The sequence below is a fragment of the Natator depressus genome, chromosome 20, assembly GCF_965152275.1.
Source record: "Natator depressus isolate rNatDep1 chromosome 20, rNatDep2.hap1, whole genome shotgun sequence".
Classification (NCBI taxonomy): domain Eukaryota; kingdom Metazoa; phylum Chordata; order Testudines; family Cheloniidae; genus Natator; species Natator depressus.
The window spans coordinates 367634-418601 of record NC_134253.1 but is presented as its reverse complement, the minus strand read 5'-3'; the positions used below and the strand labels follow the sequence as shown (position 1 = coordinate 418601).

At 43.5% G+C, this 50968-nt stretch overlaps 1 protein-coding gene across 5 annotated transcripts; it reads left to right on the top strand.

The window, feature by feature from the left end:
* Positions 1–286: 286 nt before the first annotated feature.
* Positions 287–46495, top strand: LIMA1 (LIM domain and actin binding 1). Of its 5 annotated transcripts, none has more exons than XM_074935805.1 (12): positions 287–304; positions 8431–8492; positions 9503–9640; positions 18233–18278; positions 20615–21073; positions 29867–29975; positions 31819–31973; positions 35470–35577; positions 37778–37835; positions 39720–39835; positions 43706–43839; positions 44340–46495. In XM_074935805.1, exons 3-12 carry the CDS (start codon positions 9522–9524, stop codon positions 45361–45363), a joined length of 2328 nt encoding a protein of 775 aa, XP_074791906.1. In that variant the 5' UTR covers positions 287–304; positions 8431–8492; positions 9503–9521; the 3' UTR covers positions 45364–46495. The 5 variants fall into 5 exon arrangements, with proteins under 5 accessions (XP_074791906.1, XP_074791905.1, XP_074791908.1 ...); XM_074935804.1 differs by lacking the exon at positions 287–304 and adding an exon at positions 311–329; XM_074935807.1 differs by lacking the exons at positions 287–304; positions 20615–21073 and adding an exon at positions 311–329 and having other exon boundaries at positions 44340–46493.
* The last annotated feature ends 4473 nt before the right edge of the window (positions 46496–50968 follow it).

The window sequence follows — 50968 nt, the reverse complement described above, 5'->3', positions numbered from 1 at the left end:
GCCGCCAGGGGTCACTCGGTCCCCCGCAAGGGGAGGGGAACAGAACAGCGACAGATTGGTGCGCATGCGCACAGACGCTTAAGCAAGGAGGGGCGGGGAAGAATAGTGCGCATGCGCACCGAGGGAGCGCGCCCGCCCACCTCCCGGCTTTTTCCAACACGACCCGCGGCAGGGAGACGGGGCGTGGCCAAGGTTCGGGTGGGGCGTGGCCAGCGGCAGGAGGGGGCGTGGCCAAAGCCCCTGCCCTGGCGGAGCCGCCCGCTCTGCGCTGTAGGTGCCGCCGCCGTCTCCTCAGCAGCGACAGGTGCGCGGCTCCCGGCCCGCCGCAGGTGGGTTGTTGCGGGCGCTGGGGCCGCCTGGCCCGGTCCGGAGCCGGCCGGGTCCCCTCAGGGGTCCGGTGCCCGGCTTGCTGGGTCCCGCCGCGCCCGGACGCCCCTGGGCCGGTGGGTTCGGCCCGTCGGAGCCCGGGTTCCCTCCGAGGGTCTGGCCCAGGCCGCCTCCCGGCGCCGCGGCCGGTGGTGGGGCTGGGCGCCCCCAGGCCCTGGCTTCCCCCCGGGCCCCGGCGGGCCGAGCTGCGCCGTGCCCGGAGCGACCTGCCGGGCTGAAGCTCCGCTCCCTGCCCGCAGCGCGGGCCGCCGTGGCGGGCGGGGGCCTGGCTCGGTCCATCCCGCAGGCAGCTGTCACAGCGGCCCGCTGCTCGCTGTGCCCCCAGGGCTGTGGGGGGAGCCCCCGGGGCGGCCCGAGCCGCACGGATCCGCGCTGACATGAGTCCTCGTAAACCGGGGCGGGCTGGGTCAAGCCTTTATGCCCGTCTTATGCCCTGGATTCGCTTCCTGCCCCTCCCGAGTCCTGGAAATCGGCTCGGCAAACCGCAGCAGGAGGAAGCCGCTGGTCGTGCCCACCGTGGGAATTTTCTCTGGAATGAAAGCTGGACATGTGACCCTTTGCTTGCTTGAGCTACTTTAAAAACCTAAAAGCCTGTGCCGCTCTCAAGCTGTGCTGTTATACAGTAAATCAAACCAATGCCCTTAGGAGCTTTTGCTGTATAAAGTTCTCATGACTGCATAAATCTTGGATAGATTTGCCACCTCCATGTTCAAAATGAAACCGAACAGAAATGGTTTCTTCATATTGTTACCCTGTTTGGCCTTAGTGGCTAGTTTAACAAAAAAACTCTGGAGTCTAGTTGGTGGTTCTAATTAGGTGTAGAAATTGGTGATAGTCAAGTATTTATTTCTCTAATGCACTCTTCTTTATTTACAAAGAATACATAAAGCCCTGTGTCTCTGAATGCAGAAAGAATTAAGAAGCAGAAGACTGTTTTGTTTTTGTAACTCACAGCCCCAAGCAGTCTGTACCCCCAACCCAAAAATTTCTCCCCAGGTTTCTTCTAGGGTCAGCTACATTCTTTCAACTGCTCTTTCCAGCTGTCTTTCACTCTCTCTTTTTCCAGTTTCTGTTTTGCCTTCCCATACATGTACCACCTACCCAAAACAGTACTCAGCAAAAGTTCCTTGATGGGTTCACATACTTCTTTTGTCGTAGGTGGGGGTTTATCCTTACAGTAATGGTAGGCATGAACTCACCATTCAGTTATCAGCCTCAATGAGGTTTTAACTTCATCCATAACAAGGTTTCACTGGGCTCGTAATATAAATTGTCTGATCACTTGTGTTAATTTTCTCTCTTTTTCTGTGCTATGCAGTATTGAAAATTCAGCAATGAAAGTTGTCTGCTCCCATCTTTCAAAGAAATGAAAGGTGTCTGATGGCATCTTGTTACGTTTGTGGAGAGCCTGTTTTATATAGGCTGCTAACAAATATTTAGTCAAGGGCATGGTATAGTCTTCACATTCTTTCAGGATATGCCCTAAATACTAGGTGAACTCTTCGAAATGCGATTTAAGAAAAAAGCCCCAGTAATAATTATTTTGCTGTTACAAGCCTCTCATACCATTAAAGAGGAAAAATGTTTAGAGTTATCCTCCCTTTTCCAGCTTTGGTACAAATCTGGACCACAGTATCTTCATGAGCTACAGTGTGATGGTTGTAGGTTACACCCTAATTTGATAACCACCTTGTTTCTGTGTAAGCTTGTCTCAAGTGACTTGTTCATGGCCACCTTTCCTCCTCAAGTGTGGACTTATTTGTTTGGGGTAGGAAATCCAGGAATAGTTTTGAATTTTGAATTGAGCGGTTGGGAAACTGAAAACTTATATTCAAAAACGATTAAACTAGAAAACATTCAGATTTTCCTGCCACAATTCTAGGAGATAGTGCAGTTAGCATTTTGTCCTATTCTGGAATATTATGGTTGTGGTGTCTTCAGATCTAATTAACTGACTGCAGACTTTGATCTTATTCTATTAATTGAAAGATTAGACTGTATAGTGAACCCAAAGAGCCTTATTCTTTCATAATTTCTCAAGTGGGAGGTAATGTTTAGTTCAAGGTACTATGTTATGGTAGTACACAGATATTAATAGGATCTGTGAACTTCTTGAGCAGTGCACATTCTCTTTTATTTCGTTGATTACCTGCAAATTTTTAAAGTACGTTCTACAGAGAGAGAATTCTGCTGTTGTGGTATAGAATCTTAATTTGTCTTTCTATAAACAGTATCATAGCTGGTATCTTTATCAGCTTAGGAGCACCTGTACATCCATTGTTCTTCCTTGGGCAGTAGGAATATTTCTACTATTCCTACTGTATCTGCTTTAATAAACTTCTGTTAGAAAGTCAAGTGATTCAACAGGTGTATCTCTCTGTATTTTTAGCTTGACCAATTTGTAAACTAGCATTCAACTAATGAAATTAAACATTAATTTTTTTTAGAGGATGGTCTTCTGTTTTTGTTTTTTTGTGGTGTGCAGTGCCCCCAGTGGTTCAGCAGAATGTGACAGAAATATATTTATAATAACTGGTCTGATATTTCTTAGGGTGACAGTATCGGTTAAAAATGTAATTTTTACACGTTCAACTTTTAACTGAACATCCTGAATATTTGAATTGTACAAGCAAAGCCTATTCCTAAAGGAGGTTGACTCTTATGCTATGTCTACGCTACTGCGGTAAGTCGACCTATGGTACGCAACTCCAGCTACGTGAATAACAGCTGGCGTCAACGCACCTTAGGTCGAGTTACAGCAGGGGACTTACCTTGCTCTTCTTGTTGGGGATAGAGTACAGGGGTCGACTGGAGAGCGATCTGCTGTCGATTTGGCAGGTCTTCACTAGACCCGCTAAATTGACCGTCGGTGGATTGATCTCAGCGCCTCGATCCTGGCTGTAGTTTAGACCTGCCCTTAGCAAATGTGAAGAAGCTTAATGAGAGGTTGTGGTAGCTACTGCTACTTCAGTGTTCTGTTGGCACTGAAGTCAATAGCTTGGTAGCTAGACAGTTAAGCGTCTCTGAGCCCCAGGCAGAATCAGGTATTTGTGTTGATGCAGATATCTGAGCCTTTTACCAAAGAACACTTTGTATGAATATAAGTCCATTATTCAGTATGTTAAATGACCCCTCATATTTGAATATGGTCCCGCTGATTTAACACAGATATTTATCAGATCTGGTTTTAACATCAAATGCTTGTACTACCGCTGAGTCTTAAATCTAGGTTTTTACATCATGTTTAAAACAAGAATTGTGAATGACAACTTTCTGGGAAATGGCATTCTGAGCAGTAAATATCTGAGACTTAGGTGCTATTATTTCTGAGAAAATGGCTCCAAAGTCTCTGTAGATCAGAAAACTGGCAGGGAGATGTTTGTTTCTGTATTCTATGGTACCAAAGTTAAAATTCAGCAAAGTGGCCTGGTGTTTTGTATCTCTTGTTTGTTACATGCCCAGCTATTGAAGATTTTTCCTCATACGATGACCTAATGAGTCGTAGTCCTGATAAATTACTATTTAGATGACAGACAAATGAACTTCTAAAAATCCTAGGACCTTCCTGTGAGGGCAAAAAGATACAACACTGAGCAACATATATAAAACTTGAAAGTGTATATACTGCCTATAACTGTTGACCTGAAGAAGAGCTCTGCGTAAGCACAAAAGCTTGTCACTCTCTCCAACAGAAGTTGATCCAATAAAAGATACTGCCTCACCCACATCGTCTCCCTAATATCCTGGGATCAACATGGCTACAACAACACTGCATGTAACTATTGTAGGTTATCACCAGAAAAATAAATGTATACACCTCTATTTTATTTAGAAAAAAAAAAAAAAAGATCTTGGGTAATGAATTGGCGGATTAGTGGGTCATCAATGGGATGATTTAGTTGGGGATTGGTCCTGCTTTGAGCAGGGGGTTGGACTAGATGACCTTCTGAGGTCTCTTCCAACCCTCAACTTCTATGATTCTGTGATCAATGTATACCTCTGCTCTGCTTCAGTTGATTTTGCTTTGTTGGTCCCACTGCTCAGCTCTGATGTCCCTTTTGCTATTAACTAATGAGCTGTTACAGCAGATGCTTCTTTTTGCAGACACCTCAATATAAATGTCTTTAAAAACAAACCACTCTGCCCTACCTGGAGGCAGCTAACTAATAGGGAGTCAAATCTGTGTATAAATATTTTCTCTAGATCTTCCAATATATCTATATATAGGTTTTACTCTACTATGGTAAATGTAAAGTTTTAATTTACAGTGGCTGTGATGCAAATGGGGAAGTTTAGTTATGGCTGATGTACCATTTTCTACTCCACCTTTTGTAAATTGTCATAAAAACTTGCCAGGCTCCAAATATTCTCATCCACCCTTCCACAATGATGATAAAAATGCTAGTTTACTACCCCATTTAACCCAGCACGCGTGCCCCCCCCCCCAACACTAACTCAGCTCAAGATGAATTTTGCAAGGCTGTTTTAATAGGTTATCTTAGTTTGAGTGATTAGTGTATTAGACAGTTATAATGCTATTTCAGAGTTCTCGGTATCATTACATAAAACAAACGAAAATATTCACTAAACCTGTAATCTTGTAGAGACTTGTATGTTCTTAAATTCATGTACAATGAGTAGTCATATTCAAGTCAGATGTTCCTGTGTCTGAGCTAGTTTCTTCTTGAGGTGGAATTGCAGTGGCATGGTAGGGAACCTGCTTTTCTCAGTTCAGAGAAGTCTATGGTACCAAGCTTGGATCTGACAAGAACCATGCACCCACCTGGTTCCATATATGGTATCATCTTACTCCAGAACTGTGGTTTCCATGCCAATGAGGGCTCATTATCCACATGGAGAATACTCTAGATCTCCTCCAACAGATCCAAAGAGGCAGTAATTGGGGTGCTTTCCTTGCCTCCATCCCAGGAACATGGTTCTGTAACCCCTAAAATCTGTTTTGATTTTCATGGGATACCATTACAAGGTGATAACCCCATCGGCACAGCTAGTCATGCTTGGGAGACTCCTTTTGTAGAGAATCTCTTACTGGACTAGGCTAATGGGTTGGTCTTATGGTCCTTTGGAGCCCTTTTAAAGAAGGCTTGTAGTTGTTACAGGTTTTACTTGAGTGCCTTTCCACAACATGCAAGAGGAATTTCTCATTGTGGTCTGAGGCAGATTACAGTTTATTGTCCAAGAGGAACGTTTCTTAAATCCTCGTTCTTGCTGTTGCAACTCTTCTTTTATAAGACTAGTCAACCATGTTGGGCAAAACTCAAGGAAACTCAGAACTACGCTACCAAAAATACAACAAAACAGTTGAAAAGCTAAAATAAAAACACTTTTAATCTTTAATGCTAACAATGTAAATTATTTACAGCCAGATTTGAATGGAGCAGGGAAGAAGTTGGTTCCATGACTCGTCAAGCAGAGAGAAAGGAGTTGATGAGGCAGGTTATTTATGTACTCTCCCTATGGAATGTGTAGCTTGAGGGAATTTCTCATTCCTCCTATCAGGCAAATACTGCTCAAAAAGGTTCCATAACAATGTAGCTAGGCATATGACTTCTACAGTGGGACTGTGGAGGTAGATACATTTGGAGTACAGACATTGGTGCTAGCAAGTAACCCCTTTATTACCTACGCTTCTGGATTTCTCTGGGTGCCTTGTCTGTGTCCTTTAGATTGTGAATCTCTGGGGCAGAGAATGTCTTTGTATTGTGCAGCACAGAGCATGTTTGTACAAAACAGATAGTAAACTAATACTCGTAGTCAATGAATATTGCTTTCTGGAAGTGGTCTGGAATGAATTTACCCAGAAGAGGCTAGGAAGTAGCATGGATGCTTTAGAAACATGATGAATCTTTAAACAAAGTAAGATAGATATTGGAAGGTGTTAAGAAGATGGAACACAGATTTGTTAACATCTTCCTGACAACTTTCATTTTGTGTGTGTGTGCATGCATACTACTTTGCTTCAATTTTGAAAAACATAACAGCGATTGCTCCTGTTATGGAAGAGATGTTTGCTGGAATGAGTCATGATTGTTTTAACACAGATGTGCCCTGTAGGTAAAGGAGTGGTATCTGAAATGTAATGCATGTGTTATCTGCTGGAAGTCAAAATTATTACTATCAAAGGTAAATGAACAGAATGTTAGTGTTTAAAACAAGGTGTGTTGTTTAAACATTCCTGTTTACTTTCACCTTCCTTTGCATATTCTTTCTGTTACAACAGTGCAGCATTTTAATGTCCGTATCAGCTGGCCACCTCATCTTGGTAACAGGATTTTCCTCCTAAATGATCTGACCTTCAACCAATTAAAAATTACAAAAGAAAAGTCTTTTTGTATACATCTTAATTGCTTACAAAATGAACTAATTCCACTCCTGTCACTATTCCACCAAGTTGTACACCCAAACCAGGGTGAAATTGCAAAATCACACAATAGAGGTAACTGAAAGTGAAATCCAGCTTTGTTACATGTGCCCTGTTTAGAGCATGTCGGTCATTTTCAGTTAGCGTTAAACAGCAGGCTTAATCCTGTAAAGCCCAGGTATGGAGCATTACATGTAAAAGTGCAAGGTACAAAGCATGGAGAAACTGATCCTGTTTTAACGAGCATTTCTGTGTAGTTAAGAGAGGGATATATTAGCACATGGATTACACTTACCCACAAATCTCAGCTATGGCTATTCACTGTCGCTTGGCTTCTTGGCATCCTTGGAAGGGAGCGGACTAACTGGTGACTAGAGACTCTTCTACAATGGAATTTTCTTTGGTTATAGCCATACATAAACGGGCATTATTCATGTGCAAATAGTGGCCTTGTCTGCCTATGCTGCAGTTTGCACAAAAGCAGCTATATCAGTGATGGCTGTAATTGAGGAAAATCTCTTGGTGTAGACAAGGCCTTGTTAATGTGAAGGAATGTATCTAGAACTTGTGCACCTTTTAACTTCCACTTACACTGGAGCACAGCAGCCTTGCAGGAGCAAGGCCTTAATGTCTGTAGACATTTAGTGCAAAATTATTTGTGTATGGAAGAATCTTGCTACTAAGTGATTTGTGATCATGTGGGCTTCACTACATGCTTTCTTTCCGTGCTAGAAAAGGATCTTACAGGTTAGTTTCACTGGATTTTCAGTGTCATGAGACAAGACTTTATAAGCAAGTACTTTGAGTAACTTTTCATCTTGTGAACACATGCACTGTCTGCCCTAACTATGCAAAAATGTTTCAGAGTACATAGTTTGGAAAGTGTCAAGAGACTGACATCAGTAATATCAAATCCATCCAGAACTGAAATTACAGTCATAGTCCCCTTTATGACCCTTTTCAGGGATTTGAAACTTGGCCCTTGAAAATTTCAGCTGGGCATAGAAAGTCTCTGAGGTTTAGCACAGTAGTTCCTTGTTTGGTTTTCCCCCACCCACCCTACCATTTGAGGACCCAGTAGTATGTTTTTTGTTTTTTACTGTTTGATATTGTGGCTAATATGAAAGCAAAACTTCCTATGCAAACGCTAGTTTTGGCACTGGTTTGTCAATATGTGCTGTCTTGGATAGTACAATAGTCTTGTTGTCCTTTCAGAACTTGTGCCAGTGAAATTCAAATGGGCTGTTCTGAAGAACCCTGTCCTTGGTGGAGACACATCCATGGATGGTTCCTGGTGCGCAGTGGTTACCATCTCTAGTACCTGAAGTTGGAAAAAGTTAGAATGTATTGACTTGTCCACCTACAGATTTTTAAGAGTTGTGCTCCAACTGCATCAGGAGTGTAGCCTGAAAGGATTGATCTGAAATCTGTCTAATGGTAGTGCAGCCTGGATTTGCTGTGCTTGCAAAGTGTCTGCTTCCAAACCAGGAAGTAATCATGAGTGCATCATATCATAAAATAGGTTATCATCCTTATACGCATTTTTCCCTATTCTGGGTCCTTTTTTGCATAGGTTAGAAAAATGTCCCTAGAGAAGTATGCTAGTTCTCTGCCTTTCGCTGTGGTGACACTGTCAAATTTACTTAGTGCTTCCATTTCAGGTGTGATTTTTACTCCAAGAGTGGATCTGTGGAGCTATATTCTGAGGCCTCGTCAGCATCTAGTAAGTAAATCTTTTTTTCACTTGTGAATAGAGCAAATTAAATACAGGAAACTGAAAAAATATCAGTCTAGGTCGCATTTCTTTACTGTAACACTAAGGATCCCTCTAGCAATTTATGCTCCCATATCTTATGGGAGCAATCTTCAGACATGTGAGAAGAGATGTTACCTTAAAAACAGTGTCTCTGGTGTGATCAACTGATATTCTGTTCCCCAATATCACAGAAAGGAGGAACAAGCAACATGCCCATTAGGAGTCAAATCATTTGTGGCGTTATCATGGGGCCCTCAAAACTGTTCTAAAATAATAATAATAATAATTGGATATGCGTAAATTCTGGTTTTGCTTTCTGACAGCTTCCACACTAAAGAGCTGTTCAAAACCATGTCCCAGTTTACAGCAGTACAGTATGTTTAAAGCCATTCCTCTAGGTAACTGAGAGCTGTTGTAATATCAAGTTTGCAGACCTGTCTATGAGCAGAGGACTAGTTCCAACTCACAAAGGAAGCGGCTGCTGCATTAAATCTGAAGACCATGACAATAAATGAGCAATGTTTGCATAGGAATTACATCCTCTTAGGTTTCATAACTCTAACCTTCTTACATAAATGCCTGAAGGTTTGTTTTAGAAGCCAGAGTGGGTAAGGGCAGGCAGGGCTTCCTGGAGCTTTTCGTGCCATGGAACCTATGGATCTGAATTGTGGGGGGTCTCCTGTTAGCGTTCTTTTCACTCTGAGCTTGTCCTCTCTTCCCATTCTGTTGCAATGGTCAGTGTTTTTACCAGTAAAATAGATTATAAAGTTGCTTGAATATGATTTTTAATCTAGAGCTATTGATTTAGTTTTTTATCCACTTGATCCAAGGAGCCTGCAGTGACTGTTACTTGGCAACAATTATATGAAACATGCTTGTAGTGCCCAAATAAAGACTGACAATTTGTAGCCACTCAGTCCAAATCCTTTTTGGATCACTATTTCATATTGATTGCTTCTTTGCTTTGTTTTTCATAGATATTTCTGCTTTCACAAGATGGAGCCATCTCCATTTAACAGAAGACAATGGACATCACACTCTCTGAGAATCACTGCCAAAGAGCTTTCTCTAGTCAACAAGAATAAGTCATCAGCTCTCCTTGAGAGATTCTCCAGGTAAGTGCTGTGAGGCTTTAGTTCAAAAACAGGTGTGTAGCCTAGCAGCTGACACCTTGCAAGCTGATGGTGGCCATTCCCCATCTGCACTGCTTACCTTTTTAAAATTCAGTTAAACCCCATCCTCTGTGCAATAAAATACTCATAGAATGTGCTTCAGGCAATTGGCAAATCCTGATGCATTAGCCATAGAACTACAATACCCCTTTCCGGCTGCCATTGTGAGCACTAGCACCCCCTCCTGCTGGAAGAGAAGGTGGAACCTTGACGGTTGATTCATGATATTCTATTAGGCATCCATAGTTGGGGCTTAGTAGCTACCACCCATGGATTTACTCTTCCATCAGAAACAGATCTTTGCATCCTTTGTATGAGATGAAAAGTTCACCAGTCCTACACTTTCTACAAGGCATGGTGGCGAGCAGGATCTCCTTTCACAACTACAGCATAATTCCAGTTTGAAGCCCAGTACTGACAGTTGCCAATGATGGATTTCCTGATAGGAAACCCAAGGGGTTAAAAGGGCTAGTCTAGAAACAGTATTTTAACAAAGGGTTCTTCATAGATCTCCCCCTTAGCCTGTGGTAATCTTTGTTTACTGGGGGAGTGCTCACTTGCAGAGAGGCAAGATTGGTTTCCCATTCAAACAATAATGCTTTATTGTAACCAAGAAAGAAGGCAGCCCCACTCAAACACTTACATTAAGTGTGCTTGCTGGAAATGCATGTCATTGGTACTTGAGAAATGTGCAGACCACAGGTGGGACCTTGAGTGTAAATTGGGCACTTAACTCCCTTAGGGTATGTCTACACTACGGAATAAGGTCGAATTTATAGAAATCGGTTTTATATATTCGAGTGTGTGTGTCCTCACAGAAGTGCATTAAGTGCATTAACTCGGCGGAGTGCTTCCACAGTACCGAGGCTAGAGTTGATTTCCAGAGCGTTGCACTGTGGGTAGCTATCCCACAGTTCCCGCAGTCTCCGCTGCCCATTGGAATTCTGGGTTGAGATCCCAATGCCTGATGGGGCTGAAACATTGTCGCGGGTGGTTCTGGGTACATATCGTCAGTCGCCCCTTCCCTCCCTCCCTCCCTCCATGAAAGCAAGGGCAGACAATCGTTTCGCGCCTTTTTTTCCTGAGTTACCTGTGCGGACGCCATACCACCGCAAGCATGGAGCCCACTCAGGTAACCGTCACCGTATGTCTCCTGGGTGCTGGCAGACGCGGTACGGCATTGCTACACAGTAGCAGCAACCCATTGCCTTGTGGCAGCAGACGGTACAATACGACTGGTAGCCGTCCTCGTCATGTCGGAGGTACTCCTGGTCGCCTGTGTGAGGTCGATCAGGAATGCCTGGGCAGACATGGGCGCAGGGACTAAATTTTTAGTGACTTGACCAGGTCATTCTCTTAAGTCCGGCAGTCAGTCCTATTGAACCGTCTTATGGTGAGCAGGTAGGCAATATGTCCTTCTGCACCGTCTGCTGCCAGCCAAAGATGTAAAAGATAGATGGAGTGGATCAAAACAAGAAATAGACCAGATTTGTTTTGTACTCATTTGCCTCCTCCCCTGTCTAGGGGACTCATTCCTCTAGGTCACACTGCAGTCACTCACAGAGAAGGTGCAGCGAGGTAGATCTAGCCATGTATCAATCAGAGGCCAGGCTAACCTCCTTGTTCCAATAAGAACAATAACTTAGGTGCACCATTTCTTATTGGAACCCTCCGTGAAGTCCTGCCTGAACTACTCCTTGATGTAAAGCCACCCCCTTTGTGGATTTTAGCCCCCTGAAGCCAACCCTGTAAGCCGTGTCGTCAGTCGCCCCTCCCTCCGTCAGAGCAACGGCAGACAATCATTTCGCGCCTTTTTTCTGTGCGGACGCCATACCAAGGCAAGCATGGAGTCCGCTCAGCTCACTTTTGCAATTAGGAGCACATTAAACACCACACGCATTATCCAGCAGTATATGCAGCACCAGAACCTGGCAAAGCGCTACCGGGCGAGGAGGCGACGTCAGCACGGTCACGTGAGTGATCAGGACATGGACACAGATTTCTCTGAAAGCATGGGCCCTGCCAATGCATGCATCATGGTGCTAATGGGGCAGGTTCATGCTGTGGAACGCCGATTCTGGGCTCGGGAAACAAGCACAGACTGGTGGGACCGCATAGTGTTGCAGGTCTGGGACGATTCCCAGTGGCTGCGAAACTTTCGCATGCGTAAGGGCACTTTCATGGAACTTTGTGACTTGCTTTCCCCTGCCCTGAAGCGCACGAATACCAAGATGAGAGCAGCCCTCACAGTTGAGAAGCGAGTGGCGATAGCCCTGTGGAAGCTTGCAACGCCAGACAGCTACCGGTCAGTTGGGAATCAATTTGGAGTGGGCAAATCTACTGTGGGGGCTGCTGTTATGCAAGTTGCCCACGCAATCAAAGATCTGCTGATATCAAGGGTAGTGACCCTGGGAAGTGTGCAGGTCATAGTGGATGGCTTAGCTGCAATGGGATTCCCTAACTGTGGTGGGGCCATAGACGGAACCCATATCCCTTTCTTGGCACCGGAGCACCAAGCCGGCGAGTACATAAACCGCAAGGGGTACTTTTCAATAGTGCTGCAAGCTCTGGGGGATCACAAGGGACGTTTCACCAACATCAACATGGGATGGCCGGAAAAGGTACATGACGCTCGCATCTTCAGGAACTCTGGTCTGTTTCAAAAGCTTCAAGAAGGGACTTTATTCCCAGACCAGAAAATAACTGTTGGTGATGTTGAAATGCCTATAGTTATCCTTGGGGACCCAGCCTACCCCTTAACGCCATGGCTCATGAAGCCGTACACAGGCAGCCTGGACAGCAGTCAGGAGCTGTTCAACTACCGGCTGAGCAAGTGCAGAATGGTGGTAGAATGTGCATTTGGACGTTTAAAGGCGCGCTGGCGCAGTTTACTGACTCGCTTAGACCTCAGCGAAACCAATATTCCCACTGTTATTACTGCTTGCTGTGCGCTCCACAATATCTGTGAGAGTAAGGGGGAGACGTTTATGGTGGGGTGGGAGGTTGAGGCAAATTGCCTGGCCGCTGGTTACGCGCAGCCAGACACCAGGGCGGTTAGAAGAGCACAGGAGGGCGCGGTACGCATCAGAGAGGCTTTGAAAACCAGTTTCATGACTGGCCAGGCTACAGTGTGAAAGTTCTGTTTGTTTCTCCTTGATGAAACCCCCCGCCCCTTGGTTCACTCTACTTCCCTGTAAGCTAACCACCCTCCCCTCCTCCCTTTGATCACCGCTTGCAGAGGCAATAAAGTCATTGTTGCTTCACATTCACGCATTCTTTATTCATTCATCACACAAATAGGGGGATGACTACCAAGGTAGCCCAGGAGGGGTGGTGGAGGAGGGAAGGAAAATGCCACACAGCACTTAAAGTTTACAACTTTAAAATTTATTGAATGACAGCCTTCTTTTTTTGGGCAATCCTCTGTGGTGGAGTGGCTGGTTGGCCGGAGGCCCCCCCACCGTGTTCTTGGGCGTCTGGGTGTGGAGGCTATGGAACTTGGGGAGGAGGGCGGTTGGTTACACAGGGGCTGTAGTGGCAGTCTGTGCTCCAGCTGCCTTTGCTGCAGCTCAACCATACACTGGAGCATACTGCTTTGGTCCTCCAGCAGCCTCAGCATTGAATCCTGCCTCCTCTCATCACGCTGCCGCCACATTCGAGCTTCAGCCCTCTCTTCAGCCCGCCACTTACTCTCTTCAGCCTGCCACCTCTCCTCCTGGTCATTTTGTGCTTTCCTGCAGTCTGACATTATTTGCCTCCACGCATTCGTCTGTGCTCTGTCAGTGTGGGAGGACAGCATGAGCTCGGAGAACATTTCATCTCGAGTGCGTTTTTTTTTTTCTTTCTAATCTTCACTAGCCTCTGGGAAGGAGAAGATCCTGTGATCATTGAAACACATGCAGCTGGTGGAGGAAAAAAAAAGGGACAGCAGTATTTAAAAAGACACATTTTATAAAACACTGGCTGCACTCTTTCAGGGTAAACCTTGCTGTTAACATTACATACATAGCACATGTGCTTTCGTTACAAGGTCGCATTTTGCCTCCCCCCTCCCTGTGGCTAACAGCGGGGAACATTTCTGTTCAGCCGCAGGCAAACAGCCCAGCAGGAATGGGCTCCTCTGAGTGTCCCCTGAAGAAAAGCACCCTATTTCAACCAGGTGACCATGGATTATATCTCACTCTCCTGAGGATAACACAGAGAGATAAAGAACGGATGTTGCTTGAACGCCAGCAAACATACACTGCAATGCTTTGTTGTACAATGATTCCCGAGTACGTGTTACTGGCCTGGAGTGGTAAAGTGTCCTACCATGAAGGACGCAATAAGTCTGCCCTCCCCAGAAACCTTTTGCAAAGGCTTTGGGAGTATATCCAGGAGAGCCGCGAATGCCAGGGCAAAGTAATCCTTTCACATGCTTGCTTTTAAACCATGTATAGTATTTTAAAAGGTACGCTCACCGGAGGTCCCTTCTCCGCCTGCTGGGTCCAGGAGGCAGCCTTGGGTGGGTTCGGGGGATACTGGCTCCAGGTCCAGGGTGAGAAACAGTTCCTGGCTGTCGGGAAAACCGGTTTCTCCGCTTGCTTGCTGTGAGCTATCTACAACCTCGTCATCATCATCTTCCTCGTCCCCAAAACCTGCTTCCGTATTGCCTCCATCTCCATTGAAGGAGTCAAACAACACAGCTGGGGTAGTGGTGGCTGAACCCCCTAAAATGGCATGCAGCTCATCATAGAAGCGGCATGTTTGGGGCTCTGACCCGGAGCGGCCGTTCGCCTCTCTGGTTTTCTGGTAGGCTTGCCTCAGCTCCTTCAGTTTCACGCGGCACTGCTTCGGGTCCCTGTTATGGCCTCTGTCCTTCATGCCCTGGGAGATTTTGACAAAGGTTTTGGCATTTTGAAAACTGGAACGGAGTTCTGATAGCACGGATTCCTCTCCCCATACAGCGATCAGATCCCGTAGCTCCCGTTCGGTCCATGCTGGAGCTCTTTTGCGATTCTGGGACTCCATCATGGTCACCTCTGCTGATGAGCTCTGCATGGTCACCTGCAGCTTGCCACGCTGGCCAAACAGGAAATGAGATTCAAAAGTTCGCGGTTCTTTTCCTGTCTACCTGGCCAGTGCATCTGAGGTGAGAGCGCTGTCCAGAGCGGTCAAAATGGAGCACTCTGGGATAGCTCCCGGAGGCCAATACCATTGAATTGTGTCCACAGTACCCCAAATTCGACCCGGCAAGGCCGATTTAAGCGCTAATCCACTTGTCAGGGGTGGAGTAAGGAAATCGATTTTAAGAGCCCTTTAAGTCGAAATAAAGGTCTTCATCGTGTGGACGGGTGCAGGTTTACATCGATTTAATGCTGCTAAATTCGACCTAAAGTCCTAGTGTAGACCAGGGCTTAGTCTGCTTTGAAAATCCCAGACTATTTTCATAATATAGGCTGGTATATACTTCTGTAACTGGTAATGGGATGTGTGGAAGCCTCTCATGAGAGGCTGCTCCTCTGAATTATTTTTTAAATAACTGATCTCTAGTCCATTCCTGGAACATGCTATTTTGTTCTTTAGAAGTGTTGAGCGCAAGGAAGAAAATGCTAGTTATGTCCATCGTCAGTGATTCAATTGCCTCTAACTGTGATTTTGAAATTGAGCCTGGTCAATTTGCTAAACTTTAATAATCCTTTAAAATGGCATTTACTGGAGTAATTCACTGCATTATACTTTAACCAAGCAGGGCTTCCCTACCCTCATGAAAGCAATGGCAGGGCTATTTAGAGAAGGACACCCCAGTTACCACTGGGTTCACCAATCTTGAAATCGACATCAGGAAACCTAATCCTACTACAGCTCTTTCAGCTAAAACTACTGCTTTTAAAACCATTTTTATATCCCAAAATACCATGCAAACTGCCTGGCTCTTCTCAACTTGTGTTTAAGTTTGTGACTAACTATTAGTGAAATTGAGGGGCTGTTAGTGCAAGACTTAAACCATGCGTTGTGCAGACTCCTTTCCGATACTGGCACAATATCTCAGTCCCTGCCTTTAACATCATGTCTTTCCAGGCTGCCGCCGCCTTCAGTCTTCTGATATTTTTTCCAATGCAGCTCACTCTTTGCCTGTAATGTCCTTGCTGTTCCATTGCTGGGTCTCATGCACAACTCTGCCTGTGAACCTTGTTCCACCCATGCAGTTGCCCTGCCATTTACAGTCCTGGGCTTATCCAGCAATGGTAGTCAGTTGTACAAAAATGGAGAGATTTCTCATAGATTAGGATGAGATCACCATGTTAATTGTTGCAAGTGGCCAATCAGGATTTGAGCAAAAGCTTTCAAAATGTGCAAAACTAATACATAAATCCAATATGCTAGAACCTCACCATCTCGTCTTACCTTGTAGGCTACAACTGTAGTGCACACCTTTGAACAGCAGAGACCCAAACTTGTTACCAGACAGGCTGAACTCAGTACTTTGCTTCAGTGATGGAGACTCTTTGGGTGTTGCTAGTGTTCAGGGGTTGTGATGGGCAAAAGAATCGGCAAAGAAATGAGACAGACGAGACAAAATTTACTCTCCTAGAAATTAAACACTAAATTTGGGGAATATAAATGTCCCCCTCCCCCAGTGAGCTGCTACTGATAGAGTAGGTCCAAATTCTGCAATGCTACCAGTGGCTGCAGCTCCCCTGACTCCAGTGAAGTTACACTCAGATATGCAGAGCTGATAATCTTGGCCCATGTTTCCATAAACTGATCACATTCCTTCTACAGGCGTTTCCTTATTTTGAAAAATCAGTTAAGGTTTTGAGTTAAGTCTTGGCTCTGCACAAGCCTGAGCTCCTGGTTACACAAATGTATTTCTGCCACATGCTCCATTGTCATGGAAGTTAGCTACCTGGGGCTGTCGGTCTTTCCCAGAATCAGGTGTTTGCAGTGGCTTTTACTCTGCACGCACTTCATTTCAGCAGCCAAATAAAAAAGCCTTCGGGCACCAGCCTAACTGTTCCCTGCCACTCTTTCTGTCCCCAACTGAGCTGTTTGTTGGCCTTTTATCTGAGGATCAGGTGACCTGCTGATGATCACGCGATGCCTGACATCCAGTCAATCACCTGGGATGCATCTAATCAGTCAGAGGTGGGGGCTAAGCCAGCTCCTTTAAAGGGCCACCCTACCCTCTGACACATCTTCAGTCTGTTTTCTCCAGTACATTTTTGTGTCTCTATCCAGGAAGAGGCAGAGCAGCAAGGGACTCGCCCCGTTTGTTGCTCACTTCAGTTCCATGCCTTGCCATGAAGGAACTATGTTGGGAAGACAAACCTGGAAGCTTTGTAGCACAGTACATCCTAGATCCTCAAGGCTTGGACCAGCGTAACTACATCCATCAAGTGCAGGCGCTTGTGTGGTTTTCTTCTGTCCCGCAGAATGGAAGTTGCTTGTGCAGCTTATGGGGTGGGAGAGCAGCACAGGCTTTCTGCTTCTTTAGACTAACAAAGGAGAGGGAGGGAGAAACCTCCCATGCAAGATGCACAAATCCAGCACAGAGGGTAATAAATGGCCTGATACAAAAATCAGTGATAGTGTACAAATATAGGCGGGGTGGTAAGAGATTTTCTTCTAGTGGATTAGGCCACCAGATAAGGTTTAGTCATGGGGGTAGCACCAGCAGATATTTGAAGAGCTGTGAGTTTATAATGTCCTTTCAAATCTGCTAATATGTCACTAACTGGCCTTAACTTGGTGACAATTTGGCTTTAAAATTAAACCTCCGAACAGTTTTGTGATTTAACTTTTTAAAAACCCTCATATATGACATGTTGAGAGGCTAGAGAATAATAAGGATGATATATGCAATCTGTTCTTAGGTTACTTAAGCATCTTTCAGCATCAGGCCCCAAGCAGGCAAGAGAGATCTAAGTGGTGTGTTTGATTCCAGTGATATGATGACATGGATGTGACTGCAAGACAGCTGGAGTTGTAAGGCTCCTGAATGGTACACTGGGGAATTCAAAGGCAGAATATAAATGTACCCAAATAGGAAACAGGCTACCATCCGTTGCTTCTGAAAAGTAGAACTTTAATGACCATAAATAAAGTTGTCGCTACAATGTTTTGGTGGGAAAACCTAGGGCTTTTTTACAGTTTATTTGGGCTCTCTCTTTTAGTCTTTGCAACCAACTGAACAAGGTCTTCCACGATCTCTTAGCTTTGGTTCTATCTGTCCAGGGTAATGAAGTGTGGGGTGGATGCTGGGTTTTTTAATGGCTTTAAAATACCTTATTTGTCTGTAAGAGTTGTATTGCTCAAAAGAACGTGTCCCTGTACCTTGTTCATACACTTTTTTGTGTCTTTTACCACTTTTTCCATGACAACCAACCAGCCATACCGATAAGTGTTTGAGATCTCCATTTTTTTGTTCATGAGGTCTGGAATGCATGTAATAGCCTTGTTGCAGGGTGAATGTGCTCTCACCAAAGTATTTGGAACTTTGTAATCCAATTAAATCTTTTTTTTTAAATTTCCTTCCCCGCCCCTTCCCAAAAGGTATCAGAAAGCAGCTGAAGAAGGTACTGCAGAGAAAAAAAGAAATGTAAGTATTTATGATCCTTCTGGAATGAGAAGCATTATGTAAATTAGGATGACTAGCTATGTTACACCTTTCCAGAGACTGCTGCTCTTGAGTGAAGCTAACCAACCCATATGTGCTCTGTGGCTTTTTTGTACCTTGTGTTTGCAAGAAAACTTGGCTCAGATGCAGTGTTTGCCTTTTTTCACTAAGGGCTTGCTTTTGGCCTGTCTTCTTGCACTGGGTTGACTGAAGCACAAGGAAGTCAAGTGACTTGCCCGAGGTCACACATTGAATCATTGGTTCAGTCCTAAGTAGAAGCCAAGCTGCAGCTGGCTCTGAGTCCTCTGTTCTAATCACAAAACATGAATGGCCACCTCTGTTCTGAGCTGTAGGCAGCTGTATGGTTTCTATTCTTGTTTGCTCATTTCTTATCTATACTTCGAAGCTTAAAGGGATGCTGTCAGCTTCCAATAGTTCTAATTTGTTATCTTCCTTTCTAACTGCAGAATCCATTTAGGGGACCCTTCTCTGAAGTAGACTTTAAATCATTTGGACTTACTTGCCTTGGGAGAGGAGAGAGCGCCATTCTGTTTGGCTCTGCTATTACAGTTTCACTTCCTCCCACTGCTCTGGGATCAGGGGACTCTAGGGAGTGAGAATGCACTAAAATGGCAAGTCTGCATTTACAAGCAGAATCTCTGCTTATTCTTCATTTAAAATGTACAGGGTTAACTACCGTGTCCAGAAGGAATGAGCAATTCTCTCTCTGAGCGTGCTTCCTCAGTCATAGGTGAGCAATTTGATAGCACACTTAGTAAGCATTGCATGTCTTTTCTCTGGGTCACTGTAGCCAGGGAAAGAGAGACCAGGCAGGAGCCTGTTCAGTGCTCCTTCATTCCCATACTGTCACGTCTCAGTCAGTCTTTGGATGATCATGTAGGACAATAATTCTTGGTTAAAACATTTATATTTAAACCTATTTATAAGAGCAAGTTGTGGGGTGCTTTGTAGGAAGTTCTCTCTCAGCATTAATAGGGAAGAATGCCAGCTCACTACTGGAAGCCATTGCATCACTTGTATGGGCAGGGCAAAGCAGAGCCTAAGCACAGAATGACTCATGGTATGAGGCATGCCAGAACTCCATATGCAGCAGTGCACCTGGGATTCAAGGAAACTCTAGCTGCAGGAACTTCAGTGTCTAATTCTGTTCTGAAAACCCTTCATGTGGGGGACCTTTTTTTACCTCTTTAATACATTGTGCCATTTTTCCCTACAACTTTGGTACTAGCTTTAAATACAGCGAGCAAATAAACTGATCTTTTCCTGAAGCTTAGGTGAATTCTAGTTAGTTTGTAAAGAAGCATTCAGAATGTGACTAGAAGAGTAATGGGGTGAGAGATTTAAATCCCAGTATAGCTGCTAATCCTGTTTAATTCCCTAAAGCCTTGCAGACCTGTTCTACTTGCAGTTAGTTTCACTTATGGTAGGATCCATAAAGAGCAGACCACAAAAACGCAGCGCTGGCAGATGTTAGATGTGAATTTGCTAAATGCGGGGTTCTGTTGAGCAGAAGTAGTCTGAAGGTACTTGAATCTGAGGGGTAGTATTGCTGTGGGTCACTACCAGCTAACCCAGAATATGTTCTGTTGGCTTATGGCGGTGGTGTGGCAATGCTTGTAGGACATAACTTACGTGCATGAGTATGTGCCGTCAGTGATCACAATGTTACCTTTAGTAGAAGAATTAGATATTCCAGTGTATGATCAGATTTTATAAATGGATGCAGAAGAATTGTAATGTTCAATTTGTATTGTTGGCACTGAAATGCTGCCACTAACTGAAAGTAGAAATGCATAAATCCCAAGTAATAGTGGTTTCTGAAAGATAATCTTTAGTTCTTGGAATAGATAGTTAATTGTTCTCCCTGCTTCCCTTAGAGCAGATGGAAACATTGCAACGTTTGGCATAGCACCCCTCCACATGTGGCTGCTTTTCCCATTGTTAACATAAGTCTCTCATTCTAAAGTCTGCTAGTGTTGATTCTGTTAGATTTCCTTAGTGTGTGGATTCAAGCCTTTTGTGTCTTATTTAACTCTCATTAGACCTTGATTCCCTTTTTTTCCTTATAAGGCCATCCTGTTTGATCACTTCCTGCTTCGGCTCCTAGCTTTTCTCTTCTCCCCCCTCCCCTATCCTAGATGCTTTCTCCATGTGGCACAGTTGTAACTATTCACAGCTGTCTGAAAGAGCAGCAGGCTAAGATCAGCACTGAGTCTTTGCTTCCTTTTGTACAGAAAAGAAGTGCTTTAATGCTTCATCAGGCAGTTTGACTGGCATTAACTTCTTGTTGTTTTTAGAACACAGAAAATCTTGCCCCTCATTTTAAAAGGGGGACTCTGAGTGTATTAAAGAAGAAGTGGGAGAATCCAATATTGGGAACACAGTCTGGGACGGAAACCCTACAAAGCAACTGTACTGAGGTTAGGCAGAAGGTCGCCAGCCCCAGTGTTGGAGTAGAAACCAACACTGCTTCTGAAGCAGAAACTGACCAAACATCAAGGGTCTATACTAGATCTCAACTCCGATCGCCTTCTGGAGCCTTTGGCCAATTGAAATATCCAAGTGTTGACAGCAAGGAGTCTAAGATCCACTCATTGGAGAGTGATAAAATGGAAAATTGTGTAAGAGAATCCAGACAAGTAGGCAAACCTGAGGCCAGTGAAAACCCGGACTCATCAGGGAAGATAGAGAAATATAGCATCCCACTAAACAAACTAAAGATGATGTTTGAGAAGGGCGAAGCAACTCAAACAAAGGTAAGGATTGTATAACTTCAGACCTTAAGAGGCTAAAAATTAACTGTCTCCTTGGCATCTGAAAACTCTCTGCAGGGGGTGGTTCAGAGCTATTAACTGTACAAATGGCAGTTTTGTTTTATTACCGAAGCTGAAAAATGTATCTTGAAGTGATTGGTGCTAAAGAGCTGAACGCTCTATGGATGTTGCTGACTCTCCATGTATGCAATCTTGTAACTGTGTTGGTCCTAGGATATTACAGAGACAAGATGGGTGAGGTAATATCTTTTTTATTTTATTTTATTATTATTGGACCAACTTCTGTTGCTGAGAGAGACAAGTTTTTGAGCTTACACAGGGCTTCAAAGCTTGTCTCACCAACAGAAGTTGGGCCAATAACATATATTACCTCACTCACCTCGACTCACCAACTCTGTTTCAGAGTAGCAGCCGTGTTAGTCTGTATCCACAAAAAGAAAAGGAGTACTTGTGGCACCTTAGAGACTAACCAATTTATCTGAGCATAAGCTTTCGTGAGCTACAGCTCACTTCATCGAATGCTGTAGCTCACGAAAGCTTATGCTCAGATAAATTGGTTAGTCTCTAAGGTGCCACAAGTACTCCTTTTCTTTTTGCGACTCTGCGTTGCAGTTCCATAATAGCAGTGAATTCTTCTTTTAACATGTTAATCTGGGATGGATAGATAATTTCTCTCATTTTTGGTTGGATCCAATTGAAAATACAGAATGGACTGGTATTTGAGTATTTTTTTTTTTTGAGCAAGGTGGGGCTGACTGCCTATTAATTTCTCCTGTGCGCACTAAGCAGTGAGTCATTTAAACTTTAGTTGTATAAAAAAAACTATTAAGCTCCCTTTGTGAATAGCTTAACACCCGCTGCTGTGGGACAGGAAGGTCTGCCAAAGCTACAGGAAAAGTCTAAGGGCTCACTGTATAGTGTACTGAGCTGAAACTCCATCTCCTTTTTGCTATCCTCTCATCTGTGTATCTTAATAAATGTTTCCTATCAGAGAAAATCCTCTCTCAGGGAAAATAGCTAGACGAGCTCACGCCTTTGCTAGTTTTGACTTGCAAACGCACAGGGCTTGCATTTTCCTACAATTGCTCATGAAATTTGATCCTGCATGTGGACTGCAGATTTTGTCCCCAGGGAGAATTGCTTAACTAGAAAATGAGTTGCATATGCCAGTGACTTACAACAGAGTCCTGGGGCCTTGATGCTGGTGGATTCTCCAGTTTACCCATAATTCCTTATATTTCTGGCTTTGTTTTACTCCGGATGGTTTTATTAGATCATTCAGTAAAACAAAGCAAAATCTTGGACAGGGAAGATATTTACTTTAGATATTAAATAAATGGGGGTCTTGGGGGACAGAATCTTTGGGTTAGGCTGAATATAGGCATTAAGAACGGTTTCTCACAGTAACTGTTTAAATCTGAGTTCTTAGTCTTCATTAATGTTTTTAAGAGCTGCCTTTGCTATTGACTCCATCCGTACAGTGCTAATTACAAGTTTCAGAGTAACAGCCATGTTAGTCTGTATTCGCAAAAAGAAAAGGAGTACTTGTGGCACCTTAGAGACTAACCAATTTATTTGAGCATAAGCTTTCGTGAGCTACAGCTCACATCATCGATCAAGTGAGCTGTAGCTCACGCAAGCTTATGCTCAAATTGGTTAGTCTCTAAGGTGCCACAAGTACTCCTTTTCTTTTTGCTAATTACAAGTAGCAGTAGCAAGGTGTGACTTTGGAGATTTCTTCTCAGGAATTCAATCTCAGGGGCACAAGTTCCCAGAGCACATGAAAACTCCACAGGAAAGTACCAGTTTTCCAGGCAAACTTGAGTAACTGTATCTGAGCATGGGGGGAAGGAAGTGTTTTTGAGCTGACCAAACTACTCATCTTCAACAGCTGGAATTGGTAACTGTATGTCATAGATAAGTTGTTATTTGACATACTGTCACAGCAAGTCCTGAAACTTTGAGGGATTCTTCCCTTAAATTCCAACTCTGCCCACTCAGAATTCATTTTGCACATGCATTTTTTGCCCTCAATCCAACTTATCAAGTAAAATGCCTAAGTTTTTTAAAATGAAGGGGAAAGGCCTTTGTTGCAACTAAAAAGCACTACTGTAAGTTTTCTGGCCCTGGAAATTTTAAGGGGTATGAGGGTGATGATATGCAGATTGTGTCATGCAGCATAGGAATATACTTTAGTTGCATTCAAGTAGGGAACAATTGGAGAAGCAGCACAAGTCTAGGTAGTTACAAAGTGCAATGTGCTGCGTTCTGTAATTCAACATGGATAGCTCCTAAATTGATGCTTCTGACTGTCTCTGCCCCTTATGTCCTCACCTGCATCTGTTTGTAGAAACAAAACTATCCAGACTCCCAAAACAACCAAAAAATGGCTGGATTAAATTTTGCCCAGGGATGCCGCAATCCCTGTACGAGCCCAGTTCTTCTTTTCTATTCAGATTTTGATCCAGCTTCTGAATCTCAGAAGCAAGACAAATTTTTATTGCATCTTTGGGAAGAAAGTACTTCTAAGCACATCAGTAGCAGCCTGCCTGAGACGAGGGTGTGGGACTCAAAGTGATGCCTGAAGCAAAAGACCAGCTTTCCTTTATTACTTATTGGTTCTAAAGTCTCAAGTCTTTGGCAATTTCAAAGATACTTCAGAGTGTCCCAGTGACTCGCATCAAATAAGGCACACAAGCGCAAGTAGTAGAAGAAAGTCAGGGGGAGCATAACCTAAAACATCCCATCTAAGCATTAAGATACGTTTGTCCCTTTCTGTTGTTTTGAGGCAGAAACTTGTTCTTTTTGGCGCTGTTAATCTACTATGCAGTGACTTTTATTCTTATGGTGCTATATAAATTAGGCATGGTTTGCCCAAAGCAAGATGAGTTGTTTGGCAAAAGACCAAATGTAATGGCAGCGCTGCACTTACAGAATCTTTCATCCAAGAACCTGGGGCTTCCCAGAGATTGGTGGGTTTTTTGTGTTTCTGGGGGGGTTTTGCACACCCCATTTTACAGATGGGGAAACTGAGGTGCAGCAAAGTATAGTACTTTGCCCAAGGTGTCACAGCAAGTTTGTGGCAAGTGCCTCACAGAATCGGATCATTAGCTAATCAGTTAGGTATCTTCCCTCCAAGTAGTCAATACTTGATCCTTAAGGTGAAGGTATTCCTCCCCAGTCCTTCCTCCCTCCCCCCCAAATGCATATGTACAATTGTTGGGGAGGGCTGAGGAGGTGATTGGCTTGAGACTTTAGTACACTTGTTACATTACTGCATAGCTACAGTCATGACATGGTCTACTTCCAGTATTTGAATCTGATTTCCTGCTGCAGTGAATTCCAGTTTGACAATATACCGAGTAAAGCGGTATTTCCCTCTGTTCTAAACTTACTGCCCTATAACTAGGTTTCAGAGTAACAGCCGTGTTAGTCTGTATTCGCAAAAAGAAAAGGAGTACTTGTGGCACCTTAGAGACTAACCAATTTATTTGAGCATAAGCTTTCGTGAGCTACAGCTCACTTCATCGGATGCATACTGTGGAAGGTGTAGAAGATCTTTTTATACACACAAAGCATGAAAAAATACCTCCCCCCACCCCACTCTCCTGCTGGTAATAGTTTATCTAAAGTGATCACTCTCCTTACAATGTGTATGATAATCAAGTTGGGCCATTTCCAACATAAATCCAGGTTCTCCCCCCCCCCACACACACACACACAAACCCACTCTCCTGTTGGTAATCTACTACCCAAGATCCATAAACCTGGAAATTCTGGGCGCCCTATCATCTCAGGCATTGGCACCCTGACAGCTGGATTGTCTGGCTATGTAGACTCCCCCCTCAGGCCCTACGCTACCAGCACTCCCAGTTACCTTCGAGACACCACTGACTTCCTGAGGAAACTACAATCCATCGGTGATCTTCCTGATAACACCATCCTGGCCACTATGGATGTAGAAGCCCTCTACACCAACATTCCACACAAAGATGGACTACAAGCCGTCAAGAACGCTATCCCCGATAATGTCACGGCTAACCTGGTGGCTGAACTTTGTGACTTTGTCCTTACCCATAACTATTTTACATTTGGGGACAATGTATACCTTCAAATCAGCGGCACTGCTATGGGTACCCGCATGGCCCCACAGTATGCCAACATTTTTATGGCTGACTTAGAACAACGCTTCCTCAGCTCTCGTCCCCTAACGCCCCTACTCTACTTGCGCTATATTGATGACATCTTCATCATCTGGACCCATGGAAAAGAAGCCCTTGAGGAATTCCACCATGATTTCAACAATTTCCATCCCACCATCAACCTCAGCCTGGTCCAGTCCACACAAGAGATCCACTTCCTGGACACTACAGTGCTAATAAACGATGGTCACATAAACACCACCCTATACCGGAAACCTACTGACCGCTATTCCTACCTACATGCCTCCAGCTTTCACCCTGACCACACCACACGATCCATTGTCTACAGCCAAGCTCTGCGATACAACCGCATTTGCTCCAACTCCTCAGACAGAGACAAACACCTACAAGATCTCTATCAAGCATTCTTACAGCTACAATACCCACCTGCGGAAGTGAAGAAACAGATTGATAGAGCCAGAAGAGTTCCCAGAAGTCACCTACTACAGGACAGGCCTAACAAAGAAAATAACAGAACTCCACTAGCCGTCACCTTCAGCCCCCAACTAAAACCCCTCCAACGCATTATTAAGGATCTACAACCTGAAGGATGACCCAACGCTCCCAAGATTTGTGAGAGAGACAGGCCAGTCCTTGCCTACAGACAGCCCCCCAACCTGAAGCGAATACTCACCAGCAACCACATACCACACAACAGAACCACTAACCCAGGAACCTATCCTGGCAACAAAGCCCATTGCCAACTGTACCCACATATATCTATTCAGGGGACACCATCACAGGGCCTAATAACATCAGCCACACTATCAGAGGCTCGTTCACCTGCACATCCACCAATGTGATATATGCCATCATGTGCCAGCAATGCCCCTCTGCCATGTACATTGGTCAAACTGGACAGTCTCTACGTAAAAGAATAAATGGACACAAATCAGATGTCAAGAATTATAACGTTCAAAAACCAGTGGGAGAACACTTCAATTTCTCTGGTCACGCGATTACATACATGAAAGTTGCGATATTACAATAGAAAAACTTCAAATCCAGACTCCAGGGAGAGACTGCTGAATTGGAATTCATTTGCAAATTGGATACAATTAACTTAGGCTTGAATAGAGACTGGGAGTGGCTAAGTCATTATGCAAGGTAACCTATTTCCCCTTGTTTTTTCCTACCCCCTCCCCCCTGCAGTTCCTCAGATGCTCTTGGTAAACTCCTGGATTTGTGCTGGAAATGGCCCACCTTCCTTATCATACACATTGTAAGGAGAGTGGTCTCTTTAGATAAGCTATTACTAACAGGAGGGTGGGTGGGTGTGTGTGTGTGTGTGAGGGGGGCGGGGGGGGGGGGAGAACCTGGATTTATGCTGGAAATGGCCCAACTTGATTATCATACACGTTGTAAGGAGAGCGATCACTTTAGATAAGCTATTACCAGCAGGAGAGTGGGGTGGGGGGAGGTATTTTTTCATGCTTTGTGTGTATAAAAAGATCTTCTACACTTTCCACGGTATGCATCCGATGAAGCGAGCTGTAGCTCACGAAAGCTTATGCTCAAATAAATTGGTAGTCTCTAAGGTGCCACAAGTACTCCTTTTCTTTTTGCCCTATAACTAGTATCCATTTGTTCTCGTGATGGCATAAGATGAACAAAAGAAAGGACTATACCTCTCAAACTTTGAATCCCTCAACTCCCTGCTAACCAGAACCATAGTTTCTTTAGCACATGTCTCTAAATTGTAAGCTCCTTGTGGGCTGTGACCAGGTTTTGCTCTGGTTGATAGGATAGCCAGTACAGTGTGCTTTCATGCATAATGGAATGAATTGCAACACTTGGGAGTATTTTGCCCAATCTGGTTTAAAAGCATCATGAAAGAATATTACCTTAAGCTTCAGGAAACCTTAGCTTTTTATTTTATTTCTGTTTGTGTTTAGTCTACATAATCTCTGAGTGAAGATTTCAGGGAAAGTTTGTTCAAATCAGTTCCAGTCTGCTGGCAGGAAGGAGGATGGGGGATGTGGGGAGGAGAGAGAGGAGGAGGAAACCGCTCCTTAAGGAACTCAAGCAAGCTTCTAGATGTATGCATCTCTGTTCTTAGATAGGATTGTTTGTCATCTAAATGAGAATGGAATCCAGATACTCACAAGATTTAGTTATATAGCTGAGAGCTTCTGGTTTAAGAGAGAGCTACTATTCTTTCGTATTTCCAGATGCACTTACCTGACCAATTAAACTTTCTTCCTGGGTCATACTGTGCCGTTGTAAGAACTTGTTTGTTCCACCTTCCTTTCTGCCAACCACACCCAGTATAAAGAAGCATGAACTTTGTGTTAAACATTGCAAACTAGATGTCAGATATGTCTCCAGATTTATGCTAGTAGGATCTTTCAATGGGCTAATACATCTGAAGTTCACCTTCCCCCTTACCACCGCCCCTTAGCACTGTTCCATTAGCAGCACTCTCCCAAAAATCTCAGCCTAAAATACTCTGTTCCATGTACTGGGAGAAAAGAGAAACTGTTGTCTGTACTTTAATCCCAAACTGTAGGGTTTCAAGCACTTCAGAGTGTTGGCTCAGTGTGGTGGTGGAACTCAACAGGAATGTGCAAGCAAATCTTGGAGATGACTGAGGAGTCTGCAAATTCCTAGAAGTGCGTAGGCTCCACTTGGGTGCATCTATCAGTACCTTCACCAGAAGGAAAAGATTTGTGTCAATAAAATGCTTTTCCAGTCAGAAACATTACCAATTTCCTAAACTATAGAAATATAAAATTTCTAACCTTGCTAATGGAAAACAAGGCATTTTTCCAACTGCCTTTTCCTTTCCTGGTGAAGTTCCTCTGTTCTATGTGCTAAAGAGGCCTGATTTTTCACAGGGATTATCCTACAGTACAGCTCTGTAAGTATAAAACTGGAATTTCTATCAGTTTGGTGACCAGCAAAATGAGAAACTTGTTGGAAGCAGGAAAAGAAATGTGTGGTTGGAGTGTCTTGCCAAATCCCCGCCCCCGCACCCCCTCAATTTCCAGTGGGCTCTGAGACTTAACTCTTCCTGGGGAGAAGAGAGCTCTCATCTCGTGCTGTTTTTATAGGTTGACTTTCAGCTGTGAAAACATCCAATTTTGGTGTAGGCAAACTAAACTCTGCACACGACAGAGCATTCAGAGGAGCTGTTGAAACTTATTTCTATAATTGTTGGATTTTTTTTATTGTGCACTAAAAAGTTGTATAGGGAGCCATTTGAGGGTTGATTGGAGCAAATATGTATCAAATCTGAAGGAACTGACCAGAGCATCTGTGTCTGCTGCTAGTACAAAACACCCCGGCATAAGAATGGCCATACTGGGTCAGATCGATGGTCCATCTAGCTCAGTATCTGTCTTCTAACAGTGGTCAATGTTGGATGCTTCAGAATGAACAAGGCAGTAAGTAATTGAGTGATCCATCTCGTCATCCTGTCCTAGCGTCTGGCAGTCAGGCCTAGGGACAGCCAGAGCATGGGGTTGCATCCTTGACCATCTTGGCTAATTGTCATTGATGGACCTATTCTCCAGGAACTTATTTAATTTTTTTTTTAACCCAGTTATAGTTTTGGCCTTCACAACATCCCGTGGCAGTGAGTTTCACAGGCCGACACTGAGTTGTGTGACTAAGTACTTCCTTTTGTTTGTCTTAAACCTGTTGCCTATTAATTTCACTGGGTGACCCTTGGTTCTTGTGTTATGTGAAAGGGTAAATAACACTTCCTTATTTGCTTTCTCCACACCATTCAGGATTTTTATAGACCTCTTTCCTATTCCCCCCCCTTAGTCGTCTCTTTTTTTTTTAAACTGAAAAGTCCCAGTCTTTTTAATCTCTCCTCAAATGGAACTTGTTCCATACCCCTCATTTTTTTTTGTTGCCCTTCTCTGCACCTTTTCCAATTCTAGTAACTTCTTTGAGACGGAGCGACCAGATCTGCACATGGTGTTCAAGGTGTGGGTGTACCGTGGATTTATATAGAGGCGTTACATCCAGCGTCACAACCATGTGGTTGGTGGTTTATCCTGGAGATCTGAGGCTATTTCTGTCTAGCACCAACCTATTGAAGTGTCAGCCTGACTACCAGACCTAATTTGGGGGTCAGTCTGACTCTGATAGGTTGTACTTATTGACTGCTATCAAATGTAACTGTAGTCATAAGCTAAAGTTTTTGTTCTCCTTTGTAGTTACTGAATGGTAATGCTGATGTATTGGTATCTTAACATCTATTTCTCTCTTAATTTCATAGCTTGATGAAACGATTGTTACTGAGCTTGTAAACTGTTAATTTATAAACTGGTATGAGTGCTTATATATCTCCTTCCCTGGACATCTAGCTTGTAGGATATGTTGTGGATATCTAACATGTGGCATTCTAGTTGTCTTTCACAATCAAAAGGCATCTGTGGATATGTCTGGAGAGGTAGGTATCCTGTGACCAAACTTGATATTGCTTAAATAGGACGTCATGTGCTAGATTTGTTTAGTCCAGTAAAGGAGATTTGCTAGAGACACCTATGCATCTTAAAGGATTATGCACAACAATCTCTGCCTTGTCCAAACACCTCATAGGTGGGTTTTTGTCTTACAGATTTTTCGGGACCAGAGTAGGACTGCAGGTAGCAGGAGAATCTCTGAAAACAGCTTCTCTTCAGAGGACCTTGACATCTGCTCTGGAGAGAGGAGCCATAATGCTTCAGGTTGATTAGTTTCGAGCCATTTGGGCCTGTGCATTAAAACAACTCCCTTTTGTGCATGTAACAGGAGGGGAATAATGTCTGACAGAGGAAGGAGACAGAACGCCTTCCATCTGAGGCTCAAGGCAGTGTGGCCCTTGAGCACAGGACTGGGACTAAAAGGAGCTGGGTTCTTATTCCCTACTCTGCCACTCTCCTGCTGGGTGACCTTGGGCAAGTTGCAAGACTGTAAAATGGAAATAATGATACTGACCTCCTTTGTAAAGTGCTTTGATGTCTACCCATTAGTGCTAGATAAGAACTAGGAATTATTGATGATATTTATCAACACTAATAAACTAAGATTTTTCTTTTACATAATATCCTTGCACCCTGTATCTTTCTCTGGGATCCTACAGAGAAACTGAAGCATGGGAGAAAAAACTTCATAGCAGAGCTAATAGAAGCCATATCTCTTGATTCCTAGTCCCATTTTCTATTAGATGGTACTTTTTATTTTCTACGAGAAGCAGCTTAATTTAGAAACCAGAGAAATAAACACTCTTGTCCCTAATTCCCTGCCTGCCAGTATTTCCCTTGTGACCCAGTACTGTGAAATTCTTCATGTTGTTGCTTTAAATCCCTCCAAAAGTTATACACCTGCTATGGAATTCTTGACTGATGAGCACTACCTTGTATTGTACAGGTATCTTTAAACAGCTTTTGTTAGAACAATAGCTTTAAATGCAACACCTATGTTTCCAGCCTATGGCTAGCATTGAACTTTACTTCCTAATGCTGTAAACAATACCCTTATCTGAACCAGGCTAGAGAGAGCAATGAAAGGTACCAATTCTTACCAGTGTACACCCTATTAAAACATTGTGCCTTCTAAATTAAAATGAAATTTTCATTTTGAGGCTGGGTTAGTTAGTGAAAGGTCTCTCTTCATTTCTAGTTCTCCACGTCGTGGTCAAAACTATTATGTAAGTGGACCTTAACTGGGAAGCGAGGTAGTTGAATAATCAGAGGTGCTGGGCCCTTAAATCTTTTCCCTGTCTAAAATAAAGGCTGTAAGATAGTGGTGAACTGATGTGCAGAAAGGATGACTTGGTAATCTGTGACAGAGCACTGGGAGTTAAGAGATCTGGGTAGTATTAACAGATCTACCACTGTGGCTTTGGACAAAATGCCTAATCTCTGTTCTTCCATCTCCTGCTCTGTAAAATGGATAGCTCCTGCCTATCTTGCCAGCATGATATGAAATTAGGTTTAGTTGTTTATGAAGTGTTTTGCTTTGAGATCTTCAGATGGAAGACACCACCATGTAAGTGGTATATTTGGGGATTTGTTAGTAGTGTAGGGTTAAGCTTTTACTTGGTGTTTTAAATAACCCTATGTGCCTTCCCTTCTCTTCCTCCATCACATTCCCAAAAAAACCCTGGGTACATTATTGGTGTAATGAACAGTCTTGCATTACCATTCTTCTCTGGGTTAAATATAATTGAACCCATTTGTTCTCCTCAGCACATCTCACTTGCTATCTGCTTGATAATGCCTATATATTCTTCCAAGTACAGATTATTTTTATTGTCTTTACTGCTGAGGAGTTTACTGGCTGGATTGTGCCAAAGCAGATGTTAACTGCACTTTGAGGTGCTGCTTTTAGTATTCAGTTGTATTTGCTGGGGTAGACTGGTCCCCCTGGTATAGCATAAGCCATGGGATAGAACACCTCTCAAGTTCGGGATTCCCATGTGTTTTGAGAGTGGAGGACAAAAAGACCTGAATCTCTTTGAACAGAAGATTTTACTGTTCAGTGCTTCACTTATAAGGTTAGTCTAACCATATAACCTCCTTGTTCCAGATCACCTGGTATGTAGCTCTCCAACATTCAGCCCAGACAAGCCAGAGACTAGAAGAAACCTGGAGATGCCTCCCCTAACAGAAACTTCAATAAAGGATAGAATGGCAAAATACCAGGCAGCTGTTTCCAAGCAAGGCCGCTCCACAGGCCACATGGTGCGTCTGTCTGTTCTATCTGTGAAGTAGCGGGTGTCATATTGGTGTAGCCCTGAGGCCAGTAAATGGTTCTGATGGAAACTAGGCTATTAAAATGTAATGTTCTCATGTTTGAGAACAGAGTATTCATTGTCTCACTTGGAATTAAAAGCTGTCTTCTGCTCTGAAGAATTGAGAAAACTGCAGCAAGAGATGTGTACTTGCCCCTTCCTGAAATAATCTTGATACTTTCTGTCTGCATACCTTTCTTGGAAATGCAACTGGCATCTTTTCTTTTTCTGCATGTCTGTAGCACTCTGTATCTGAGGATCTCTGCATGCTTTAAAAACACTAATGAAATGTAATCTTATGACCCTCCTGTGGTTTAGGGGAAAGTGAGGTTTAGGGAAAGTGAGATGAAGTGACTTACCCAAGGTGATACAATAGAGTTCAGACCTCCTGATACTCTGTCCTGTGCTTTATAACCAGCCATCTTCCCCTTTGCAACCATTCCTCTTCACATCCCTTTTCTCATCTATTCGTATGAACTCAGCCTGTTTTTTCTTACCTGTGCTATTACAAAGATCTGAGCTGTCCTCGTTGGCCAGATAACTGAACAGGAAATGAGAAGCTAATGCATTGTAGCTAAAGAAACAGCAAGAGTCTAAGCTTATGTGCCAGAAAGAAGGGGTGTGTCAATTGGAACCATCAGCTTTTTTTAATGTTAGAGGCTTCTGTTGATCTTGTGTCCTTTCTAGCCATACGTTCCAAGTGGATGACCATATTCTAGGTAGAAAAACTAGACTGGTGATTTTGGCCCCCAGTGTTGAAGAGTCTCCAAGTTAATCTTGGGAAGTGCTTGTGGTTCTTAGAAGTGTCTATATCTAGAGATACATTTTGAATCTTGCTGCTGGAACACCCCGGCCCAAGCTGAAGGGATTTCTCTCTGCCATATGCAGTGTTTCAGAGTAACAGCCGTGTTACTCTGTATTTGCAAAAAGAAAAGGAGGACTTGTGGCACCTTAGAGACTAACCAATTTATTTGAGCATGAGCTTTCGTGAGCTACAGCATCCGATGAAGTGAGCTGTAGCTCACGAAAGCTCATGCTCAAATAAATTGGTTAGTCTCTAAGGTGCCACAAGTCCTCCTTTTCCATATGCAGTGTGGGTCTAATTCTCAAGCCCTTGGGCAGTAATTGAAGTAAACTTAACGGCATGAGCTGAAAATAATTGCAGCCAATGTAACAAATCTGCTTAACTGCTAATAGCAGATTTTAGATCATGCTTCCCTGTGTTACATTCAGTTTGCTAAATTGCCTTTTCCAGTTTGTAACCGAGAAGGCTCGAGTTCACTGACTAAACCATTCCCAAGAAGCCAGCAGCCAACCAGTTTAACAAGTGGGCTCCTTTGGACTTCACTGTGAACAAAACCAAAACCACACCAGCTGGAACAATAGCCTGGCTTGGTGTCCCATTGTGAGCAGAGCTTCTTTGAATGCCCCTGCTGGCTGAGCCTATGCTATATAGATTATCACCCTCAATCACTCCCAGCAGGATTCTATCGTGGCCTCTTAACATTGATTGTAGCTAAATGTGGGTGCAAATGGCTACAGCTACAGCAATGAGAAAAGGAGGACTTGTGGCACCTTAGAGACTAACTAATTTATTTGAGCATAAGCTTTCGTGAGCTACAGCTCACTTCATCAGATGCATACAATGTTTGCAATAGTTTTCAAGTAAACCAGTGGAAGCTATGGCTCTTATTCCTTGGCAGAATCATTGAGAGCTATCCTCCGCCTATGAATTCCTTGTACTCCCCACTGTCAGGGGGCACAGTGGATCTTGCTGGTGTGGAAGTGTGCAATTTGTACTTTCCTACTTCATCCTGTATGTATCCAGCTGAAATACCAGTAAAATCTTAAAGCAAGGCCCAGGCCCATATATGCTATATAACAGAACTATTAACCTTTTTGGAGAGAGAAAAGGAGCACTATAGCTCACTTCATCGGATGCTGTAGCTCACGAAAGCTTATGCTCAAATAAATTGGTTAGTCTCTAAGGTGCCACAAGTACTCCTTTTCTTTTTGCGAATACAGACTAACTCGGCTGCTACTCTGAAACCTTTTTGGAGAGAGAACTCTTTTGAGTTGTCTCTTGTGTAGACAGCACCTGATCAGGACTAAGGGCTTGTCTAAACTGGCAACGTTAACGCTCTGCTGCAGCAGCACTTTAACATGCCTTGTGCAGTCACAGCAGAGGGCTGGGAGAGAGCTTTCCCAGCACCCTTAAAACACCTCCACGAGGGGCGCAGCTACCAGCACTGGTGCACTGTCTGTACTGGCACTTTACAGCGCTGAAACTTGCTGTGCTCAGCGGGGTGTTTTTTTTTTACACCCCTGAGTGAGAAAGTTGCAGCGCTGTAAAGTGCCAGTGTAGACATGGCCTAAGTATGCTGTATGGTTTTTTCTGTTGTAAGTGTGATAGCATAATCCCTTCAGAACACTGCAAGGAATACTTATTACTTATTATATTTAAAAACCTGTTATATTAAACACTGAGGTTCAAAAAGATAGGTACTAGCATATCATAGAATATCAGGGTTATCAGGGTTTGAGCAGGGGGTTGGACTAGATGACCTCCTGAAGTCCCTTCTAGTCCAACCCCCTGCTTAAAGCAGGACCAATCCACAGTTTTTGCCCCACATCCCTAAATGGCCCCCTCAAGGATTGAACTCACAACCCTGGGTTTAGCAGGCCAATGCCCAAACCACGGAGCTATCTTCCCCCCCCCCCCCCTTCCCCCCATTGGTCCCTATTTAAGGCCTTTTGATGTCCAATATGCTGCTGATGCTTGGCAGCTTCTTTCCCCTGCTACAGAAAGGCTGTCTCATGAAAGGCATGAGCCTTGCATTGCCACAGAGTCTACTGACTGATGGGCAAAAGAAGCATGAGGTTTCTCTGGGGTTTTTTAGTTGAAAAATTGAAAGACTTTTTTCTATAAAACATGCCTGAAATGAGACAAACTTTGAGAAAGATGAAGTTCCAGTTTGTCACCTGGCTGGTTGACATGTACTGAAACTAGGGTAGAACTCACTTTCATAGAGCATTAGAGAATAATGCATGTTCCTTGCCCTGAAGTGCTTATGACCTAAATAAAATAAAACATGGGGCAGCATTTCAGGTAAGGGAAGGTGTGGAATTATTCAGAGTGACAACAAGAGAGAAAGAGAGAAGTTGGTTTTAAGGAAAAAATTGGTTGGTTCTTGGTGGAAAGGTATTTTTGATACTGTGATGATGGCATGGAATAAAAGTTATACTCCCTTTATCCTGTATTTCCTCTCCCTCCTTGGTGTATTTCACCCATCAAATATTTGTAGACTCCTTTGTCCTCTTCCCTTTAGTCATCAGCTGTGTGTTACAGGACATAGTATTCACAAGACTTCTTTAAGAAGACACGTAGAAAGCTCTCTCACTTTAAGGGAAAAAGAATGTCAACACTCAATTCCTTTGTTCTACAGACTGAGATTCAAGCCAGTGACAGTGAAATCAAGAGTTACAAATCTGAGCAGAAGGAGAATGTGCCTCCGAGTCCTGAGGACTCCATTTCCCATCAAGATGGGGATAAGGTAAGATGCGCTCATATTGATTGAGGATCAAGAACTCTGCTTGAAATGGAACTGCTTGAGGACATACAACAGGCATCTGGAAATTGAGCTGTATTGGCTGATACAAATTACCTGCATGCTGTGGGACTCATGATTTTGAGATGATCAGAATTTAGGCTGGTAATTACAAACAGGCAAGAGAAATCTTAATTTATAAGAATCAAAATAAAAAGTCCTTTTGTATGCAGAATATCTAGCTATTTTTTTATAACTTTATCTAGAGGGGGTTGCACTTGTAGTCTGTCAGATATGGTAAATATTCTTGGTGTGGCAGAATCCTTGAATTTCATAATGATGGCATATTAAGAACATGGGAGGAAGAAGTGGAGCCTCCTGAGTCTTATTTCTGACTCTGCCATTCCCTGAGTGACCTTTGGGCAAGCCACTATAGTCTTCTGTGCCATTTTCCCCATCTGTAAAATGGGTGGAAAACACCTTGCAGGTGTTAAATTTCTGGTAAGGTGCTTGGGGAGCCTCAGATAAGAGAAGATGTGTAAGTGCAAAGTACTGGGTGACAATGAATTGAAAGAGGGTCACTGCCACAGAGTTGCCAGATCTTGGTTAATGTAACTGGCAACCTGATTAGCTTTTTTGTTCCTGCTGTTTAAACTTAGTTTTAAAATAAACATATTATTACTGTCCCCTTATTCACACAACAAAACAAAGTCTCGGGGCATCTGTGACGTAAATTGGGGGACGGCAGAAGGGAATAAAAGTAGCCAAACAATAATAATTCAAATACTGTGCATTACAAGCTTTCTGACCACGTGGCAGCCTAATGTTGGGGGGGCTTTTAAACCTTTCTGGACCTCCCTTGGCAGGCAGCCAGACTGTTGCTTTCAGCTTCTTGCTGGGAACTGAGCAAGTCTTCACATTTTAGCTTGTTGTGGGGTGGGAAAGCAGCCATCAAGGGGAGCCTCTTTAAAAGGAAACCTATTAAATAAAAGCAGTTTCTCTCTTTCAGTTCACCTTTCTACTGTTGAATGGAAGGTTTGAATAAAACCCTCTCTCTGCTAGCTCCTAGAGTGAAGTTATTTTAATTTATAGGCAGTCCTTTAGTGACTGACTTGATGTGTAATAAGCGCACAGTGTAAGAACCTACATTGAATAGACTGTTGTGTGGTGGTAGGATGGTCACTTTGACATCACTGCAGGATAAATCTAGTGTCCCTGTCCAGGGTACACCTATTAACTAGCAGAAATTTCTGGAGAAAGAGAAATGTTAAGCAGAACCTTGCTTACTTGTACACTCACTCATACTTCAAGTGCAAAAAACCACTGCTTCCCTCATCCTGCACATCCCAAAGACTCAGTAACAGAGTGGTTAGAAGTGATCTTTGTTATGGGTACAAAGTAAACTGTGGAATGCTTATTAGGAAGTATCATTAAAATTAAACTAGTCAAATGGACAAAGTATGTTATCTGGACTTGTTTGTTTGCTTCCTCATTAATTTCCAAAGTGCAATCCTTTGCAATGGGTCTTTCAGTCCTTAGTGTGAATTACTGAAGTTCTGCTGTTAATCTCCTTATGGCATTTTAGTTCCTCAATGTTTAAGTACAGTCAAGCTATATTTTATTTAATATATAGATAGAACCAGGTTAAAATAGCCTTCTAGATCCTGCATTGGGCATTTCACCTGGTACATAAATTATTCTGTACCTGAAACAAGTTATAATAGGCTGTGTCAACAGTTCTGTTAATGAAATAATCTTGTACTTCAGAGAATTAGTATGTGTGAGTTGAGCAGAAGGCATTAAACAGTGAAATTTGTAAATCAATCCTTTTCTAAAGAACGACGTAGAAGACAGACCAAGCATGTTTCTTCTACATCACAGCTTGTAGTTTTAGGGGGAAATTTTCAAAATCAGAAGTCACTTAGGCTCCTATGTATCCTTGACTACTCAAGAAGTGGCAGCAAGGGAGACCCTGAAGAAGGTGAGAAATCCAGAAAATGTTTTGTAGCCAGTGCTAGCATCGTTGAGAAGTTCTTAGCTTAGGTTGGACACGGGTTAGTAAACAGGCTTTTCTGCTTTATTGTTCTATTAATTGCCCATTATTTTGCTACTCATGCCGGGATTATCCATTTATAAATTTTGAGTCTGTTAGCTGGTGAGCCCAGCTGACTTTCATATGGTTCACATTATAACATTTCTTTTGCAGGTTTTCTTCAGTGAGAAGAGTCTGGGTTTCCACTCCAATCTTTCTGAAGATGGCACCAGTAAGCACTCATTCTCCTAGCCCAATAAATATAGAGTGGGCAAGTGGATGGCAGGATGTGTTGGCACTGTCTACTTGTATGCCATGCTTATGTCAAGATCAGTTTGCCCTTAGAACCCATAGCTTCTGGAGGAAGCATCAGGCTTCCCATTTAATCAAAGGTATATGCTGGTCAAGACTGCTTCATAAAGCTAAAGTTAGATGAAATCCAATCTGAGCATAAGAACTCTGATCCTAACACACATAATGGAAGCCCACTTACATTATCTAGGCACCTTCTTGCAATTTTGTAGCACATATAAGCCAGTTGTTTGGTTAAAATGGACATTTGTTCATGGCCCTGTAATGGTCAGCCTTGTCTTATAAACTCCCATTTCCAGTGGTATAGAAATTGGCTGTAGAATTTGCTGATTATCATAGAATCATAGAATATCAGGGTTGGAAGGGACCTCAGGAGGTCATCTAGTCCAACCCCCTGCTCAAAGCAGGACCGATCCCCAATTAAATCATCCCAGCCCGGGCTTTGTCAAGCCTGACCTTAAAAACTTCTAAGGAAGGAGATTCTACCACCTCCCTAGGAAACGCATTCCAGTGTTTCACCACCCTCCTCGTGAAAAAGTTTTTCCTAATATCCAACCTAAACCTCCCCCACTGCAACTTGAGACCATTACTCCCTGTCCTGTCATCTTCTACCACTGAGAATAGTCTAGAACCATCCTCTTTGGAACCACCTCTCAGGTAGTTGAAAGCAGCTATCAAATCCCCCCTCATTCTTCTCTTCCGCAGACTAAACAATCCCAGTTCCCTCAGCCTCTCCTCATAAGTCATGTGTTCCAGACCCCTAATCATTTTTGTTGCCCTCCGCTGGACTCTCTCCAATTTTTCCACATCCTTCTTGTAGTGTGGGGCCCAAAACTGGACACAGGACTCCAGATGAGGCCTCACCAATGTCGAATAGAGGGGAACGATCACGTCCCTCGATCTGCTGGCTATGCCCCTACTTATACATACCAAAATGCCATTGGCCTTCTTGGCAACAAGGGTACACTGTTGACTCATTTTTTTTTTTTCCTGCAGTCAAGAGAAAAACCATTCCAGTACGATTATGAAACTTGTCATATGATAGCCCAAAAGAAACACATCTTATTCATAAAATTTGAATAAAATTGGGACTCTGTGGTTTTGTAAAATGTTCGTAAAGATTACTGTATTCAAAATAACAATCCTAATTCAACACTTGCAACCCCTTCAGATTCTTGGGATTTTTCCAATAAAAATCTTGTGCTAAAACCTCAGCCCAGCTCAAGATCTGGGAATTTTTTTCAGATTTATAAACTGGTTTGTAACTGTAGTACTGAGACCACTTTAATGCTTGCTTTATAAACGGTTTAAATTTAACCCCAGCAGTGCAGTTCTCCCACCATTTGGACCTAGTGTTCCATGGCCAAATACAGCAAGCAGTGGCTAATCTGTTGGCTACAATCAGCTACTTCTAATATATTTATTGACTAAAGTGCCTTCCAAAGGTACTTAAGCACATGTTTATAGCCCATTGACTTCAAGCTTAACTTTAGGCATGTGCTTAACATATTTATTAAACTGGAGCCATATTTCCCAGAAACGAGGTTAGTGCATACTGAGAAGCTGGCACCTATCTCATTTCCTCAACACAGCCACTCAATCATTTGATAATTTCGGTGCAGGAAAAAGATGAGTAAATATATTTGCTCTGGCACTAATGGTTTAGTCATAGATGTTTAGGAACAGATAGACCTTTAAGCCTTTCTCTGACAAAATTGCTACGTGGTCTTACCAGACTGAACTTCCTAGGAGCTTCTCGTGGTTTTTAAAAATGAGTTTAACAGAACTGTCCTTCCCCTCCCAGTTGAACTAAACTCGCAGAGTGAGACTGAAGCCAAGAGACGTGTCTACGCAAAACAGCAGAGCTCTGATTCCAAACCAGCCAACCAGACTGACCCCTCTCCACCAAAAGTAGTAAAGGTACAATAGCTATTTATTTCCTAAGCACTAGCAACAATTAATAGTTAAGTAAATCTGATTGTAACACAGACTCAATCCAGCCTATGAATCTGTGTTTGCACTCCCAGGGGATTTTATGCTATTGATCCACCAATATCCAAACTTTCTTCAGCAGAGAGCTCTTAAACTCACAGCTTTGCTCTATGGTAAAGTCTTTATTTTGACATCTTCTCAAAAAACTCATGCTGGAACTAACTCCTGACAGAAAAGAGACGTGCTCGGCACAGGGTTTTGAGTTCTGAATGGAAAAGCACCTCCACACAACTGTAATTTAGTTCTTCAAAGATGGAGTTTGTGAGTTGCCTGCTGACAGCTGCCATACTGTTAAAGGGGCGCTGTTCCCAGTGACAGTAAGGGACTAGTAATTTGCTTCTTGATGGGGGAAGTTCTGAGTACAGAAGTCTGGATGTAGGTCTTGCATTGACAAGCTCTGGGCTTTTCTTAAGTCAGAGTTCCTAGAGATTTTCATCTAGGTCCTGATGCTAATCTTTAAAGCCCACCCTGGGGCCTGGCTGTCTGCCTTCTTCTCCTCAACCATGATAGCAGCTGCAATCAAGTAGGTATTCATAGTTGAGGGATCTCAGTGTACAACTCCTCAGAGCTGGAGTCCTGGCATTCTCAGAGGCAAGCCCTTAGATGTGAAATTCCCTTCCACTGGAGATCAGGATGAGTCCAAGTTTTATCACCTTTAGAGCCCAGTACGCTACTCCTCTCTTTAGCCAAGACTTCCTTCAGTAGTGATGGCTGTAGACCTGCTCATGACTTTCTGGGATATAAACAGGCAAGAACAACCCCAATATAACTGTAGCTGAGGAAGCAATGGAGAATTTTTGGACAGGGATCATTTTCTCACTTCGAGGCACGCAGATACTATGAGATGGGCACTTTAATGATATCTCAGTAACGTGATGTGAGGTGCATTCTCTTCACACGTGCTATCTCAAATAGGAAGTCTCATCTCTGCTCTGCCACAGACTCCTATGTTACTCTTGGGCACATCACTTCACCACTCTGCATTTTTTTTTTCCCCATCTGTAAAAGAGGGGTAGGTATAATATTTATTTTATTTAAGAAAATAGCAAGATTTATCACAATGCCGTGAGCACCTCTTCTGAAAGGTGCTGTATGCGCAAAATTTGAGATGGCAAAAATGCCTTTAGGATTGTATAATTTAGAAGGTATTCCAGTGTGTGTTCATATGTAAGCTACTTATCCTTTAAGTTTATGGTTCTTTGTGCTTATTTCAAAAGAACCTGCATCCTGTTCACATGATAAAACCCAGCTTGGATCTCGGATCTCTACCTTCATTAATAGTTGTTGCTGCAGGTTTTAGAGAACACCCCAGATGCTGCTGATTTCATGTAAGGTTCCTATTTCTCTTCCAGCTTCTGTTTCCTGTTCCTGGTTCCTAATCTCTACTCCTGCCTTCTGCTTCCCTTCTAATGTGAGCTCAACTCTCGGCTATTTCTCCAGTTCGCCTTTTTTTATTAACTGGGCTTCACCCTCCTCCTGTAGTAGCTATGTATAGTAATGCCCAGAAAGGAAATTTTTCTCTATGCACCCCAAAAACCATCTCTACAGCAGACAAACAGGGGTCACTGTATACCCATGTAAGTTCCTCCTCTTAGATGGGGACATGTATTGCAATAACACATGCTAGCACTATGCAGTGCAGCCTTGCACTTATGCTGTCTTTGGAAGGAGGGTAACTTTTTTTTTATTGGTAAGCAAGTTAGTAATGCCTTGTTCCTTTTTGTGGCAAGGGTGGGTGAGTAGATCTTTGTCTGGGCTAGTAAACATCAATGGTGTGTGCTAGAGATTGCACTGACTGACTCACGCAAAGGTGAGAACATTGGTGCAAAAGGTCAGTGCCTTGAAGTTCCCTCTCAAAAATAAATAAATCACGAGTCTCTGGGAGTTTTTTGAGGTTTCTTATCAAGCTCTCAGTATGGATTAGGCCCTTAGTGTCATTTCAAATACCTAATATCAAAGTTTATTTTTAAAGTTCTCATCTCTCTACAATCTAAGTGCATTAGACTAGAAATAATATATAGCAAACTACCTAATTATGTGCAACATTAAAGTTGTGACAAACCAGTTTAAATCAGCTGGCTCTGTTCAGCAACCTGATCCTCATCTATCATAACATTCAGTTCTTAACCATGTCATTTTATTTAAAATACAAACTAGACACCAACCCCTGTAACTGTCTCCTATGATGTTGCACTTGCTGCTTCCGTATCCCTTAACCATCACATCCTTCTCTTAAAGGCTTTTAATAAACTTACAGTAGAACATGCCTTTGCAACAAAGTTGACAGTATCTAAATATGATTTTCTGTACCCCTTTGACACAGGACCTAGGTAATTTTCTATTCTATTGCTAGAAAAGCTGTTGCAATTGGGTCAGTCCAGAAGGGCCAGCTTTTTGTCTGGATAGTCAATATGCCATTTCCTCTTTTTATTAAGCTTCCATGTTAAGTCACCGCTAGCAGGTGTGTTAAGGAGTAAAGAGCATCAGGTGACCTCTTTGGTGGACATAGAATATCACCTCCCTGATGCTGTCAGGACACACGTTCTGAGGTTATTCCCAAGTAGCACAATGCTGACACTTACGATTTACTAGTTTGGGGTTTATCCTTACAACATTTCTTAACTTACGGGATGTTGCCTTTTATGCAGTACATGCACTGTCACTAGTGTGTCAGCATCAGGGTTAACTTTAGTTTTCTGTCGTGTAACTTTAATTTTAGTGAAACGGCAAATCTCTAAAAGCTGAGTGTAGCCAGTGCCTTTGCTAGAGCTCTGAAATTTTTCATGTGGGGTTAGATACATTTCTTGCTGCCCTGAACTACTGAGACTAACTTTCTAAAAGCCGGCTGTAGGAATAAATTGCTGGCTTAATCAGTTTGTATTGAAAGTTGCCTAAGTGAGCCGCCTTCATTCCTAAAGCCATAAGCATTTAGTAAAACTTATTCAGCCTAAACCTTTGAGCAAATTGTTCCCCTCCTGTCATCCTCTTCTCTTCTTCTCTCCCCACCCCCCCGCTTATTTGGCCTTCTCATTACTTGTTCCCCCCACTGAGCTTCTTGTATTGCTGTTCATCCCACTGTTTCTTTTAAACTTATCCCCTTTCGTATTTTCCCCACTTCCTCACCTTTCCCTATCAGCAGGCTTAAGGCAGAGAGGATAGGACAGGACATACAAGGTATGGTTTACACTGCAATTAAACACCTGTGGCTAGCCTATGTCAGCTGACTCTAGCTTGCAGGGCTCAGGCTACAGAGCTGTAACATTTCAGTGTAGGCATTTGGGCTCAAGCAGGAGCCCAGGCTCTGGGACCTTTCCTCTCTCACAAGGTCCCAAAGCTTGGACTCCAGCCTGAACCTGAATGTCTACACTAAAAATTTATAGCCCTTGAGCCCAAGTCAGCTGACCCAGGCCAGTTGCAGGTGTTCAGTTTCAGTGTAGATGTACTCAGTCTCTTGGGAATGGCTTGACAGAGCTTTCTTTATGACCCATGTGAGAGTTTTAACACTTCCACTGTCCATTCTTGACTATTGTTTTATCTCAGAGGTTTAGGTGATAAGGGAGCAGAGAGGGAGAATGCAGGATAGGCTCTTGCTATCAAACCAAGGCAATGAGCCTGTAATAGGTCTGCTTCACTCAACTAGGGTACAGGGGGTCACTCTAGGAACTATCTTCAGAGCTGCTAATTATTAAATATTAAGTAAGTTGTTTGAGAACTCTGGAAGTCTTGGACAAAACCCAAGTCAAATCTCCTCACCCACTAGGTCTTATCCAGTTCAGAAGCCTTCTTTTCTTCCCTTAGAAGTTTCAGCTGCCAGTGAAGGAAACCTGTGTTGCATGTCAGAAGACAGTGTACCCAATGGAACGTCTCTTTGCCAACCAGCAGGTGTTTCATATCAGCTGCTTCCGCTGTTCACATTGCAATAGCAAACTCAGGTAATCTGTGCCGAGGGTGAGGTATATTAGTGTCAGTCTTTTAGAAGGAAATTCAACCTTACTAAAACATAACAAGAAGCGCAATACGATACTGTGCAAATATTCATCTACTGTGAGGAAGGCAGCTGTAGTCTAGTTGATTGAGCAAGGGCCTGGGAGTCCGGTTGTACTCCCAGCTCTGCTGCTAACTTGCTACATGACCTTAGACATGTCACTTGATTTTTCTATACTAGTTTTCCTATCTGTAAAATGGGGATAATTCCTACCTGCTGTAAAGATCTTTAAGCACTTGGGAGGAAAACCCATAGAAATGCCTTTTTATATTGGGTAGGACCTTCCCTCTGGTGACACCGGGTCAACACACTGTAAAACTTGCTTTTCTAAAAACTTTGAAGACATGTTTAATGCCAAGTTTTTCAGTGACCTAGCTAAAATTAGGGCCTTAATCTGCAACTGATTGAGAGACATGTGGAGTGCTAACATTTTGTTTTCTTGAACAGTCTTGGAACATATGCATCTCTACGTGGGAATATTTATTGCAAGCCTCACTTCAATCAGCTCTTTAAATCCAAAGGCAACTATGATGAAGGTTTTGGGCACAAACAGCACAAGGAACTATGGGTAAGCAAAACTGAGAACGAAGAGTCCCCGGAGAAATCTGCCCACACTGAAAATACAATAGAAGGCCTTCAAAGTCCAGGAATAGAGGATGCCCCAATTGCAAAGGTGGGAGTTCTTGCAGCTAGCATGGAAGCAAAAGTTGCAGCTTTGCCTGGAAGGGAAGAGAAACCAGCAGAAACAAAAAAACTGAGGATTGCATGGCCACCTCCGTCAGAGCTAGGTAGTCAAGGAAGTGCATTGGAAGAGGGTATCAAAGTATTTAAGCCAAAGTGGCCCCCAGAAGATGAGGTGTCAAAGCCAGATGTGCAGGAGGATGTGGACCTGGATCTCAGAAAACTACGAAGAACATCCTCACTGAAGGAAAGAAGTCGTCCATTTACAGTAGCAGCCTCATTTAGAACAATGTCTGTTAAGGGCCATAAAACAGAGAATGTATCTTCTCCTTCCAAAGCAGACAGGGTCATCTTCAAACAAAGTGAAGAACTAGAGAGTGAGGCAGTGATGGAAAGAAAGCAAAAGGGAAAAAAAGCTGAGAATGGGAACATCCAGAACACTCAAGAGAAGAATAAAGAACTGGAGGAAGAAAGAGGAAGGGAAGTACCTGATATCAAGGCAGACAAGGAAGAAAACTGGATACAGAATGGTCAGGTGGGTATGGAGACAGATGATGAAGAAAATGCCACAGTGCAGCAGCCATCTCCAAATGAAGAAATATTTGACTCCAACTCTCCTAAACGTATCAGCTTATCGAACATGCTCACTGCTAAGGAATTATCCCCTAGCCAGAATAGCAAATCCAAAGATGACGTGTTCTGGGAAGGTGAAGATGCGGAAGATTTGTCTGTGGAAGAACAGATCAAGAGGAATCGTTACTATGAGGAAGAGGATGAAGATGAAGAATAAATTGGTCTTTCACTAGAAAACTTGCTGCAAGGTGCTGGGCCTTTAATTGGTGTATTAGCTTTTAACAAGCAGCTGCCCTCTGTGAAAGTGATGCTATACTGCACATTGACACATTAGGGAACAATAGAATGTACAGATATGAGGTAGAAAAGTACACTAGAAACCTGCAAAGATCATATCTAGCTGTATGGAAATGTGTGATCCCCTGGTGTGGGACAGCTGTTCCTACATCAGATAATCACAATTTACAGCATGAGAACACAGCTCTATTCTATACCCTGGTCATTGTTGTATTTTATCCTTTTTGTGCTTTGGCACTTATTCCAGTAACAGTAGTTTGCAGGATTCCACTGTACTCCCAAAGGTGGTATTAAACACTTTCTGTAATACACTATTATTACCACTATGAATGCTACTGCAGTGCTTAGGGACCAATTCCAAAGGGACTTGCAGGCCTGCTTCAAAAATGGTGACTGAATGCACTTTAATACGTGTAAAGGGCACAGCTGGGATGTTTTCCTCATGAAAACGCTAATTGTCTTTGTACTTCATATCTAGCAACTAAAATATATTAAGTACACAGAATGCAATGTAATTCTTTTTATTTGCTTGCTCTTGATGAGTGGAAAACTTCTTATTTTGCACTCTGCTCTCCTGTATACACGACTAATTCTAAACTGGAATTAAGAGGTAGTACAGCCCTCTGGCTGGCTAATGCACCAGTGTGCCCCTTGCTGGAATAGTAGTGCAGATCAAACCCAATGATGACTGATGGTACTCTTGAAGACAAGCCACCCCTTTCACAGGCGTCTGCAGGGCATTACTCTTGCATTCCATGTGCATTTTCTGAGGTGACTTTTTTCTACTTTTAGATTTTATTCCCTCTTCTGATTCACTTAAAACTGAAAATAACTTTTGTAAGGCCTTTTGACAGTTATTAAACCCTACTTGTACCAAACTGCCAGAGACCTTTTTTTAATAGTTACAACTGTGAGACTTACACATACAAAATCTTTCTTGGGATGGGTTTCTAGCAAAGCTTTTAGTACATTTTTAAATTTGACAGGATTTATTTTACAAATAATAATTTGAATGGGGGGAAGGGTTTATTCCTACAGTAGTTTATTCTCTGTACTGTATTCACTTGAGAATTAGTCAACTATATTTTTATAGAGGTGTAAAATATTCTACTTTCTTCCAATCTTGCTAAGTATGAAACATTTTTATTCAATAAAGCTTTGTCATTTACTTTGAACTCTAAGGCTGAAGCCTAATTCATGTTTTTGTTTTAACTGCAATCGGGCAGTATATAAAATGACCTTGGTTGAGAAGGATGAGTTGCTGGAGAGTTGAAGTCTTCATAATGTGATTTTCATACCACTAGGTGACACTGTTGGACCACTCTAGCCAATTTGGCAAATGGCAATACACATGCTCCTGGAACAGGGATTAAAAAACAGGACAGATCAGAGGGACAAACTTGTTTAACCCTTTCATTTCCACTGAATGCATCTGATGAAGTGAGCTGTAGCTCACAAAAGCTTATGCTCAAATAAATTGGTTAGTCTCTAAGGTGCCACTAGTACTCCTTTTCTTTTTGCGAATACAGACTAACACGGCTGCTACTCTGAAACCTTTCATTCTTGATTTTAAACAATTCTTAAAGAAAAGGACTTGAAGGCACTTCCCTAGTTACATGTGCAGGTCTGGGGGAAACCAAGTGACTACTGGTAGCTGTAAGTGGAGCTCCTTAGGGAAGGGCAGACTGGGAAGGTCTGGGAAGAAATACAGTAGGGAGGTAACCAGCAGCAGTGCGGATCCACTTACGCAGTAGGGGGAGAAGTCTAGTATGGCAGTTGTCTTTTTGTAGATGTTCCAGGTGTTCTGCCCAGGAATCCGAAAATATGGCCACATCGTCAAGGTAGGTGACTGCATATTCTCCTAATCCCTCTAGGAGACCATCTACAAGTCTTTGGAAGGTGGCGGGTGCGTTCCGTGGCCCAAAAGGAAGTAAATTAAATTCATACAGCCCAACGTGTGGTGAAGGCTGACCTTCCCTTGGCGGATTCATCTAGCAGTACCTGCCAGTACCCCTTGGTTAAGTCCAAGGTAGAGATGAACTGGGCCCATCCCAGTTTCTCTAATAGTTCATCTGTGCGTGGCATTGGATAGTTGTCTGGGCGAGTAACAGCATTTAGCTTATGGTAGTCTATGCAAAAACGTATCTCTCCATCTGGTTTGGGAACTAGAACCACAGGAGATGCCCATGCACTGCCAGAGGGGCAAATTACACCCATCTGTAACATATCCTGGATCTCCCGTCCTGTAGCAGTTTTAGCTTGAGGAGAAACCCGGTAAGGTTGGACTTTAATTGGGTGAGCATTACCTGTGTCAATGGAGTGGTATGCCCGTTCAGTCAGTCCTGGGGTGGTTGAGAACGTTGGCACGTAGCTAGTACACAGCTTCTTGATCTGCTGTCGCTGCGTACGCCCAAGGGTCATGGAGAGGTTCACCTCTTCCACGCCACCAGCACTTTTCCCTTCATAGTAGACACCTTCAGGCCATTCAGCGTCATCTCCTCCCTGGGCTGTAAACTGACAAACCATTAATTCTCTGGAATAAAAGGGCTTTAGAGAATTAATATGGTACACCTTAGGCTTTCGGTTGGAGGTGGGGAATGCTATGAGATAATTAACAGCTCCCAGGCACTCCTGGACCATGAAGGGCCCTTCCCATGACGCTTCCATTTTATGGGCCTGGAGCGCCTTTAAGACCATGACCTGCGTCCCCTATTTTGAAGGAACGCTCTCTGGCATGTTTATCATACCAGGCTTTTTGCTCTTTCTGAGTATCCTGTAAGTTTTCTTTAGCAAGGGCTAGAGAGGTTCGGAGGGTGTTTTGTAGGTTGGTTACGAAGTCCAGAATGTTAGTTCCTGGAGAAGGTGTAAATCCCTCCCATTGCTGCTTCACCAACTGTTAACGGCCCCTTAACCTCACGGCCATATACAAGTTCAAATGGTGAAAACCCTAAACTAGGATGTGGTACAGCTCTGTAGGCAAAGCGCAACTGCTGCAACACTAGGTCCCAATCGTTGGAGTGCTCATTTACGAATTTATGGATCATGGCCCCCAAAGTTCCATTAAACTTCTCCACCATGCCATTTGTTTGATGGTGGTAAGGAGTGACAACCAAATGATTTACCCCATGAGCTTCCCAGAGGTTTTCCATAGTTTCTGCCAGGAAATTAGTTCCTGCATCTGTGAGGATGTCGGCGGGCCAACCTACCCTGGCAAAAATGTCTGCTAGTGCCTGGCACACACTTTTAGCCCTGATGTTGCTTAGAGCTACTGCTTCCAGCCATCGGGTGGCAAAATCCATGAAAGTCAGTATGTACTGCTTTCCTCTGGGTGTCTTTTTCAGAAAAGGACACAGAATAGCCACAGCTACTCGCTGAAATGGAACTTCAATGATGGGGAGTGGCTGGAGAGGGGCTTTGACCTGGTCTTGGGGTTTTCCCACTTTTTGGCATACCTCACAAGACCGGACACAGGTAGAAACATCCTTGCCCATTCCCTCCCAGTGGAATGACCTCCCCAACCAGTCTTTGGTCCTGTTCACCCCAGCATGGCCACTAGGATGATTGTGGGCTAAGCTTAAGAGCTTGACCCAGTACTTAGCTGGAACTACCAACTGTCTCTGAGGATGTCTGTCTTCCTGGTGTCCACCAGAAAGAGTTTCCTTGTATAAAAGTCTTCTTTCTACAACAAACCTGGATCAATTAGAAGAGCTGAGAGGCGGTGGGTTGCTCCATGCCGCCGTCCAAGCTCTCTGGAGGCTTTCATCTACTTCCGGTTCAGTCTGGAACTGTTCTCTTGATGCTGGAGACATCAGTTCCTCATTGGATTGTGGACCTATGCTTGGTCCCTCTGGAAGTGATGTAGGGGATGGGGCTGTTTCCGTTGACTGAGAATCGCTCTCTGCTGGTGCACTATGTTGGGGTTCAGGCTCCGGCTGAGCCTCTTGTGTAGGGTTATCGGCTGCTGCCGGTTCAGGTTCGGTGGGGCCCTCTGGTGTTGGGGTTGCAAGTAAAATATTCTACTTTCTTCCAATCTTGCTAAGTATGAAACATTTTTATTCAATAAAGCTTTGTCATTTACTTTGAACTCTAAGGCTTAAGCCTAATTCATGTTTTTGTTTTAACTGCAATCGGGCAGTATATAAAATGACCTTGGTTGAGAAGGATGAGTTGCTGGAGAGTTGAAGTCTTCATAATGTGATTTTCATACCACTAGGTGACACAGTGCTGGCAATGGGTCTGGTGCTAGTTGTTCTGCCGGTTCCGGTTCTGGGTCTCTGGGACTGGATCCACTACTGTTGTTGCAGACATTGGCCTGATGTCTGGGTCCATCACCTCTGACCGGGTCCTGGTTGAAGTTTCCGGAACAGAGCTAGGCGTGATGGTTTGTTTAGTCTGGCTGCGGGTGACCATTCCCACCCTCTTGGCTCGCTTCACATGATTGGCCAAGTCTTCCCCCAACAGCACGGGGATGGGATAATCATCATAGACTGCAAGAGTCCATGTTCCTGACCCTGCCCTTGTATTGGACAGGCAACTTGGCTGTAGGCAAACTGAAAGAGTTTGACTTGAAGGGTTGAATCATTACTTGGATCTCTGGGTTGATTAAATTGGGGTCCACTAAGGAAGCATGAATAGCCAACACTTGTGCTCCAGTGTCCCTCCACGCGGTGACCTTCTTCCCGCCCACACTGTTTCCCTCCAGTCCAAGGGTATCCGGGAGGTATCTGGGCCTGAGGACCTCTGGTGTGATTCCGATGCAATGAACTGTAATCTGTTGGGGTTCTTGGGGCAGTTGGCCTTTACATGCCCTGGCTCGTTACATTTAAAACATCGTCCAGCTGTCGGGTCACTGGGGCGAGGTGGGTTGCTGGAGAACAGTGTGGCGGGATAAGGTGGCTGGAGGGTTCCTTGGGGGGTAGGTGGGGCCTTGGGCTGTCCCCGGTAGTAGGATGTGGTCTGAGGTTCTCCCTTCTGGTATCTGCTCCCACTGCGACCAGTTTTCTTCTTCTCTGCCACCTCCACCCATTTGGCTCCAATCTCCCTTGCCTCGATTAGTTTTGGGCTTCCCATCTGGGATGTATCTTTCTATTTCCTCAGGAACACTCTAAGAACTGCTCCATTTGCATTAGGAAGGGCAAATCTTCTGGAGATTTAACACTTGCTCCTGATAGCCAGGCATCCCAATGTTTCACAATGTGGTAGGTATGTCAGGTAAATGACACTTCTGGTTTCCACCTTACGGCTCTGAACTGCTGACGGGAATGCTCGGGGGTTAACCCCATTCTGACTCTCGCCTTGGTTTTAAACAGTTCATACTGGTTCATGTGTTCCTTAGGCATTTCAACCGCCAACTCAGCTAAGGGTCCACTGAGCTGTGGCCTAAGCTCTACCATGTATTGGTCTGTAGAGATGCTGTACCCAAGGCAAGCTCTTTCAAAGTTTTCTAAGAAGGCCTCGGTATCATCGCCTGCCTTGTAGGTGGGGAACTTTCTGGGATGGGAGGTGGTACCTGGAGAAGGCTTGCT

Bases quoted from the DNA above. Each gene is read 5' to 3' on its own strand.
- LIMA1 (XM_074935805.1), top strand. From the start codon at position 9,522: ATGGAGCCATCTCCATTTAACAGAAGACAATGGACATCACACTCTCTG. The intron at 39,836-43,705 runs GTACAATAGCTA...TTCTTCCCTTAG, and splicing joins CTCCACCAAAAGTAGTAAAG to AAGTTTCAGCTGCCAGTGAA. The intron at 43,840-44,339 runs GTAATCTGTGCC...TTTCTTGAACAG, and splicing joins CATTGCAATAGCAAACTCAG to TCTTGGAACATATGCATCTC.